This window comes from Lepidochelys olivacea (genome assembly GCF_965140295.1).
Source record: "Lepidochelys olivacea isolate rLepOli2 genome assembly, chromosome: 9".
Classification (NCBI taxonomy): Eukaryota; Metazoa; Chordata; order Testudines; family Cheloniidae; genus Lepidochelys; species Lepidochelys olivacea.
Window position 1 is genome coordinate 5109181 of NC_140419.1, and position 70961 is coordinate 5180141.

At 47.1% G+C, this 70961-nt stretch overlaps 2 protein-coding genes and 1 long non-coding RNA gene across 6 annotated transcripts; 2 read left to right on the forward strand and 1 right to left on the reverse strand.

The window, feature by feature from the left end:
• Positions 1–15630: 15630 nt before the first annotated feature.
• LOC311526415 lies at positions 15631–19828 on the reverse strand. The gene is made up of 2 exons (XR_014713003.1): positions 19142–19828; positions 15631–15738 (listed from the first exon to the last, which is right to left on the reverse strand). It is a non-coding gene; the product is annotated as an uncharacterized lncRNA (long non-coding RNA).
• Positions 19829–20323: 495 nt separating this feature from the next.
• Positions 20324–39819, forward strand: BCL6 (BCL6 transcription repressor). 4 transcript variants are annotated; one of them, XM_084638788.1, is made up of 10 exons: positions 20324–20407; positions 29785–29823; positions 30933–31104; positions 31798–32019; positions 32152–33135; positions 33674–33855; positions 35114–35281; positions 37216–37346; positions 38063–38200; positions 39644–39819. In XM_084638788.1, the coding sequence occupies exons 3-10, from the start codon at positions 30944–30946 to the stop codon at positions 39785–39787; spliced, it is 2130 nt and encodes a 709-aa protein (XP_084494914.1). In that variant the 5' UTR covers positions 20324–20407; positions 29785–29823; positions 30933–30943; the 3' UTR covers positions 39788–39819. The 4 variants fall into 4 exon arrangements, with proteins under 4 accessions (XP_084494914.1, XP_084494916.1, XP_084494915.1 ...); XM_084638790.1 differs by having other exon boundaries at positions 31798–32004; XM_084638789.1 differs by having other exon boundaries at positions 30937–31104.
• A 19227-nt stretch (positions 39820–59046) lies between these two features.
• On the forward strand, positions 59047–61112 carry SST (somatostatin). Its single transcript, XM_084639419.1, has 2 exons — positions 59047–59295; positions 60615–61112. The coding sequence occupies exons 1-2, from the start codon at positions 59158–59160 to the stop codon at positions 60825–60827; spliced, it is 351 nt and encodes a 116-aa protein (XP_084495545.1). The 5' UTR covers positions 59047–59157; the 3' UTR covers positions 60828–61112.
• The last annotated feature ends 9849 nt before the right edge of the window (positions 61113–70961 follow it).

Genomic DNA, 70961 nt, shown 5'->3' on the forward strand with positions numbered 1-70961 from the left:
TAGTTGAGCCAACCTCAGCCCCGCCCTAGATACTGCTTGATTTCTTCCATTGACCTAGCTAACGCCTTTCAACAACAGAAAAATCCCATCTTGTGGCTGTAGCAAGTGTCTACACTATGGTGGCTTAGCTGCCATGCTGCTGGTAGTGTAGACACACCCTTGAATTTGGCTACATTTTTTAAAACATTAATAAAAAGAAACATCAATAGAAAATTTCTAAAAAATCAACAAAAACAGCTTTTTCTTTGACTTTCACCATTTACAAGACAAACCCTGACGCCCTGTGCTGGGGCCTGAGACCTATTCATTAATATTTATAAGCCACTTAGATAACACAGTAATGAGCACCTGAAATAAAGGAGTCTGAATAAATAAAACAAGCAACACCTTCTGTTCAACGGGATTACTTGTGGTCTTTACAGACTTGGGACCTTTAATGTGGTGCAAAAAGATGTGCAAATCAGCTTAACTATTTGATCAATGGTGCTTATTCTCCATTAATGTAGCGTCCCAGCATAGCAATGGTGGAAGCTGTAGAGCATACAGGAATCAGGCATCATCACAATCCCATCCAAGGGGCACTACGTGATACAGTGGAAGGTTAGACATTCAAATACTCTGATGGTGAATGCCATGTACGAGGATGGAGTGGAATACCATGTAAGTTGAAGGATAGTCGGCAACAGCATACAGCATTAATAGTGAATATTGATTTAGAAAATGTAAACATTCTTTCCATTCCAGCGATCGCAGGTGCTCTTAGTAACAGAGGCCGCAGTTGTTGCTTTGGAAATCTATAACTACTTCTTCTAAACTAAAAACAGATCTCGATCCCATGACAACCACTAGCAGAAGAATTTGTTCTCTTGCAGCCAAACAATTCACAATCAATCCCTGCTACATGCTGAACTACTCCCTACGGCTAAACTCCCTCTGAAAGATGTACAAGCTATCTTTCATCTAGCAGATTTGGCCGGAACAATGGGAATCATCCTCTTCACGATATCATCAAAGATAGCAAGATAAAGCCCCTGGAGAAGCGTTTACAGTGAAATATGTATGACACGTTCTAAGGAGTACTGCCTTATACATTTCATTAATGATCTGGATGATGGGATGGACTGCACCCTCAGCAAGTTCGCGGATGACACTAAGCTGGGGGGGAGAGGTAGATATGCTGAAGAGTAGGGATAGGGTCCAGAGTGACCTAGACAAATTGGAGGATTGGGCCAAAAGAAATCTGATGAGCTTCAGCAAGGGCAAGTCCTGCATTTAGGAAGGAAGAATCCCATGCACTGTTACAGGCTGTGGACTGACCGGCCAAGTGGCAGTTCTGCAGAAAAGGACTTGGGGATTACAGTGGACGAGAAGCTGGATATGAGTCAGCAGTGTGCCCTTGTTGCCAAGAAGGTTAATGGCATTTTGGGCTGCATTAGTAGGAGCACTGCCAGCAGATCGAAGGAAGTGATTATTCCCCTCTATTTGGCACTGGTGAGGCCACATCTGGAGTATTGTGTCCAGTTTTGGGCCCCCCACTACAGAAAGGAGGTGGACAAATTGGAGAGTCCAGTAGAGGGCAACAAAAATGATTAGGGGACTGGGGCACATGACTTATGATGAGAGGCTGAGGGAACTGGGCTTATTTAGTCTGCAGAAGAGAAGAGTCAGGGAGGATTCGATAGCTGCCTTCAACTACCTGAGGGGCTGGGGGGGTTCCAAAGGGGATGGAGCTCGGCTGTTCTCAGTGGTAGCAGATGACAGGACAAGGAGTAATGGTCTCTAGTTGCAGTGGGGGAGGTCTAAGTTGGATATTAGGCAAAACTATTTCACTAGGAGGGTGGTGAAGCACTGGGATGGGTTGCCTAGGGAGGTGGTGGAATCTCCATCCTTAGAGGTTTTTAAGGCCTGGCTTGACAAAGCCCTGGCTGGGATGATTTAGTTGGGGATTGGTCCTGCTTTGAGCAGGGGGTTGGACTAGATGACCTCCCGTGGTCTCTTCCAAGCCTAATTTTCTGTGATTCCTCTCCTGGGCCAACTTTCTACCTTATACAGAGGTATCAGCAACTTTGCAGCCTATTAGACCCATGTGTTCATCTTACATAGGAGCATAGAGTTGCTGTGCTAGATGAGAACCGTGATCTGCCCTCAGCAGGTCAATTGTGCAGCACACATACCCCTTGTGTCCTCCATTCTGGAGCACACAGAGAGTGGTGCCTCCAGGTGCCTCCGGGCATCCCATGGCAGCAATCATGCAGTGTAGGCCCTCTACATGAAAGCCTCCATTCATCTCTCCATCCCTGTTCAGTTTACGCATGGACTTAAAGCCTCTTGACTTGGATGGGACTTGAGCACATGCTTAAAGTTAGTCCTCCGCTTACACGCTTTGCTGGGTAAAGATGGAATTCAGCGTGTGTTACATGCTTTGCTGAGTCAAGGCCTAGGTGGGGAAATAGATCCCTGTGCCAAGGGCCAGCAAAGGCCCAGGCTTGAGGGCTCAAGGGGATGATGCATAGGCCTCGTACAAGGGGTGAATTCCACTCTGGGAGCCAGGTGTTTCCACCCCTGAGTCAGTGAGTGGGGTCAGCCACACTGTGCCCACCAGCCAGGTGGGCTCTGACCACCAGAGGCTGAAGCACAGCCAGCAGGGACTGGACATCATTATTTTGTCTGTGGGTATTTTTAAATTGTATGTATCTATTTTTGTTTTATAATAATTCTCCCCCAAACTGGCCGACTCAACCCTTCCTCTTCTACCTTCCTTTCCCTGCCCCACCACTGCCCAGCAAAGAAAAATGCCCAACGCAAGGCAATGCCAACTGATTTCCTGCATCCCTGTCAGGGAGAGGTTACTTTAGATTCCAGCTGCAGCTGCATCTCTGCTGAGGCTGCTTTCAAAGGGATCCATTTCACGCCAGGCATGGTGGGCGGTGGCTTATTGTGGGGTGGATCTTCTGCTGTGGTGTCCATCACCCAGACCTCTGCAATGGCCGACATTTCAAGGGACAACCCTCATTGCCTTCTTAATGCTCCTTGTACATTTGGTTTCCCCCATGCTTCTCCTGCTGGAAATTATTTGCATCCAAAATGCCGACTCCCAGAGCTCAGATCACAGGGAGGGCCAAGGCTGAGCCCCACTGTGTTCTAAGTTTTCTGTCTGAATATTTTTTGGGTGCCCCTAGGTGTGAAGTCTTTGTCCTGCATTTGGGCCATGGTGGTTAGAAAGATATGCACTGCCCACTAGGAAATGGGTTGAGAATCACCAAACTCACCGTACCTGGGCAACCTGACAGCTGCCAGTTATTTTTAAAGCCTCCCAGTCACTACAGACTAGAGTTGGATTTGAACCAGTGTTCTAACAGCAGCAGAGCTGTCTTTGATCTGAAGATAACATCTGAATCATGCAACATAAACTTCAATGTCAGCCTGATGACTCCTCCACTCCGCCTGCACCCTGGACAAATCCTGTCTCATCCTCCAACCCACTGAGTGCCTTGGGCATCATAAATACTATGATATCACTGTGCTAGTCAGAGAGGCAGGATTTTCAGGGTCCACTAAGGGGGTTTGCGCCCCCTCCCATAAAGCCCAGACAACCCATTGCATGACATCACGTAGGGATGGCCCGGGGCAAGGATCCATTGCATATTTTTCCTCCTGTCCATTCTCCCCATGGCAAGGGCAGGGTAAATCTGCAGTAGAATCTATAAAGTAGATCTGCATCTTGCTGGAGGAGGATTCCCTACCCATTCGTCCCTCCCATCCATGGAGATACTCAGTGCACGGCCTAGTACTGGGGCTGGGCAGGGCATGGGAAAATAGGTGCCCATGTGCTTCATTAGCTGAATTCTTCCTGCCTGGGAGAAGACTAGTTACTCAGCTCTGATATTCTGGCATCACCCAAAAGTGAAAATATTTTTTGGCAAGGGAAGCAGGCACAAAATTAGCTGCTGTATTAAACTGCCAAATCCCCTTTACTCCTTTATTAGCTGCACTTGGTGATGAGAAGTGAGGCATTAACCAGTCCACAATGCATCAAAAAAGTATTACCTTGCTTTCACTCGGTGGCAGGGAGAAGGAAATATATTTTATTACTGAGATTCCCTTGAAGGTATTCGCTTGACTTTGAGGCACCGGAGATAGAAATGAAATAAAACACAGAGATCTTGGCAGAGAAGATTTGGCAGATAATAAATAGATGAGCGTTTGGTCAATTGCTAGCCCAAAATATATCTAGGTCAGTGGTTCTCAAACTTTTTGTATTGGTGACCCCTTTCATACAGCAAGCCTCTAAGTGCGACCCCACCCTTATAAATTAAAACCACAGTTTTTATATTTAACACTGTTTTAAATGCTAAATTTATAACCCTGTTGTTTAAAAGGAATTTACCTTTTCTCACCACTTTTAAATTAAGACTAAAACACGTTATCGAATTATTGTTATAAGCAGAAAAGTTATTTTTTAAATAGTTATTGTTTAATACTGGGAAGAGGCTGCGAAAAAACTTTGTCAATATCACTTTTCACAGCAGACTTAGTGTCCTATTGCCACCCTTAATTCTGCGCTGTTGCTGGAGGCAGGCGCTGCCTTCAGAGCTGGGCGGCCGGAAAGCGGCGGCTGCTGGCTGGGTGCCCAGCTCTAAAGGCAGAGCCGTCCCCAGCAGCAGCACAAAGCTGCAGAAGTAAGGGTGGCAATGCCATATCATGCCACCCTTACTTCTGTGTAATGTTTGACCTTTGCGCTGGGAGAGTTGGCTATGGGGAAGAGGGGGCTAAGACAAATTTTGGGGTAGCGATAGCCCCTGCAGGCTCCTCCTCCCAGTATCACCCCTGCCTGTGTGTCTGACTGTTAAATTATAAATTATGTGTGTTTTTTTGCCGATCTCAGTGGTCAGATTGGTCTGTGGTTTAATGCAGTTCTTAAACTGCTGAACAATCAAGCCCTTTAATATTGCCTCAGTCCCAGGGCCGGCCTTAGGGAAAATAGCACCCTGGGCGAATTTCTATTTTGGTGCCCTTTCTTTGGAGGTGGAGTGGGTCTGGGGGTGGAACTGGGCTGGAGGGGCTCAGGCTGTCAGCCAGAGCCCCACCACCTGGGGGCTAACAGCTCGTGACCCCCATGTAATAACCTCGCAACCCCCCAGTTTGAGAACCCCGGATCTAGGAGATTGAAGCCTTGTATTGAGGTTGAGTCTTTGGTGATCTAACGGGTTGTAACAATGTCAATATCACAGCCGGAATATCAAGGGTGAAGGAGGGCATCTAAATCTAGACTTATAACCTGGCAGTGATATACATTTATGAATCATCTTAATATAATAACAATTCTGTTTTCTTCTTTTTAAAATCACACACAGACACATTTATCTTCCTCCTGGTCACAGGTCAAAATCAGAGCAGGGCCAATTTATACGAGCAGAAGATCTGGCCCAGTGTTTTTTTATATTCATCTGGCTTTCACCCTGATAAATAACAATTTACTACATCTCAGAGCACTCAGAAGCTGCAGGGCTGTCTGACCAGCCCAGCGAGGACCAATGCCATCCCAGGCTGTGTTTCAGTGCCCTTGCCTCAGGACACAAATTTTTGGGTCAAACACTCCTCATCCCCAATGGAGTAAAAAAAAACAAAGCAATTCCCCCGACTAAAGCAGGCTGTAGCCCCAGAGACTTTCCCCGCTGCTTCTCTCAGCTTTCCCCGGTTCCTTTCCTAATCCCAAAACATTCCTACACCCTACAGATCTCCAGCCCAACTCAGCTCTAGCTGGCCTTCGCGAGGACGAGATGCTCACCTCAGCCCTAACCCCAGAGTCTCGGTTGGGAAGCGACTGATCGGTCACAGCTGGGGATGGTCCATCGCCCCTTTCCAGTCATCTGTGAGTCAAGAATGCCGGATCAGACCCCTAATTTTTGTATAACTCCAGTTTGCCAAGCATCCAGATTTGGTGCCCCTCAGTGGAAGTTTAGCCTGAATAAATCCTGCCTCATTGGACCTTACCTTAACTTACTGTTTCTACACAGGGCTAACCTAGGCTAACAGATCTTCGCTGCTGCACTGCTACACAGGGTGAAGAGTCTCATTAGTCAGGGTAGCATGAAAATCGTCATTAGCAAGTCTTAATAGAAAGTCAGGGTCCTGCAGGTCAAATACTGAAGGCAGCTAATGTTGAAAACTTAAGGTCAAGTCCTGCAAACACAGAGTCATGTGAGTCACTTTACTCCGGCGAATTGTCCCCCCTGATTACTGTCCCTTTGAACGGCTTTCCTTGACTCTTCCTGTCTTTTATTTAGAAATATGATGTTACTCGTTTCATATGTTTCAACAGAAAATAGATTTTATTCCCACAGTTCTGCACTTCTCTCCTAGAGGTCAACATTTGAAGGCAATGCATAAAGGTCTTTGTTTTGGGGAATAGGGAGGTCATTTAGATTGTGTGACAATGAACATTTTAGAAGTAGCTAAATCAGGGCAGAAACCGACATGCTCTAGGCAATACAGATCATAGAATCATAGAATATCAGGGCTGGAAGGGACCTCAGGAGGTCATCTAGTCCAACCCCCTGCTCAAAGCAGGACCAATCCCCAACTAAATCATCCCAGCCAGGGCTTTGTCAAGCCTGACCTTAAAAACCTCCAAAGATGGAGATTCCACCACCTCCCTAGGTAACCCATTCCAGTGCTTCACCACCCTCCTAATGAAATAGTTTTGCCTAATATCCAACCTAGACCTCCCCCACTGCAACTAGAGACCATTGCTCCTTGTTCTGTCATCTGCCACCACTGAGAACAGCCAAGCTCCATGCTCTTTGGAACCCCCCACCCCTTTCAGGTAGTTGAAGGCAGCTATCGAATCCTTCCTGACTCTTCTCTTCTGCAGACTAAATAAGCCCAGTTCCCTCAGCCTCTCCTCATAAGTCATGTGCCCCAGTCCCCTAATCATTTTCGTTGCCCTCTGCTGGACTCTCTCCAATTTGTCCGCATCCTTTCTGTAGTGGGGGGCCCAAAACTGGACACAATACTCCAGATGTGGCCTCACCAGTGCCAAATAGAAGGGAATAATCACTTCCCTCAATCTGCTGGCAATGCTCCTACTAATGCAGCCCAAAATGCCGTTAGCCTTCTTGGCAACAAGGGCACACTGCTGACTCATATCCAGCTTCTCGTCCACTGTAATCCCCAGGTCCTTTTCTGCAGAACTGCCGCTTAGCCGGTCAGTTCACAGCCTGTAGCAGTGCATGGGATTCTTCCTTCCTAAATGCAGGACTTGCCCTTGCTGAAGCTCTTCAGATTTCTTTTGGCCCAATCCTCCAATTTGTCTAGGTCACTCTGACCCTATCTCTACCCTCCAGCTTATCTACCTCTCCCCCCAGCTTAGTGTCATCCGCAAACTTGCTGAAGGTGCAATCCATGCCATCATCCAGATCATTAATGAAGATGTTGAACAAAACCAGCCCCACGACCGACCCCTGGGGCACGCCGCTTGATATCACTGCCAACTAGACATCGAGCCATTGATCACTAACCATTGACTCCGACGATCTAGCCAACTTTCTATCCACTGTGACAAAGTTCCTCTGCCTTGGTGGGTACTGCAATTTTTGGCGGATTTGCTCACCTCAGAGGTTCACGGCAGCCCTCAGTTTGGTCACTTCTGCTAGAGGCTCAATCCTGCTGTTCACTCAGCGAACCTCATCACTGGCCAGCATGGGGGGAACAGAGAACAATCCCCGCAGTCTCTGTGTTCCACATATTGCGTTGGGGACAGGCCCGATCCCTTTCCAAATTAGACCTTCCCTTCTGGTGTTCCTCACAGACCAGGTCAATTCCTCCGGTGTCCGATCAGGAGTTGGGGGGATGCGGAGAACCCGGGCCCACCCTCTACACCAGGTTCCAGCCCAGGGCCCTGTGGATAGCAGCTTTCTACAATGTCCCCTGTATCAGCTGCGTGACAGCTACAACTCCCTGGGCTACTTCCCCATGGCCTTCCCCCAGCACCTTCTTTATCCTCACTGCAGGATCTTCCTCCTGAAGCCTGATCACACTTGTACTCTTCAATCCTCCAGCAGCATGCCTTCCTCCCTGCTCCTTGCGCGCGCCCCGCCAACCCCATTAACTGATGGGAGGTCCTTTTTAAACCAGGTGTCCTGATTAGCCTGCCTGCCATAATTGATTCTAGTAAGTTCTTAATTGGCTCCAGGTATCTTAATTAGCTTGCCTTTCTTAGTTGGTTCTAGCAGGTTCCTGATTGTTCTAGGGCAGCCCCTGCTCTGGTCACTCTGGGAACAGAAAACTATTCATCCAGTGGCCAGTATATTTGCCTTCTACCAGACTCCTGTACCCCACTGGTCTGGGTCTGTCACATCACCATATAGTCCACTCATCCAATCCATACTTCTTTAACTTGCTGGCAAGAATACTGTCAGAGACCGTATCAAAACTTTGCTAAAGTCAAGATATATTACGTCCACTGCTTTCCTCATATCCACAGAGCCAGTTATCCCATCATAGAAGGCAATCAGGTTGGTCAGGCATGACTTGCCCTTGGTGTATCCATGTTGACTGTTCCTGATCACCTTCCTTTCCTCCAAGTGCTTCAAAACAGATTCCTTGAGGACCTGCTCCATGACTTTTCCGGGGACTGATGTGAGGCTGACCAGTCTATAGTTCCCTGGATTCTCTTTCTTCCCTTTTTTAAAGATGGGCACTATAATTGCCTTTTTCCAATCGGCCGGAACCTCCTCCGATCACCACGAGTTTTCAAATGGCCAATGGCTCTGCAATCACATCAGCCAACTCCCTCAGCACCCTCAGTTGCATTAGATCCAGCCCCATGGACCTGTGCATGTCCAGCTTTTCTAAATAGTCCTTAACCTGTTCTTTCACCACTGAAGGCTGCTCACCTCCTCCACATACTGTGCTGCCCAATGCAGCAGTCTGGGAGCTGATCTTGTCTCTGAAGATAGAGGCAAAAAATCATTGAGTACTTTTTCCACATCATCTGTCACTAGGTTGCCTCACCCATTCACTAAGGGTCCCACACTTTCCCTGACCACCTTCTTGTTGCTAACATACCTATAGAAACCCTTCTAGTTACCGTTCACATCCCTTGCTAGCTGCAACTCCAACTGTGCTTTGGCCTTCCTGATTACACCCCGGCATGCTGGAGAAATACTTTTATACTCCTCTCTAGTCATCTGTCCAAGTTTCCACTTCTTGTCAGCTTCCTTTTTGTGTTTAAGCTCACTGAACATCTCACATTGGTGAGAAGGGCTGTGGCCTGTAGTAACACTGCTAAACCTACATAATGAAAAAACAGACTTGGGTCTAAAGAGGGACTTCTAATCCAGCAGCTAATGTAATGGACTTAAAAATAGTCCAGGCATCATGTGGTTCAAAATCACCAACAGCAAACCCAAATAGAGCCTGATGATTGTAAGCTGGCAAATTAAATGCTGGCCTAGTAGCTTCAGGGATGCTCTGGAATCTGGGTTCTTTTTTGCCTGCCATTATCCTCCACTCATTTTGGTCTAGCTGGGATCTCATAGGGTGCCTATCGTTGCAGTATCTGGGCTCCTGCCAAAATTATAAAAGGTGCTCAGAGTCATCTCTCGCAGCCCGCCAGTCACCAAGGATGGGACTTCATTATTTTGTACATGGGGAATTTTAAATGTATGTATTTACATTTTAAAAGAAGCCTCCCCCAGCACCGAATAACCCAATCAACCGTTTCCCTCTACCTTAGAATCATAGAAACATCAGGCTGGAATGGAGCTCAAGAGGTCTTCAAATCCAGCCCCCTCTGCTGAGTCAGGACCAAGTGACCCTAGATCATCCCTGACAGATGTTTGTCCAACCTGTCCTTATAACCCTTCAATGATGGGAATTCCACAACCTCCTTTGCAAGCCTATTCCAGAGCTTAACTACTTAGCTAACTACTATAGTTAGAAAGTTTTTCCTAATATCTAACCTAAATCTCTCTTGCTGTAGCTTAAGCCCATTATGTCTTGTCCGACCTTCAGTGGACATGGAGAACAATTGATCACAGTCCTCTTTATAACCGCCCTAAACATATTTGAAGACTGTTATCAGGTCCCCCCCTCAGTCTTCTTTCCTCAACACTAAACATGCCCAATTTTTTAAACCTTTCCCCAGAGGTCAGGTTTTCTAAACCTTTGATCATTTTTGTTGCTCTCCTCTGGCCTCTCTCCAATTCCTCCACATCTTTCTGAAAGTGAGGTGCCCAGAACTGGACACAGTAAGCCAGCTGATCCCTCACCAGTGCTGAGCAGAGCATGACAATTACCTCCTGTATCTTACCTCCTGTGACACTCCTGTTAATACACGCCAGGACTATATTAGCTTCTTTAGCGACTGCATCACATTGTTGACTCATATTCAATGTGTGATCTGCTATAACCCCCAGATCCTTTTCTGCAGTCCTACTGCCTAGCCAGTTATTCCCCATTTTGCAGTTGTGAATTTGATTTTTCCTTCCTCAGCATAGACGTTTGCACTTATCTTTATTGAATTTCATGATGTTCTTTTCAGACCAGTTCTCCAGTTTGTCAAGGTCATTTATTCCTGTCCCCTAAAGTGCTCACAACCTTATCCAGTTTGGTGGCATCATCCATATATTTTATAAGCATAATCTCCATGCTATTATCCAAGTTATTAATGAAAATATTGAATAGTACTGGACCCAGGCCTGACGCCTCCAGGACCCCTCTGGAACCTCCTAGTCTGAGAGTGAACCATTGATAGCTACTCTTTGAGTACAGTCTTTGTGCATCGACCTTGTAGTAATTTAATCTTCGAGTTTGTTGATTAGAATGTCATGTAGGACTGTGTCAAAAGTTTTCTTCTCCCTGACACCAATACTGCCTACAAAATAAAAATACACCTTGCAAGGTGTTGCCAGCTGAGGGGTTTGGTGGCTGGTTTCAGCAGATGTGAGCAGAAAGTGGAATACACCTCAATTCCATAGTATTTAGATTCCTTCTTCTTTTACATTGCACCAAAAATCTGAAAGGTGTGTAAACAACCCAGAAGCAGGAGGGATTACTTAGAGTGGTATATGGAGGTATAGAGAGGAGTGAAATTAATCTGTGGAATAATTTTACTTGTAGTAGGTGGCATCTAGCTACCATACTTACATGACTCCCGTTATGAACTGTCTGAGCATCTCATAACCTTTAATGTAGTTTTCCTCCCAACACCCCTGGGAGGTAGGACAGTGCTTCTAGGCCCATTTTACAGATATTGAACTGAGGCACAGTGAGACCAAGGCCCAGATCCTTAAAGGTACATAGGTGCCTAACTCCCATGGGTGTTACGCACCTAAATACCTTTGAGGATCTAGGCCAAAATAACTTGCAAGAGGTCACCTAGAGAGCGTGTAGCACAGCAAGGAATTAAACCCACGTCTCCTAAATACTAAACACCCAAATCACTGGACCATCTTTCTCTGTTGTGTATGAGCAGCTCAGGTACAAATCTGAGATATTTGAAACTAGACTGGGGAAAATATCAAAAAAAGATCATGTCTGGAACCTTCCTGTTTTGGCAGCCCGCGATATGCCAGATGACCTGACCCATCTCTAACCTCCAGCAGTCTATTATGCTTTCACTTCTGCTCCGGGAAGCCAGTGACATGCCAACACTCGGCATCCCAAGAGGGGGAGATTTCGTAGGCGAAGCTGTGATGTGAGCCTATCAGTTGGGCTCATCCAGTACGTGCATTGCTCTCCATGTGCAGCATTCTATGTTCCTGGGGGAAACACGGAAGAGACACCCATGGAAACTCCCCCTTGGGAAGCGAAGGAGGGAGCTGTGACATGCAAAGCCTGAACAAGCAGGGAGAAGGCAGGCAAACTGTAGCACTTCACTCAAGCTACTTCCTCTGCCTTGGGGAGAAAAGAGGCCATTTATTAAAAGGACCAGGCCTAGTTCTCCTCTCCCACACATTGGTGTAAATCAGGAATAACTCATGTGATGTGTGCGGAGCGCAGTAGTTTAAGGGAGATCAGACTCAAGCCCCTTTATTCCAGCATGGTCAGGATAAAATGAATCCCAAGCACAGCCCAATATTTAATGCCATCCTACAGTTTTTTCTGCACATATTGTCCTGATTCTGCGATCCTTAGTTATATAGAACACCCCGTATTCATGGAAGCAGCCCCCCCATTCCTCCTGGGGTGGGGTGGGGGGTGGGCTCTGAAGCCCATGGAACTATTGGTGTGCATAAGGGTGGCAAGATTGGCCTTTTTTGTTTTGTGAACAAACTCTTTCCATTCAGAGTGGATACCACTTTGATACTGGGGAACCCAGAAGTAGTGCACTCAAGTTTACTCACTTCTCTTTTGGGGAATATAGAGTTTAGTTAGGTTCATTTATCCATCTCTTTTTTTTACCACTACACCACTGGAATCCAGTAAGAGATGGCTTTCCTTGCCCAAGAGAGAGTGTGTGAACTGCCTCTTTAACTGAAACCTGCAGTCATATACTTCATCTCCTGTTTAATGATTCACCTCCCAACCAGCCCACTTGCACCTTTGTAATCTTTTTGAAGGTTAACTTGTTGATCCAGCCTTGGAAGCTTGCGAGAGGTAGCAGCTTCTCAGAGAAGTTTGGAAGCCAAAGTGGCACATTCTCTTTCAGAAGTCACTTTACTCGACGCTCAGGATCTGGGGAAACAGATGGGAGGCTTGGAAAGGGAATGAAAAAAGGGAGCGAAATTTAAACCAAAGAAAGGGGAGAAAAAGCACTTGGATTTTGCTTTTTACTCTTTGGAGACAGCTGGATTTTTAGTTCTGTTTTAGAGGAATAATTGGTTAAAAATAATCTTACAGGGAAATAATTTTTTTAGGACATATGGAGTTAAAATATGATTGATAACAATCTATGTAACCATGCCCTGGATTATAGGTTACTCAGTACAGCCCACAGATAGGGAAGAATGTATTTACCATATACTCGATGCAGATATATATCCCATGGAATTCTTCCTCATCACTGTCAGATCCAACTGACTATTGCTTGCTGCGGCTTTTATTTATTTTTTTAATTCTTTAAAACACAGAGAAGCCCCACTGGAATTATTCATCTCAAAATCATCTTAAATTACCCCAGCCATTTTACAGTCCATCATGAAAAAGAGGAGAGAATTCAATTTTTTACCAAGTACTTAAAAAAAAGCTCTTCCAAATAAAATAAAATAAAATAAAATAAAATAAAATAAAATAAAATAAAATAAATCCCTCCCCACTTACTAGTATCCTCACAAATAATGTTGTGACCCATTTACTGTATCTAAATATAGTTAATAATTCAGTCTACCTGGTATTATTTAATTCTGTATCTACTAATAGAATATTTGTAAAATACTTTGTAAATAGACAGATACAAATGAAGCTTTCCCAAATAAAGTTTGTTAGCACCATCCATCCTTTTAAAAAGGATACACAGAACTAAAGGATTCCAGGAGACATACAAATTATTGACATTTCCCCCTTTATTTATTGATATCTTCCAATTAATTAACTGAGTTCTTGTTTAAGTATAGTCACAAACATTCCATGAACCAAAATTGTACTGATCACTCAAAGAACTGTATAGACAAAGCATTAAAATGTTATTTGAAGAAAGAAAATTAAATGCAGATAACATTAACCACATAGCTGTCTAACAAAACAATTAATAAAACAATAACTATCAAAATAGCTTAGAATAAGAATTAAGGGTCATATGTAAATCCATTGAACTCAGTGGGAGTCTTTCCATTTTTGGATCAGGCCCTTTGTCACTATAGGAAATATTGTTGGATAAACTTCTTAGTTCACAAAGTTCTTCTTATGAAATCAAAATGTTTTCCACAGCTGACTTTTATTACCTTGGATTTGGCTGGGCCTTCTAGGCACTATTGTAATAGAAATAGATAGTAATAATAAATAAGAATCTGTTTCAAAGACTGTCCTTGATCAATTTTTTTCAGGCAAACCAAACACTTATGTAACCCAGGCTTGAATCATCTCAGGGATTTTGTTCGTTTCTTTTGTTTTTAATCTCATTAGTTGATTGTTAAGAGAGGTGCCAAAAAAAAAAAAGCCACTTCTAGCACAGCTTAAAATACATGGTGAGTTTTAAATTTCCACAAGTCTCATGCTTAATATTTTCAAATGAGACAAATTCTAACAAGAAGCAGCAGGCAAAAAAGAAAAAATAGGGGTAAGGCATGGGGAAGGGAGTATGGAATGTATGGTTGTATTTGAAAATGTTATAGGTCAGTGGTACAAGGTCTTCGTAAATTTCCCTTACTACATGTGAATCACTTAATTTTGCTCTACTTAATCACCAACAAACTCAGCAGAAAAGGAAAAAAACAAACCAAGCCCCACAGACTTTGGTCTGTAATTGGTTAAAAATTGATTGGGGGCAGAGAGGAGGAAGGATAATTTTCTGTGATTGGCTGGATGCTCACTAGTACTTGGGTTTGAAATTTACCTTTTAAACCAAAGATCATGTATGTGTGGCATAGAATTGTGATGCCTACTTACACGGTGATGGGAACAATAGATACCCTTACATACATCCTGTGTAATTACTTTCCTGGCTGTAAGTATTTGCAGGGATAGATAGATAGATAGATAGATAGATAGAGAGAGAGAGAGAGAGAGAGAGAGAGAGAGAGAGAGAGAGAGAGAGAGAGAGAGAAACTGCAAACATTCTACTCTTACACTTACCTGGGGAAAGTAATTTTTGACAGACAAGTTTCACAATGAATCTCATAGTAATGACGGGAAAGTAGATCTGTCAATTAACAGGACAATTTCTCAATAATACATTAATGCCAAATTTACTGATAAAATATGATTATCCAGTTCTCCAAGTCTCATTATCTGAACTGTCCTGTTGTGTGACACTGGGCCAAGTGCCCTCACTGTCTTGGAATTACATTGACAATTGCCTTGATTATCCAATTGCCTTGGTATTCTAGATTTAGTCTCCAGGATATCTGAAAATTGAGGTTTTATTTAGAGAGAGATAGTGTGATAACATGTGTGAAACCAGTAACACAACTGTTGAGTGGTTTCTTTTTAGGTGGATGAGTGAATAATAACTTTTCCAGTTGAAAGTACAGGGAGGTTTTTAGGCAGATAGGCTGAAAATCTCTCTCCCTCCCCTTCTGCAGCCTGTGTCCCTTTGTTGCATGAAGGATGAAATAAACAAGACACTCCACTGTGGGCATGTGAATGGAAAAGTACCAGTGTAGTCCCCATGCACATTCTTGGACTGTGAGTGATCTGCAGCAGCCTTCATAGCTGGTTTAGTATGGTCCGGTGTACCGAGGGTGTGTACAAAAAGCCAGGTCCTACCATGCAAATCAAGTTTTTCCACTTCCAGTCCTTTCCCCAGAAGGAAGGATCCTGCCAGATCATGAATACTCCAATAAAAACACTATTTAACATAATAATATCTCCCTCCTACTCCCCTCTCCTGTAGTTTACAAACATTAGGGTGTTTCCCCCTGGTCCTTCCACAACTCCAGCTGCTGCCACTTCTGATACCAGTGCTGGGGGAAAAATTGTTCTAAGCATAAGGAACTGAAATCAACAAATGATCAGCAAGAGGGGCAGTTTGTTTAGCTCTTGGAGTTTATTTTAATTGCAGGATTGTTTTGTAATGAACACAGCAGTAGCAGGGCAAGTCTTCTGGGATCAGGCAGAGTATTCTGAGGGTTTTCCCTGTAAATAAAAACAAAGAGATCTATATTTAAAACAATAAACTAAAACAGAATGAGATGCAAGAACCTGGCCTGTTGGGCTGTTTGGTTTTGAACTTAAACCATAACACTTATTAAAGAGCTTTGCTGTTGTCACGGATACAGTGGCAGAAGTGTCCATCCTTTTGAAAGTGCTATGTTAATAAATCCAGAAAGCTCCTAGTCCAGATGCAAAGAAAAGGGGAAAACATGCATTTGTGCTGACGGGCAGCAAGCAAAAGCAAGCTGGTAATCTCGAGTAGTTTGTTATGATGATGCCAAAAAATTATGACTGTGTGATTTTATGCAAATCAAGGGAATGGACGGTTAAAAAACTAAATGTCAGGTAGATAAGATCGCATACACCTAGAGTAGTGTCATGATATTCTTTGAATGTTACATTCATACTGGAAACCAAAACATGTTACAGAAATCAGACACCCACAAAAGGGCTCACAGATTGCACTGAAGACAGGCTCCTGCAAAGCACCAACCTCGGACAGAAAAGTAGGTTAGATTAGAAAACAAGATAATGCAATTGAATCAGGGAATACACTGCTCTATGCAGTGTGCAATCCACCCTTATTTTATAAAATTACATGCACTAAACTGCCTTTAAATAATGTTTATGTTATGACACAAAGCTGATAAAAAGGGCTGGATTTCCACAGCTCAGCTGACAATCCGACTATAACTGCCATAGGAAAAGTGTCAAAGACGGAGTGTCCTTTCTTAAGGGTCACGTTTCTGCCTCTGGCACTTTTTTTTAAAGACCTGGTGGTTCTGTGTATACAGTATTTGGGTAAGTAGGATTTATTTCCTGAAGGGGCTAATTTAAAAAAAAATGAAAATAATTTAAAATTGAGATTTATTTAAAAATATATATATTTATCAAAAGATCAGGCCCACCCCTTTAAATGTGTTGCTTACCTGACAACATGAAATACTTGCATATAAAAACGTATTCTGTATCCCTGTAGGACTGACTAATTCTGTATTCAGGGCCATCTACCATCCTTGATCAATATATCCTATGGCCTTAAATCTAGAATTGTAATTGTAGAGGGGTAAGTATTATTATTAATAATAATTTACATTTATGTGGTGCTTTTCATCCAGAAGTAGTTTAGACAGGGAAAACAACCAAGCCACCTGTGACATGCCTCTCAGGTGGCTAGTAACTCAGCAGTTTTGCAGGAGGGGAAAGTGAAGAATAAACTTTTCCCAACCATAGGAGGATTTTTAAGTCAGCAGAATTATCTCCATTGCCATTTTGACTAGAATACTAGGGTTAATACAATAAATTATAGCCTGTGTCAGAAGCAGTGGTATCAATCTGATGGGTGACCATGTCTTCATCACTGGTTTGAAACCTAGGTATGACTGATCTGACACACTGCAAAAGGAGCTGTCCTGGTCCTTCATGTAAATCTAATGTTTACTATTGTATTGACGTGGAATATGGACAAACCATGTAGGTCGATATAGTGAGGACTGCTCCTACAGTCCTTATATGTGTGTAAGGACCAAAAAGGAAATATGGGGGGAACGGAGGGTTGCATGCATCAGATCTGAAGCACTGGATCCAGATTATACAAGAAATTAAAGCATTTGCATAGCAGGTCAATGTTAACAACTTGGTTATTTACATGTTTTTATATCCACTCCACTCCCCGCCCACTTTCCTGTTAAATTCCCCCTTCAAGGGCCAGTTTCATCTTAAAATTCAGACAGTTATTGAGCTAAAGGAATGTCATCATATAGTCAATATTAGTAAACTTCCTTGCCATTTTGCAAGATGTGACTACAAATCTGGCGTGGAATTCCGACCTCACTCCCAGGCCCAGCAGGGGCTAGATGTGCTGTGAAGAAAGCAAATGACGGACTTGCTCTGCGGTGACCCCTCTGGCCAATGTAGGAGTGGCATGCATGGGATTTGAAGGGTATTCTATGTAGCCTTTCCTATGCTGGATATTGCATTCCCTACGCATTCAAAACTCTCATTTCAGAGTATGGGGAAGAAACTTCAAGGAAAGTTAATGGGGGGTTTAGGTGCCCAAGGAATGTATGTTCAAGGTACTGGGTGGGGGTGAAGGGAAACCATGAGAAGGCAAGGGCGAAATGGAGAGGAGGGAGAGAATATGGGACTCCCAGGAAAAATTAATAAAATCTATTATTTGCTTCCAGGCTGAGAACCTAGATATCAAGTTCCCAGCCCAAAGGGAATGCTCATAGCTGATTGATAACTCCTTGTAAACAGCGGGCTGATAATGGAAACTCTGATGCAACCCCACATTTGGCAGCATAAATGCATGACAAGAATTCAACTCTGTAAAATGCCAGTTGGAACAGCAATCATGATAAATCTTCAATCTTAGGATTTTTTTTAGCTCCTTCCTAACTTTCTGCAAACATTGCATTCAGCCAACAGATCAATACACGCAGAAGAAAAGATCAGACTGCAGAGCGGGACAAACAGAACAGAGATTTTCTTCATAAATTCCATCTCGTATGGAAACAAAAGCCTAGTTATTATCATCATTATATTATTTGTTATTAAGTCCATTTATATAGCACCATTTGTTTACACTGCTCTTTGCAAACACAGATAAACAAGATAAACACAGATAAACACATCTTCCCTGTCCCTGAGATCTTACAATCTAAGTAAAGCTATGCTTGTTCGCGTTGAATTATATATTACTTTTTAACTACAGGGAAGACGTCTTTAAAGCATGTCTGTATCATCTCAAGTGTCTGAGTATGAGACCTGACTTGCTACTGGGCTATTTTAAAGAATAGATGGAGTATTAGTCGTAAAGCTCTCCTTCTTTTTTCTACTTTAAAGCAGATCTGAGCATTTCAGTTCAGGGACTTTGCTGCAAATAAAAAATGCAGCATAGAATGTACAATAATATCTTTGTATTAGGGTTGCAGCCTTTGTGGAATTCATTTGTAATTTAATAAGTTAGCTGGAGCTAGGGCACAGTGACCCTGTGATGGTTTTTCTTGTGAACAAATTTCTATTAATCGTTATAAACATGAAATACCATCATTCAGACACACACACACACACACGGCCGTCCACCCCTTCCTTCTCTGTTATGTGGAAGTAGCCACCAGAAATACTGGATCCTTTTACCCCAAAATGATCAGGGAAAAAAATAAATAATTGCAATAGAAATCAGCTGACATGTACACACTCAGACCAGGCCTGAGTGGATTCACAGTGAAAATAAAGATGCAATGCATTTGCTTATATATATATATATATATGGCTAAAGGGTCCACATAATAATACGTTTACAATCTGCCCCTGCCCTCTCCGCACTACCCACCACACACACCAGTAACTCTATCAGTAACACAGATTGGAAGGTCTTTACATTTTCACTGCTGGCTGAAGTCTCCTCCAATGGCAAAGGCAGAAGGCAGGGCAGGCCTTTACAGTTCCCTCCCGAAACAGTCTACAGCTGCTTTAAAAAACCAAAAGTAATAAAAAAAAATTCCACACTACCGTAGCTTGACATTTCCCTCCACCCAGAGGAAGCTATCTATTGACACACTGTTTACAATCTATTTTGCACGAATCAGCAACAATGACAACAACTGCGAAGAGTCCTGGAAAGGGAAGGAGGGGAAAAAGAAAAGGACCAAACGAAAACATAACCCTCCAAGTCTATTTCTTTTCAAGAACAAGGATATTCCTCACATGAAAAAAAGCAATGCCAAAACCATAATTAAAACACAGATCTGTCTGGGGGGGATGGGGGGAAGAAGCTTCTTTCGTCGAAAGTAAATCCCTTGCACGATCGTGAGAGCCAAAAAGAGGTGGATGGAACATTAAAAAAAAAATAAAAAAAAGACGGATTATTTTTCAAAAAGCGTCCAAGGCAGCAGGATCCCGGGATCTTTTTACAGGAGAAACTTGCTCAAGCAGATGCAAAAAATAACGTTAAACGGTTCTGTGTCTCGCCTCCCTACGGACTGCCTGAGATTTTGTCTGCCTCCTCCTCCTGCTTTTTTAATTAGGGTTTCCCCCCCCCCTCCTGCGTTATGAAAACCTCCCCCCAACACCCTCTCCCAGGCCCCTACATTGTAACGCATTTTGCTGGGGGGGTGAGCAGAGCTGCGGGGGGGGGGGATCTGGTGTACTGCGAGGAGGCCGGCGGTGTTTGCGGGGCTTTCACGACCGAGAGCGGGGTGGCCTCAGCCCTGGATCTCTCTTATGTCACCGAATAGCAAATTAGTTCTCAGAATTCCAGGGGCCGAACGCTGCAACACTGAAGCCGCCCCGACGTCACAGAAGGCAGGCGGCCACGTGACTCCAGAGACCGGCGCCTACCACCGGCCGCGGGGGGAGCCCCCCCCGGCCCCGGCCTATGGCCCCCGCTGGCGGCGCCGCCGCCGGGTGGGGGCCCCCGGCCGGGAAGGCTCCGCGGGGTCCCGGCGGCGGGCGGCAGGGGGCGGGCGGGGCGGATCAGGGCGGAGCGAGCGGGGAGGCAGGGAGGGGTGGCATGTGGCCTCCCCTGGGCCGGGCGCAGTGGTAGAGTCGGCAGCTCAAATTCCGAGAATTGAGCTCTGTTGATTCTTAGAACTGGGGTTCTTAGAAGTGGTGATGCAAGGAGTTTCTAGGAAAGCCCGGAGACCAGGTGATTGCTGCCGCCGCCGCCGCCGCTTCTAGCGCCGCCGCCGCTGCTCCTGCTTCTTTACCCTTTAAGGCTGGAGGTTGCCAGGCGCCTGCCCCTGGCTCCCGGGCGCCTCTCTCCCCGTCCCCGGGTCCCTCCTTCCTTCCCTCCCTGCCGCGGGCGGCAGGTGTTCGGGGCGCGGAGCCGGCCGGGGGGCTTGTGGAGGGGGGGGGCCTCGCGTGGTTTTATTTGGGGGGGTGCGGGTGAGGTTGGTGTGTTTTTGTTTGGTGTTTTTTTTTTTTCCTTTTTGCGGGGCAGGGCCGAGGCGCCGCCGCGGAGCGAGCCCGGAGTGTTCGCCGGCGGGGAAGGGAGGGGTGCCCGGCGGAGATCGCCGGCTCCGGGGACCTGGGGGGCGGGGGGGGGGGGCTCTGCGCTGCCCCGCGGGGCTGCTTCCCTTCCCGGCTGACTCCTGCGCCGGGCCGGGCTGTCAGGAGGAGGATGTGGCGGCTCGCCCGGGGCCGGCTGCCCTCTCTCGGGCTGCCTCTCGCCCTGCCCCCGCGGACGGGGAGCGGAGGCTCTCCGCCTTCGCTGCTTCGCTCGCCTTTCTTGGCCGAGGCGCCCCTCGCCTGGCGCCCGGCCACCACCGGCCTCTCCGAGTCGATTAAGTGACAGCGGGCAGAGATTTGCCACAACAAATGTCCCCAGCAAAACTCGGCCGCTTTGCCCTGGCCCCGGAGCCCCGCTGCCTCCCCCTGCGGTCGCTCGGACACCCCGTTGGGCTTGAATTGTGTGTGTTCGCGGCCCGGCGATTTGCACGGTGGTTGTCTCTGCGTGGGAAACCTGTTTAGCATCCACGGTCTTCTTTGCGGTTGGGGAAGAACCTTCCTCCCGGGGGGAGGGGGCTCTGCACCTGCGGCCGCATCTGGATGTGGGCTCTGGGATCTTCGCGGCGATGGGGAGGTGTGGACAGGACAGGGGAGGGGAGGTGGGAGCGAGATCGCTGGCCTGGGGGGGGGGGGGAAGGGGTGTGTGGCAGTAAATGTTGTGGTGTTTTGGGTGCTGCGTGACTTAAGGTTGTCTCCTAATGGCTGCGTTGTTGTTGTGTGTTTTTGTTTTTCTCCTCCACGGTGCAAAATCTCCGAGAGGGGAACCTGTACGGCTGATAAGGAAAGGCACATGCACCAGGGCTCAGACTAGACAGGGTGTTTGCACAGGGCAGGAGCGGCGGCGGACAAAAACGCTCCCGATTTTATTTCTAGACTGTGCTGGGGAGGCGTTGACAACGCAACTTGGTTGCGTGTGTGGTGTGTTTTTGTTTTTGTTTTTTTGTTTCCCCCCTCTCCCCAATCCAATGCAAATAGATGACTTTGCAAAAGGGCTCGCGAATTCTGCAACCTGTGGCTGTCTAGTCCTGCCAGCCCAAGCGGTAAAAAAAACCAGGATTGCTGGATAAGACTTGCGGGAGATTTTGAGGGGGATCCCAAAGTAATTGTGCGAAGTGACTGTTGCTTGGATCGACTAACTCTTTCTTACCTGTCTGAGCTGACAACGTCCACTCTTTGCTTTTTAAAAAAGCAGAGTAATTATTTAGGAAACATGCTTGTATTTCATAGAATAATGACCCCATCCTGGGTTTGGTTTGTGGGTTTGTTTTTTTTTTGACAGAGGAAATAAAAGTATTTTTGACCAAGACATAAGTGCTTTAAGGAGGCTTTAAAAAAATCTGGCTACTGATTTTATATATATATATATAATTTGGATTATCACCAGTTTGAGGGGGAAAGTCCGTCAAACCAGCGTTTACGAAATAATTCTGGGCTCAGAACTCAGGTGCAAAGGGAGCGAAAGCTCCCAGGGCTCGTGTCCAAGAGGGCGAGCGTCCTACAGGAAACCCGTGTAATCTTTTAATGGATTTCCAATTAGTTTATGGTCTCCTTGAGTGCAGCTTATGTCCTCAAAACGCCCAAGACACGGCTGCTGCGGAATGTAAACACGAGCCGCGGATGGCTCCGGAGCAGGGTTGCAGGGCCCGTGGAGACGGGCTGCCCTCTCTCTTCCCGGAGTGGGGGGGGGGGGGGGTTAAAAAACAAAAAGAAATCAGTAGCCGGGGACAATTCCGCTTGTTCTCCGCGCCGTTTACTACCACGGCGCGCTTGGCGTGGAGACTGGCGGTCGTAAATCTGCTGTCCCAGCTGGCCCCTTTCCACACGCTATTCCTGGAGGTAGCAGCACCAGCAAAGAGGAGCAGGCGGGTTTGTTTGAAAAGGGAAGGTGGGGTGGGGGAGGGATCAGAAATCTCAGAGCTTTGCAAGAGTGCACGCAACCCCCCCACCCCCCGCTGCTGTCTCGAATACAAGGTGCAAAGTATCAAACTTTGGGGGGTGAGGGGGGGGGTGAATCTTTAGAAATCTCTCTAGTTCAGCCAGCCAGGGCTGCAATCCGATCCCTGTTGACACATGGAATCACGTCAAGGGGTTGCTGCTGAGGTTTGACAATTCTAATGAGAGAGGGGTGGTGAAAACCCGTCTGTATTTCTATAAGGAGACGCAGGGGGAGAAAGTCGACCAAACCCCAGTGCCCACAGAGCGAAAGGTTCATTTTCCTCACACCTAACCTTGTTAATTTCTTCAAGGGATTTTTTTTTTTTAATGGCAGGAGTGCCTTCTCCAGAGGAATGTATCCAAGACAAATTGCTTCTGCTTGGCAGGGAGGAATGGGGGGAAAGCTGGGGTCTGTGCAGTCTGTGTGTGTGTGTGTTTTATTGGAGAGTTCCAGTTAGTTGTGTAAATGACAGATATGACTTGATGTCAAAATACTTTCCCCTCCCACCCCGGAGAAACTTTGTTGTGAAAACTTAGTGGTTTAAGTAGTCGGTGTGGCGTAGCAGCGACCTCTCTCGGTTGTAAAGGGAATGGCCTTTTGGATGTGTCGGGGGTTTTGTTTATTGTCACAATATTTTGAAATATTATGAAATAGCCTTGATGGCCGAGAAGGAGGAGTAGGGAAATAAAAACATCCTACCTTTTTTGGAAAATGTGTGGCTTCTCTTCCAGTCTTTGAATCTGACTTTTAAAAGGCATCCAACCCAAGATCTGGCTATGTTTATACACCAGGTAAATCTGATTTAAAAATAAAGTACAAAAAAAAAAAAGAGAGAGAGAGAGAAGAAGCCTGTATCAGTGAGAGTTTTGCCATTGACTTCACTGGAAGCAGGGTCAGCACTAAACTGGCTTGGGAATGGAGGAAATCTACACTGATAAGCAGAAAAGGATCCTGCAGCCTCTAACTGGGGCAAAATTCTCATTGACTCCAGAAGATGTTTTACTGTCATCAAGCACCATCTTGCTGCTTGTCCTGAGGTTTTAAAATTTAATGATTATTCACAATATTGTATTAAAGGTTTATGGGATAAGTGCTTTCAGAATAAATACAGACTTCCTTCCAGCAAGCCTTAAGGGCTTGTTTTACATCTAGGAAATCTCTTCAAAAATATTTTAAGGCAAAACTTTTTCTCATAGGGCAAGAACTTCAGTTTGCATTACAACTGTGTGTTTTAACCAGCAATCCAGTCTTTTTTTTTTTTAATTTTCTTTGTCAAGTAATCAGTGATTTAAAATATTCAAAGGCTGTGTAAGGATCTTCCAGAAGAATGGATTCTTTCATTGTTCCAGGAAGAACAGTCTTCATTTGTAGGGAAATGCTCAATGTTGAGGGGGCAAAGTAGATCAAAGATCTCTTGGGATATGTTTCAAATCAAGTCTGCTCCCACCCACCCCTGTTTTGACTGTCTGAGTCAATAATCAGAGAAGAAATGGTATTTCACTGGTTATTTATTATTCTAAAGAGACAGAACTCTGAATGAGAGTTGATTCTCAAAGAGAACACCAAAAGCAAGTCAAAGGTGTGTTTTCTTCTTCTTTTTTAATTGCTAGTGTTCCCAGCTAGCCTAAATGCTGGATAGTGAGGACTGAAGACTTCTGTCTGAGTCTAAAATAAGCCTAGCAGAAACATTAAGTTGTGAAAAGCAAGGATGGAAAAGCTTGTAAAAAAATAATAATGTTGCTCAGACGTGTGTTTAAGAGGAACAGAATTACATCGACAAAATTATATGTTTTCCAGCCTCAGCTGTGGCGTTTTATTTTCCAAGGGAAATAGATCTCTACGACAAAGCTAAAGGATGCCATCTAGTGGTGTGTTCTTAAAATTCCTTTTGGTGACTGGTTGCAACTAATCTTTCAAGCTTGGGAAATCAAAAACATGTTGTATGCAGTACTTTAAAAAAATTCCTAGCTAGCTAAAAGTCAGCAATGAAGAATACAGAGACCCATCTAGGGCCACAGAAATTGACTAGCCTAGCTGAAAACAATCAAGTACATATTAAAATGTTATTGATACTTACATATGGAGCTCTGTCTGAATGTTTTCATGAAATCACATGTAAAATATTTCCTGCCTGTGGTGTTCCTCTACTGTTCCTGAATCATTGTCTAATATAGGTTGTCTTGTGTTGCAGAATTCTGCATTCATTTAAAAAAGGTTTCAATCACCCTACATGGCAGCAACCTACTAGTTTATAAGAAAGTCTTAAGAAATATACTATATTATCAATATGTTATCCAAATACCAATGTAAATGCAGGTGCCAAAACTTAATTGAGATAATGCCAAGTTTTTTTTTAAAAAATCTGATTTCAAGCAACATTTTCTTAATGTGCTACAAGGACTTTAGAGGAGCAAGATAAAATAATTTAAATAGCCAAGTTACATTTATCCTCTTGGACAAAAAAGATCAAGGTAACATCTGTTTCAGCTCCTAGTGCTGCAACATTTTGGATGCAAACACTGTCTGGGGAGGTGTTAACAATTTTAGTTGAAACTTTAAAAAATAGTGGGGCCTACTTAAAAACTAATTTGGGGAAAAATTTGACTTGACAGTTTTTCATTTGGATTTATAGTTAAGTACGGGGTCTGTGAACAAGAATCTCCTCTATGAAGAATGCCCATATTTTTGCCCTAGATTTATTATTAAACCATTCTTGTGGTTGGTAGAACTACAGCAAAAACTGTAATTCCCATGTGGAAATTCTATTTCTAAGGGAGGGTGGGGGATAGTGGTTGGCTTTCTCCCCCATCCCTGTGTTGTAGGCTAGTCTCTTCACCTCCAATTACATTTATTATCAATCAGACACAATGAAGACATAAATTTTACTGACCACAGAGGGAGGCTATTGACTAATGCACTGTAGAACTGCTCGAAGAGGAGAGACACTTCTCCCTGAGTCACAGGACTGGTCATTCTGTAGGATAACTTACATGGATGGCATCTTCCCAAATACACCATGCTATGCTATTTTCAAAAATGCAGTGTGGGCTAATAGCCACTGGAGCAGCTATGAGGGCTAAATTTATTTGCTGAGTCTGAGCTGGAGTATACCTGGATATGTGTCCACAGTCCAAACTTGCAGTTACAGTAATGTATTCTTTTAAGCCACTTTAAATAGTATGTGATGTTTGAGATAATGGGCCACATTTTCCCTGGCGTCACTTCAATTGAAATAACATTTCTGTATTCATTTTAAAAATGAATGGGTGGACTTTCTTATGGATTTGGAAGCACTGAAAAAAGGGTCACTCATCCCTTTCCAAGGACACTTATTGGCTTTCTATTTTCATTAATGCTAAGCAAGATTTTGGCAGTATCAATAGGATTTTGAGATGGTATTTTCCCCCCTCCCCCTCTTTATTTTTAAATGAAGAGTAAAGTAATGTGCAGACTAGAAACTGGGCCATTTCCAAGCATTCAAAAGTGCAACCAGTTTAAACTCTTCTTCAAAGCAAGACATTAAAATACACTGTAGCAGCTTGCAGTGCCAGAAGAAATATGCAGGTTTCCTGGTTACAAATGCTGATAATTAACCCATCCCTGTAATATATTGCATTTCCTAGAAACAATTGTTTGCTGGCAGGAAATGGGACCAGACTGAAAGAGCACAGAATGCTTAATATGCTGCTAGTGACCTAGTCGCCAGAGGGAACAAGGGATGGGGAAGAGTATCCAAAGCCTCTTTGATTTACGCTGACACAGTATTTAACTCTTAGAGATTTTTTTCTCTCTTTATTTTGTTGTTGTTAATCAAAACGGGTGTTGGCCTAGCCCCAGGAGGCTACTAGATTAATAAAGCCATGCTCTGACAGCTGAAGGCCTCTTACAAGCCCCTGATCTCATGCCATTCTGTAAGAAATGAAAGCTCTGAGAGCCAGGGAGCTGGCAAGGAGGTCTCTGTCACAGGAGGGTGACTTTCCCCTCTACTAATGGGGACTCCCTGCGGTGCCCTCTGGGCTCTGCTTAGCGGGCAGGTCCCAAGGGGCTGGCAAACCCTGGGGTCCCTGCTTTGGGTCACTTGCCCCCAGGAGACCAATGGCAGGGACCCCCGCGGCTGTCTCTGCTGATGCTACAAGCCTGTGCCTTGCTGGAGTCGGGTGGCTCTGTGATGCCTGGCGGCGGAGCGCCCCCTAGCGGGCAGAGGGGCGTCGCAGCCCGGCGCGAAGGCCGGCTCGCTCGCTGCGAATCAGCCTGCCGTGGCTTGCGGAGGGAGAGATGGGGCGAGCTCCTGCCAGTCGCAGGCTGGCCCTGGCTAGGGCTCCGGGGGGCGAGGTGCCGCCCCGCTCCCCCCCCCCCGCCCAGTGTAGGTGGTGGTGTGTTTATTTATTTATTTATTTAATTGCAGGTGGATTTGATCCACCAGCCTCCTGCCAAGGACGGGGAGGGTGCAGCGGCAAGGGGGAGGAGCTGGGCACTGGGGGGGCGGGGGGGGGGGTTGGGGACGGAGCTGGCCGGGCCCCTAAGCGGCGGACCCCCCACCTCCACCCCTCTGCGGGCTCAGCAGCGGTCCAGCGCCAGAGCAATGGTGTCTCCAGCCCCCTCGCCCACGTGGGGGGGCCGGCCCCTGGGCGCCCCCAGGCCGGGCTCTGGGCTCCAGCCCCCCCCCCCCTTGTCGCGTTGCAAAGGGCTGCAGCCTGGCCCGCGACGGGGACGGTCTCCCCAGGCTCGCCGTGCCCCGGGCTCGGCTCCCGCCTCTCTTCCTAGAACAGGGCTGCCAGGAGCCGGAGCCCGGCGCGTTCCCGGAATGACAGCGCGGTGCCCTTCCCCGGCGCGAACTGGCCATGGGGGGGCATTTCCTCCCCGTGTAAACGCAGCCAGTCCGGAGCACGCCCGGCCGCTCACACCGCACCGGCTGGGCTGGGGCCGGCAGCTGGCTGCAAGGTACCGTGGGAAAGAGAAGCTCCGAGGGGGTGTCTCTGTGCTGGGGGGGGGGATATATTTCCTTTTCCCTCCCTTACATCAGCAGGGCTAGAGGGTGACCTGGGAGGGGAAGCATTATTTGGAAGCGGATCCCCTCCTTCCAACCCCCCCACGTGCAGAAAAGGTGACCTTTGGTGGGGTGAACCCTGGAGCGTGAGAATTTGGCTTGGGGGGGGGGGGTAATAGATTTCATATCGGAGTTGCGGGGTGGTGAAGGAACTATCAGCCATTAAATCTTGACCGTCTCTTTATTGTTGCTGAACTGTGCTGTCTTATGATCAGGTGACTGCAAAGGCCAAACGGTGGGGGGGGACGGGGGACGACACGACACTCATTTGCATCTGGCTTGATTAATATGGGGTGGGTGGGTAAAGAGTGTGTCGCGTGGGGGGGGGGGGGGAGGAGCGCCTTCCTCTTTCTCAATCACAGCAGCAGATTGAAGGCAGATCCTGGTGTGAAGCTCAATGCAATGGTCCCTTGTTGGATAAGGCTGCTTGGCTGTCAGGAGCCCAGATTTGTCTGCTTTCTAGAGGAGCCTCTTCCAGGCCAGCGGTGGGTTTGCAGAGGGGCAGCCGGGCGGACCCAAGATGGGTTGGGCAGCTAGACTGGACGGGTGATGTAGATGTGCTGGGGAGGCAGCAGCAGGCTGGGACAAAGGACCAAGTAGCACCCGGGGCAGGCTGCCCTCCTGCCCCATCCCTGTCCAAGAATTCTACCACTGCAGGAAGTTCTTGCATTGCGTGGAAGGGGTTGGCATTCATGGTGAGCTTTGTATTTCTCAGACCCATGTCGTAGCCTATAAATGGGCCCTGTTCTGATCTCAGGGACAACTCTTGTGACTCCAGTAGCTCGTAGACATGCCTGGCATTTACGCTGAAAGGACTGAGCTCAGAGTCTGACCCGGTTGTGCATCACTTACACATTCCACTGGGGTGGGAACTTTGAAGCAAGGCCAGTTGCTAGCAGAGTCTGTAAATCTCTTGGCTTTCATGTGAACGCTGAAAGTGGCTGGCAAAGAGGGCTATGCGAAAAGGTCAGAGTCTGCAGTATTTGGGAAATGAGTCACCTTCTTTGAGTTTCAAGTTAGGGAGGCTCAGAGGCGCTCGGGAGACTCACCTCATTTGAGTGTATGAAATGGATTTTAATGTCATGCATTTGTTTTAGCATGTTAAAAATCACACTAATTCATCTTCCTCCCCATAAATCTCTGGGTACACATCTTTTGGGGCTTGGAAAGGTTTATGGCTATATCTGAAAAGCCAAATAACAGCTATGATGCTCTTTCCCCCTCTTTTAAATGTAAAAGCCAACTATGGGGGGAAAGTAATTGTCTTCATGTAGATAAGAAGAAAAATAAAATTCTCTTAGCATGGAGTGGAAAGAAGAAGAAATTCTTCTCTGTCCCCATTGCATTAACTCCCCAAAGCCAGCAGGTGGAGGCAAAGAGCATCTTTTGGCAGTCAAAGAAGGGATTAGGTCTGTTTCTAGCTTTGCTACTGACTTGCTGCGTGACCTCGATCAAGTTGCTTAACCTCTCAGTGCCTCAGTTTCCCAGTCTTTAGCAATTTCTAGTGTTTCATATTTCCAAAGTGCTTTGAAATCTTCAGAAGAATGATGGCTACTAAGGAGAATGATTCCTGACCCCTTTCAGTTTCTGGGGAGAATGAAAGAGGGGAGGGGAGAGAGTCTTGCAGCCCTGTGTGATGCAATGAGATGATAAGAAAAGAGTGGGAATACTGGGGATGGGGAGAGGCATATCTGAAAAAAGTGGTGAGTGAATTCTTGTTTGACTCCTCCTGTACCCTCCCCAGCTACCCTCGAGTCCCTGACTCATAGATATGAAAGGCTCCTTGGCATACACCTATGGTTTGGGGTAGAGGGTGTGGAAGAGTCTATGATTAGATTCCCAAAGCCTGTGGCTGCAATAAGAACATGCTGTACTGGGAGAAACAAATTAACTTTATTGGAGAGGGGAAGTGCTATTAGCTTCAGCTCGCATCCTGCTGATGTTACATCAAAACAACAAGCTTGCATCCTACCACAGCCAATTTACATTTCTGAACTAATCTGGTGTTTGTTTTCTTGTGCTTGCTTTGTAGGTTTGAAAGAAACTTTTGGGCTGTGAATTGAGGCACTGGGTATGTAAATTTAATTTCATGCCTTTTTAAATGTGTTGAATGAAATGTTTCATTAGGCCCAGCCAGAATCTGTATTCAGGAGAGTGGCTGCTCTGCACAAAATTACACATTCATATCCCACCGCCGCCAGTGGAACAGTGGCTGGAACTAATCCTGTCATTGAGGAATTTGGCATTTAAGAATCAAATTCCAATGTGGAATTTCAGGTGCTGGATGGTAGCTTCTTGGGAAAGGCCTGGGTCAGACCCTCCAACTTTGATCAAAGAGAACGTGTTTTGGAAGGCATCACATCAAGAACTGTTGAGGGAAGAGGAACAGAGTTCTGGAATTAAGAATTCCTGGTGATTTAGATTCTAGGGAATTGGGTGTCCGGAGACCTGGGTTTTCTGTTCCTGATGCAGCCACTGATTAGTGACCCTGGGCAAATCATCTTCAGAAGTGGCCACAGATTTTTGGGTGCCCCACTAGAGACCCCTTGGTCCGGATTTTCAGAAGCACTGAGCACCTGTAGCTTTGTATGGGTTCTTTATGAATAGCTCTAATTTCCATGGCTGGATCCTGTAGTTTGGCTGCCCACTCAACTGTGTGACGTCTGTGGGAATGACGCACGTATCAGAGCTGCAGGACCAAACCATAAAGTGTGTAATCTAATAATGCAGATTAGTGTGCAGAGTTTGCTTTGCTTTGTCTGCTAGTCCTCTGAGATCTTCAAATAGCAACTTCCAATGGAGCTGAGCACGGCTCCTTCTGACTTGGCCACAGTGGGAGCAGGAGCAGGCTTGGGGTGTGATGGGGAGGTGGTATAGCTTGCCCACCTATTCCCCAGGAAGGTCCTATTGTGTTCATCCTTCAGCTAGGAGTCTGGGACTCATGCTGAATCCACTCCAGTCATGGCCACTACAGATGGAAGCTGAAATGTGGTTGCATCCTAGATTATTGTTGTTTCTTCTCTCGCTGGGGGGTCTATTGCTGCCCTAACCAAACACTGTCTTGCAGGGTAGCCCCTTTGGAGTAGACCAATGGCAGGCTCTTGGCCCTGCTTTATGGTGCTTTCTCAGTCACTTCATGGTCCTATCTTTTTTTTTTTTTTTTTTCTCTCCCTTTTTCAGGCAGAGTCAAGATGGCCTCTCAGGCAGACAGCTGCATCCAGTTCACCCGTCACGCAAGTGACGTGCTTCTCAATCTCAACCGCCTTCGGAGCCGGGATATCCTCACCGATGTTGTTATCATCGTGAACCGGGAACAGTTCAGAGCCCACAAAACTGTCCTCATGGCCTGCAGGTGAAGAGGGGCTAATGACACGGTCGCTTTCTCCTCCACCCCGCCCAGCCCCCTTTCCTTCCTCTGCGCGCACACACTGTTCCGTCAGATAAAGAGCACGCCTGACGTCCCAGGGTCCAGCGCTGCCTGTCTGAGCCCTGTGTTCACATCCATGAATATCCGATGCTTGGCATCTGACTGAAACCCATTCGCCATTGTACACCGTAAATAAAACACTCGCCACCTCTCGTGGCCTTGTCACTGGGCCTCGTTTGACCAGATGGCGCTATTGTGGAGGACATGAGAGGCCGTTGGCATGGAAGGACAGAGATGCAGGGAGGCTGCTCCAGGTGGCAGGAGCTGCAGAGGAGAAGGCGCTCGCACTCGGTGTAATTTGGGGGACCCGTGGAAGAATTTAATGCTAGATCAGAGGAGGGAGGAGACATGGGAGGGAGGGAGAGGATTTCCATGAGGGAAGTCTATGGAGGGTCTTTAAATTAACTAAGATCAGAGTTCTCAACCTTTTCCATAACAGGACCTCCCTGGGGCGAGCCTCCCATCCATCTTCCAGCGTCGCAATGTAGGAAGGGCAGAGGTTGAGAGTTCGTGATGTCCCGATGGAGAACCCCTGTAATAAGTTCTCTCCCCCTCTCTTCTTCTGAAATCTTGCAACTTGGGTTCACTCTCCCCTCCCACCCCTTCTCCCCTTTGCAGCGGCCTCTTCTACAGCATATTCACTGACCAGCTAAAGTGCAATCTGAACATCATCACTCTGGCCCCAGACATCAACCCCGAGGGATTCTGCATCCTGCTGGACTTCATGTACACCTCCCGCCTCAACCTGAGGGAAAGCAACATCATGGCCGTCATGACCACCGCGCTCTACCTACAGATGGAGCATGTTGTCGATACTTGCCGAAGGTTTGTCAAGTCTAGGTGAGACACCTGTGGCTGAGTTGGAGAGCCTGTATTTTGGGGGGGGTGAAGGGTGGAATTGCCAACGCATTTGATAGCTCGTTTCAAAGGCTGGGAATAAGGCGTAACACCCTTCCTTTTGTCTCCATGCAGTGAAGCCGAGGTGGTCTCTGCAATGAAGACGCCAAGGGAAGAGTTCTTGACGGGCCGGATGCTGAGTCATCCAGAGGTGATGGCTTACAGGAGCCGGGAAGTCTCCGAGAACAACATGCCTCTCCGAAACACGCCTCTCTGCGATGGGAGGGCCTTTGCCTCCAGTTTGTACAGTGGCCTGTCTGGATCGCCCCTTTCCTACACTGGATACAACCCCATTCCAGTCAACGGTTTCCTCTTAGATGACGAGCTGCGAGAGGCGAGGATCCCCCTGCCGGATGTCTCGAGGGTCAACCCTTTCCCAAAGGAGAGAATGCTGCCATGTGACAGCTCCAGGACAATCCCCACAGACTACACCAGAGCTGTCACCGACCTTTCAGCCAACATGTGCCACGCCACCATCTATTCTCCAAAAGAGGCTGCTGCTGAAGAGGCCAGAAATGATATGCACTACAGCATAGCCGCTGGCCCTAAGCCCGTCGCACCTCTGGTCCGAAACAATCCCTACTTTGCCTGTGACAAAGCAGCCAAAGAAGAAGAGCGGACCTCTTCAGAAGACGAGATAAGCCAGCACTTCGAACCAACCAACACACCAGTGAACCGAAAGGGTCTCATCAGCCCCCAGAGCCCCCAGAAGTCAGACTGCCAACCCAACTCGCCAACCGAGTCCAGCAGCAGCAAGAACGCCCGCATCGGTCAAAGCTCTGGCTCTCTGGGTACCAAGAGCCCTACTGACCCCAAAGCCTGCAACTGGAAGAAGTACAAATTCATTGTCCTCAACAACCTAAACCAGAGCACCAAGCAAGATGGTGCCGACCAGAATGAAGCGGGGACCCTCTCCCCTCACTCCTACGTGTCTGCGTCGGCTTGCCAGCAGTCCATGGAACCTGAGAATCTAGACGTCCAGTCCCCAACCAAGCTGAGCTTGAATGGGGAAGACTCGACAATCCCACAAGCCAGCAGGCTCAACAACATTGTGAACAGGTAAGGCAAAACCCCTGGAGGAAACGGGACTCCTTGCAGCACTGCTCGGTTTTATTAATGCTTTGGGTAGATGCCTAGTTTTGGTGAATCAGTTCCTCGGCAGGTGTAAATCAGTGAGTTCCATGGAACCTCGCCAGTTGATGCCAACTGAGGATCTAGCCAGTAATGTATGTTTCCCAAATGTGTAACCACACCCAGCATAGGCTGATGGTTACATTAGGGACTAGGAGTCCTGGCTCACTCTGTGGCTGTGGCCACTTCACTTAAACCCTGTGCATCGGTTTACTCTTCTGTTACCTACCCGAGAGGGACGTTTATAAAGTGCGGCGAGATCCTTGTGGGATGGGCACTATAAAAGCATGAAGTGTGATTGCTGAATGCCCTGTAGAGGGAATGCCCAATGGGGCCCTGATCCCGACTAAGGCTCCTTTAAGTGTCCACCTGGCAATGCGTGTGTATTCTTCATGCCTGCGCTGAAGGAGGTGCTGTGATCTTATGGCACTAAAGCCTTCCGATGGGCGTTGCTCCTCTTCCACAGATCCCTGGATGGGTCCCCTCAGAGCAGTGAGGGGCAGTCCCCTCTGTACCTGCATTCCTCAAAATGCAGCTCCTGCGGCTCCCAGTCCCCCCAGCATTCTGAGATGTGCCTTCACACCCCTGGCTCGACCTTCGGAGAGGAAATGGGCGAAACCCACTCCGAATACTCCGACTCCAGTTGTGGTAAGTCCAGAATCCATCCTCCCGCACTTGCCCTTCCAGCTGGCAGAGGGGGGGCGCCATGGAACCTGTGGGATGAAGCTCCCCCAATGCCATTCCGCCACATAGGAGAGGGGCCCGGCCGCAGCACCCCCAGAACTCTGGGCATGTTTGAGCCTGCATACAGGCTAGCAGGCTGGTGTCTGTCTCTACAATGGGCTGAACCCAAATTCTGAATCTGAACTTCAATGGTTCAGGCCATCTCTTTTCCAAGCGGATCTCAAAGTGCTTTCCAAACCCCCTGCTAACTGGCTGAACGAAGCATTCATGGGAATTGGTTTTTGCCTCTAACAAGGCAGCTTGGGCTAGTTGAGAGTAATTATCATCTCCCAACATTTTAAAACAGGATGTGAAGAATGCCACACCCAATCAAAATTGCCAGGGTGGGGGACTGAGCTCGGCAGAAAGAAATGATCCACACTTGGACCTGGCCATGTTATCTGCCTCACTCATCAGTCCTTGGAACTGTCTCTAGTCTAGACGAACAATTGTGGATAAAGAGGGCTGGACTGTAACAGGGTTCAAAAAGGAGCTAAATAAGTTCATGGAGGATAGGTCCATCAATGGCTATTAGCCAGGATGGACAGGGATGGTGTCCCTAGCCTCGGTTTGTCTGAAGCTGGGAATGGTCGACAGGATAGATCACTTGATGATTCCCTGTTCTGTTCATTCCCTCGGGGGCACCTGGCATTGGCCACTGTCAGAAAAGAGGATACTTGGCTAGATGGACCTCTGGTCTGACACAGTATGGCCGTTCTTATGCTCTTAAGAGGCTTACGAAACTCCGTTTTGTAAAAATCTGTTTGCCCCCATCCTCCAACTCAGTGGGGGGAAAAAGAAGATTTTATTTGCTGCCCAAAACCCAAGTTTCCCCCAATGAGTAGAACTCTGAATTCATATACAGTGAAACCACCATCATGAGGCAGCCTTCCCACCTTCTGCTTCCTATTTACTAAGACGCTACTTCTGATTGGTTTGGTTGTTGGCTAGCCCCATGGGTGATTTGTTTTGCTGTGTATGTATGAAGGAAAGTGTAACGGACGCTGTGGAAGTGCTGCTTTCCCCAACTCCATCGAACCCCCGTGAAACAGACTTTAGCTTTGGCACGCTGGCTTCCCCTCCCCACGGGCTCCTTGGCCCCGTCCATACAGGAGGCGACCCGTGTGCTGCTGTGCTTGCTGATCTCATTCGTTCTCCCCGCCTCTCTCTCTGTCCCCGACAGAAAACGGAGCCTTCTTCTGCAATGAGTGCGACTGCAGGTTCTCTGAAGAGGCTTCTCTCAAGAGGCACTCCCTGCAGGCACACAGTGATAAGCCCTACAAGTGTGACCGTTGCCAGGCCTCCTTCCGCTACAAGGGAAACCTAGCCAGCCACAAAACCGTTCACACAGGTACAGCCCGGCGCTCCTGGTGCCAGCCCATGGCAATGTGTCAAAGCAGGTCCTGAAAAGCACACAAGGCCCTGAAAGCTCTGCCTTGCATGCAGGCCTAATCCGTATCCGGCACTGGGGCATTGCAACTGGGTATGCAAGGAAGGGCAAAGCACCCCAGCACCTGACAAGGGATGGTCGTGGATCTTCAGCCACATCCTGAGAGCCTGAACTCCTGGGTTCTGCTCCTTTGGAAATGGCTTAACCCCTGTGTGCTTCGGCTATAAATGGGGAAATACTTATGTTCCCCTCTGGGGGGCTGTGAAGCTTAATATCTGCAAAGTACTTTGGGATCCTTGACTATGAGGTGTTGCCTAGCATTTGGTTCTCTCTCCACATGTGAACTGTATTGGCTGTTCCATTCAGAGTGTTTCGGGCAGGGAAGGGCCCTTTGGACTTTTTTTTTTTTTATGATGGATAAAGAGGCTGAGAGGGGTTATTTTACCAAAAATAAATAGTCTGGTGGTTTTTCCATTAGAAAGTCTGGTGACTGGCAAACGGCTGAAATGGTCTGAGCCAGTTGAGAAAGGAAGGGATCAGGGGTTGAGCTGCTGCTCAGAATCCTGGGTCGGGTTTGGCTCGTTTCTGTAAACGCTCAGAACATTGATGGCCAACTAACACTTTGGAGAAAGGAAGTTTGGGTTAAAGACCCAGCCTTCCTCCCCCATCAGTTGGGCTGAATTGCACATTGCCTGACTTTACAGCACATAAAGCTAAACACGTGCCGGATCGGAGCCGTAAGGTGCAAGAGCTCACAATATACATCCCCCTCAGATTCCTTAAACATCTTCCTGCAAAATCAGGGAAAAGCAGATTTGATGTTCAGGCTATTCTTCATTTAAAAACAAAGGCAGGAGGGGAAAAAATAAACTTCCGATGAACCTTTCAGCCCATCTGTATCCATCCCAAGGATGCAACGGAGGATAAAGATCCAATGAAGATTACCTTTGTGTAGATGGCAGGTGGGAATAATTGAGGCTGAATAGTTTGGAGCGCAGTTACTACTGACTCCATGGCTATGAACCAGCCTCTGTCGCTCTCAGCCTTGCTCACTTTGCCAAAGGAATGACCAACAATTGGATCAAATGTATTTAAAACCATTCAGAGACCGACAGAGCCAGGCAGATCTCATCTGCTTGCTGTATCTCTGCTTTGCTCACCCAGCTACAGTCTAAAGTTGGTCAGTATTGCTTGTCGCTGGACTAGGAGGGGCTAGTTAATCCTGTTTGGCAAAGCAGACAGACTTGCCTTTGTAGACCTGATTTCTAGGGCTGTGCCTCACAATCTGAGCCAGACAGTAGTTCTATGAATAACTTTCTGGGAGAAGGAGAAGAGGGTCACATCTGGCTAGGGTTCCCTGCCAAAAATACCAGTGCGCAGTGGGTGTGCCACACAGTCAGTGAGCAGATTCTCTGCTGCACCCAAATGTTGTAGGCGGGAGGTTCCCTGACTCTTAACCCAGCTCTGTATGCAGGCTAGAGCAGCCTGAGGGCTGCTCTAACATGCACTGGTCCCCCAAGGGACCGCCTGCCAGCTGAGGATAGCTGGAGCATGCCATACTGTGGCCATGCCTCTTCCTTCCAGTGCCTGTGTGGAGGCTGGCGTAGGACCGGACTATGATTTGTAGTGATCTGCATGATCTGCCCCCACTGGGGACTCCCATCACATACACACTGAGGGAATTCCAAGCTAGGGGGAGCAAAAGCAGAGCAAAGGGATTGGAACACAGCAGGGAGTCTGCCCTGGGCTTTGCAGGTTCAGCGCTGCTAGGAGGCCCGTGTCTTTTCCATTCTCTTGTGGACTATATAGCAATTTAGTGACTGTAGTGGAAGCTTTGGGGCGCTCGGGACACTGTGTGCTAACCTGGCGTCTCTCTGTTTCTGGCGGGGTGACAGGTGAGAAGCCATATCGTTGCACTATCTGCGGAGCGCAGTTCAACCGCCCGGCCAACCTGAAGACCCACACACGCATCCACTCCGGAGAGAAGCCCTACAAGTGTGAGACCTGCGGGGCCAGATTTGTCCAGGTGAGGATCCCGCTTCATGCTCTACAATTCCCCTGGAGAGTGGGAGGCGTCTTCCTGCTGCTCTGGGTCCTGGGGCTCTGCTGGATGTCTGTGATATGGGAAATGCCCTGAAGGGGGCACTGTTCCTTGCTTAGGGCCTGGTGATGATCCCATGCTGTTGTGGGGCAAATACAGGCCCCTGGAACTTTGCCCTTGGCAGGTCAATGAAGCTAGTCCATTGTTTTTTTCAATGAAACAGATCTGTGCCTCTTACATTTCTCCGTGTGCTGTCAGCCGTTCGGGCTCTCAAAGGGTTTTGCTGCAAACATTCATTAGCTTATGCCCATGGAGTCTGATCTAGGATTCCGTACTCGAGGAAGATGGCCCTTCGGATGGTCACTTGAGTAATAAGGATTGGGCTTGTGGTTAGAGCCTCTGGCCACAGAGATGGCAGCTTTTCAAACTCCTTTTGATGAAGCTGGTTTATTAGAAAAATCCATTCGGTTTAGAGTCTGCCTTTAATATCAGAGCTGCCGTACCGAGTGGTCAGTCCAGTGTTGCCTCTCATGGCCAGTGGGTGGGATGAGGATTTCTTCCTGACCCCAGCTGTTGTCTGGCTAATGCCCTGAAGCATGAGGATTGATAGGAGTGGCTTGGGGAGCTTGGTCTGAATGTGAAGTGCGTGTGGCAAGCATGCCTATGGGGACACTTTTCTGACATTGTCTCCTCTGCGGCAGGTTGCCCATCTCCGAGCTCATGTGCTAATCCACACTGGCGAAAAACCCTACCCCTGTGAAATCTGTGGCACGCGCTTCCGGCACCTGCAAACGCTCAAAAGTCACCTTCGAATCCACACAGGAGAGAAACCGTACCATGTAAGTGACCTCCTGGCGTTATCGGTGCTAGTCACCACGAGCCAGAACTCCCTAGCAGCCATAAGGGCCACCTACCGTGGTGGGGAGAGGTTGTCCGGCACTGACCGCTGGCATCACCCCTGGCATGGCTCAAGTCCTGACCACCAGTTCAGTCTTAGCTCTGGTGTATCCTTACCAGGCTTCTCCCCAAGGACACCTCTCCGTTCCCCCTCCCCATCCACCCTCCGGTACACAGGAAATTAGAGGCCTGCTGCTGAGATGGTATTTTGATGGGTTGAGCTGTATCTGGAACCAGCCCTGACCTGTTTTCTCTTCCTCCCCTTCCCCAACCGAAGAAGGTCACGTTCCTTCAAAGGGCCTCAGCTCACGTCACAGTAGAGGACAAAGGACATTGCTCCTCTACTGTACGGGAGGGTGAGAGATGCTAGAGATGAGGTGGTCAAGACGTCCCCTCCAGGCTCAACTCATCCCTGGCATAGCTCTACGGAGTGAGGGCTATTCACCGGTTAGGGTACACTGCTGTGCAGTTGGTGGCGTTACCCCAGGGGTGAGCTTGGCCCAGGATGCTTTTTTAACCCTGAGGCCCATAACATGGGGGCTTAACCTCCAATCCAAAGAGCTGGAGCTAACCAGGAGTAGACGCTACCAAGACACGGAGGGACTGGGGCCTGGAGTGGCCCCGTGCCATGTAGCACCCACTTCCTATGCATCTTCTTGGGAGCCCCCATCCGACCCATATGGAGATTGCTACGTACAGTCTCCTGCGCAATATCAGCAGGTGGGAATAGTTAGGATGGAAGGGGACAGAAAAAAGCTACTTTGAGTCTTACGTGAGGCAGAACTCTGGTTTAGAGGCTAAAGCAGGCAAGCTAGGACCCCGGGGTCTACTTCTAGCTTTGCCACTGACTTGTTGCGTGGCCTCAGGCAGGTCACTTAACCTCTCTGGTGCCATTTTTCCCCCTCTGAAGAAAGGGGGTTCCAGGGTGCTGAAAGTCCTGAGCAATCCTTGCTTAGGACAAGATTTCGAGTCCCCAGACAGAGGCACTACAGACCTGCCAAGTGCTTCATATCACTCTTACTCACTGTGTTTAAAGTGACCGGCTGGGAGATGGCGTCCGTCTTTTCGTTAGCATCTCGGCAACAAAGATATTTTAAAATTGAGGCAGAAGTGTGGGCTGGTGGGTCAGGCGCTGGCCTTGGGTTCAGATCCCGGCTCTGCCACTGACGCCTTGCGTGGCTTTGGGCAAGTCACTTAGCCTCTCTGCGCCTCAGTTGCTCATCTGTAAAATACGCTCCCACGCCATGTTGCGAGGCCACATTAATGAATGATTGTGAGGCAACTCCGACAGGGCGGGGGCTGCTGGGGGCATATATGTGGCTAGATTACATATGGCTCTGTAAACTTTTGAGCTAACAGCACCTTCCCCATCCTTTTGGTTTTAGTGTGAGAAGTGTAACCTGCATTTCCGCCACAAAAGCCAGCTGCGGCTGCACCTCCGGCAGAAACATGGCGCCATCACCAACACCAAGGTGCAATATCGCGTCTCGACAGCCGAGCTGCCACCAGAACTGCCCAAGGCGTGCTGAAAGCCAGGTGGATTTCTCTGCGGGGAGAGGGGAAGGGGAGTCTGGGGGAAGGGGGCGGGGGGAGATATCCAAAGGATACTTGTAACACTTGTAACACTTTAAAACTTTCATCACACGATGGAGTGCCTCTAAGCCCATAGTGCAGAAGGTGGGAAAAAATATTAAAAAATACACGGGTTTTATTTTTATTTTTCCCAGTTATGTGAAACTAAAAAAAACTTATTCAGATTTAAATGTGTATAAAAAATGTCTGTCCAGTGGAGTGTTGATAAACTCTGGAGTTTAACCTTCACAGTCTGAAGATGAGGAAGGTCATGCTGATTTACGGGAACAGTTGGGTTTTTTTATTTTTTATTTTTTGTGTTGTTGGGGTTTTTTTTGCTTTCTCTTTGTATGCAAAATGTGTGTTCTTTTAAAGAGACGAAAAGAATTGTGTACTATTGAAGAGAGGGCTTTAACTTTTTTAACCAAAGGTGAAGGAATCTATGGCAGAGTTGTAAAATATATATATATATATATATATATATATATATATATATATATATATATATATATATCAAATATAAATATATATATATACATATATATCAAATATAAATATATATAAATATATATAGACCTTAAAGATATATTAAAAATATATAAAATGCATTGAAGACTTGATTGAGCATCTGCAGGCAGATGCTGATTTGAGACTCTTTAGTGTGGTAGAGCACTTAACAAGATATTTTAAAGTATTGCATCTGTATAAGTAAGAAAATATTTTGTCTAAATGCATCAGTGTATTTGTATTTTTTTGCAAGTGAAGGTTTACAATTTACAAAAAAAAAAGTGTGTATTAAACCAACAAAGCTGCAGAAGGAATTTAAAATAATAATAAAGTGTAATTTTTTTTGTTTTTGTTTTCAGTCTGTATATATGTAAAATGTGGTTCGCACGGTGCCTTTTTTTTCAATGGACGTTTTCAATGTATGAACTGTATGAGCCCAATTTCCTTTTTAAGGTACAGCCTTATGTTGCAAAAGGAGTCCTCTGGCAGAACTGTTTATCGGGGAATGTTTTTTTTTTTTGGGGGGGGGGGGGATGGAGCTTGGGTTTTGGGGGTTTTTTAGGTCTTATTTTACATGCTTGTGTTATGAACAATCTCGGGAGACAGGGTTTGGGCTGTGTCTAAACTGCATTAACGCGTTCTGTAAAATATAGCTGTACAAATACAAGAATAAAACGATGAAAAGTGAAGTACAGTGGAGTGAGGGGTATTTTCTTCTGTCTGTTTGGCTTAAAATGTCTTGATCTGATATTCTCTCACTTGGAAGGGTCCAGACTTAGTCACTAAGGGTCTGATCCAAAATGCACTGAAGTCAATAGGAAAGACTTACCCTAATCCCTATTGAGGCATGTGGCCCCAACCCAGCAAAGCATGCGCCCAAGTGGTTCTGTTGACTTCAAGGGCCTATGCTACTTGCGTACAGTTAAGCATGATCTCAAGTGATTTGCTAGATCATGACCAGTGAGTAGCCTGCAGTTCCCGTTGACTCCAGTGGGTCTTCTGTGAATGCTCAACACCTTTGAAACTCAGACCACTTTTACTAATGTGCCTAGCTGCGAAGTCCACGTTTTCCAAATTTGGGGGCCTAATGCTCAGCACTGAAGGGCTAGATTGCTGATGAGTCAGAGTCCGTAATCTCTAGCTGAGGAGCTCAGCTGAAGATATGGTCTAGGCCATATAGATTCTCTTGTGAGTCTCCACCCTTCCCACTTGGAACCAGAGGGACCCACCTCCCTCCATTCATGACTGCATAAGGCCCCGGTGGCAATACCAGTCATCCTTTGGCTGGTGAAGTCTGACTGGGGATGTATTTTAGGAGCTGCAAAGAAGGAGACACCAGTAATCATGTGACTGCCAACAAATTGTTCCTGGACCACAGTTTCAGAACTTCTGCTCCGCTTTGATGTCCGAGCAGGTATTTGGCTTAACAAAGAGAAGGTAAGGGGTAACATCTTTATAGTCTGTGAGTACCTACAGCGGGAACAAATATTTAATCGTGGGCTCTTCAGTCTAGCAGAGAAAAGTGTAACCCAGTCCAATGGCTGGATGTAAAAGCTAGACAAATTCAGACTGGAAATAAGGGGTATGTTTTTAACGGTGAGAATAACTAACCCTCGGAACAATTTGTTAAGGGTTGTGGTAGATTCTCCGTCATTGTCCATTTTTAAATCAAGGTGGGATGTTTTTCTAACAGATCTGCCCTAGGAATTTTGTTGAGGATATTCTCTGGCCTGTGCTAGGCAGGAGATCAGATGAGATGAATACAATGGTCCCTTCTGGCCTTGGAAGCTACGGGCTGAGAAATTTAACAGAATAGCTGCTGTCCCCATGTGACTTGTTGGTTGCTATTTTTGCTCTGGTGCGCAAGCAACACCAGCTAATAAAAGTCATGTTTGATTTCAAGTTCTGCTGGAAGCACTGCCCTCTGGGGAGGTAAAAGTCCAGTGTCTATGTGGAAAAGGACAATATTTGTGTAGGGGAAAAACTAATTGCATCCATGTATAAATAATACCCAGCAGCCTAAGTAATAGACCAAAATACTGCACTGTCCAAGAGCCCTGTTTTGCTATGAACTCTTCTCTTTATCGGCTACACCCCACTCTGCCTCTCAACTCTCCACTCAGGCTAATGAAGCCTGGAGCGTATTTTGAACTAAGGAGAGCAACCCCGCTGCTGCTCAAGCATTATAAGCGTGGCTCAAAGGCCACTGGGCTTTAGCTGTCGGATCACCGTGGTGCCCGCCACCCTGCTAGCATCTGCTGCATTGTGCAACAGTGAAACTGAGCTGTGTTTGCAGCCTCTCCAGGAAATGAACGATCCAGAGCATGGGGGTGGGTTACGTTATTGCACTGTCTGGGCTGCTGGCCAAAGGTGGGACAGTCCAACCTGTCTGGACCCTAGTGCAACATGATGAAAGAAACTCACTTCCTCTGTTGATAAACCACTGGGCAAGGCTCCCGTTTGTTAATTTAAGGCCAGGGTTTCCAAACCTGGCAACGTAAATGAAAAACTATGCAGCACCCCCAAATTCCACAGACCTCAATGGGAGCTGCAGGTGCTCTGCATTTCCTTAGGTCAGGCGCCCACTTGTGAGATGCCTGGCTTTATCTTTTTAAAGGCACATGCAGTCTGATCACCACACCACGAATGTCCGTGCAGCTGGACACTGCCTCGGCAACGTGCCAGATGATGAATGAGCTACGTGGAAAAATAATCGGACCTGCTACCTTTCACTCAAAGGGGCGTCGCAACTAGAAACAGGCGGGAATCTTTGGGGTGGAGAGGGGCCACAATGAAGCCAGGAGTGGCGCTGTAAAGGCAGGGATGAGACGTTTAAATTTGATGCAGCTCTGAAGGGGGAACCGATGAGGAGGAGGAGGAGAGATGTGGGGAAAGCAACGAGGGAGGGTATGACACAGGGTGTCCGATAGGCAAGGAGAAGGCAAGAAACAAGACAGCGCCTGGACAAGCATTTTAGCTACCGGAACAGATTTTCCATTGACACTGGAGGAAGGTGTGACAAGACCCAGGCCAGGCCTGGAGGTGAGTGCTACCAATCTGACACCACCCAACGAGTGCTATGTTCACAGAGGACGAGCTCCTTGGGCGGGGGGTTCGCCTGAGTCTGCAGCATCTTGGGCTCCTCTACCAGCATGGAAAGTTTTTCTCCTACCACGAGCCAGAAGAGGTGATCAGTGAGGCCCAAATAAAGACCAGGCCTGCCACCACGTGGCCACCAGCTCACCACCACTGTCCAGCTGAGAACAGAGCTGGGCTAGAGATAAACCAGGGGGCCAGGGCTACTTCTAGGGGTGGGTCAGCAGGGCAGTTGCCCTGGGTACCAAACTGCTGAGCTGCTTGCCTTTTTTTTTTTCTTCATCTCTGTGCTCTGATTGACTGGCCATTTTTGCTTGACCAACTTTTTCCCTTTTGCTCGACCACTTGGGTTGTGGGGGAGCCATTTGCCCTCTTGGGCCAGCTGACAAAACAGCTACTGCCTGGAGTGCTTCAGTCTGGATCCAATCGCTCCCATGGATGGGACTCTGGCTTGGGCCCATGAATGGTGTTTTCTGGGACAAGAGCGAGGTGAGCAGCTGGACCTAGATGGGATGGGCCAAAGGCGTCTTTCCCAGTTGGTGGCGATCAGTGACGGAGCACAGCTGGCCGTCTTAGTGCTCCGGCATCATATCTGCTCAGAGAATCCAAGGTTAAATACACTCCCAAATCCTTCCCCTCTGATGCGTGAAACCTTCATGTCAGATAACACTTGCACATGAGCCATGTTACTGTGGTACCATATTCGGAAAAATGTCAAAATAAAACATCTTGAAAAGCTTGAAACTTTTTCTTTTCAACAATTTAGTGGGTCAGAAAATGCTTCCAACTTGACCATGGGTCACAAAGTTTGTTTTTTGCCAAATCGGTATTTTCCAACCAAAAAAAACACTTGGTTGCAAAACTCCCGACGCTTTGAGAAGAGCTCTGTGTAAGCGCGAAAGCTCTTCTATCTCCCCAACAGAAGCTGGTCCCACAAAAGATATCACCTCCCCCACCCTGTGTGTTTGTTAGCATGCCACTTGGATCTCTCCCTGGCACTCATCTGGTCCCTGTTTCCATAGTCTCTGAGCGTTGCACAGTTGTTACTGTATTTTGGAGGATTGAATGTTTTTCTAAAAGTTCTGCTCTAGGAATTATTGTAGGAAGTTCTCTGGCCTGTGTTATGCAGGAGGTCAGACTAGGTGATCACAGTGGTCCCTTCTGGCCTTGGAATCTAGTTAGGCTCAAAAAAACCCCCTATACGCCGGGGCTGCGCTGTTTTCCCCATGTACACATGGGAACCAAAGCACCGGGAGACAAAGTGACTTACCCAAGGTCTCCCAGGAACTCAGTAGCAGAGCAGGAACTTGCACCCAGGTCTCCCAAGTCTTAGCCTAGTGCTAACCACTGAACCATAGCTTCCCAAGTGGGAGAGTTGGACTGGATTCCATCCCCCACAGACCAAACTTTGAGTTTTCAGGGTGCAGAGAGTTTTGCCCTCTATGCAAATCAATCCATGCAGAGATCACACACAGCCCCAGTTTGACTCTAGTATTTTTATTATGCTCATAACAAAAAATATCAAGGGCCCGATATTCCTCATTTGCATGCTTAGCTGCATGCACAAAATCGGTGTTTGCATGGACTAGTGGTCAGTGAAACACAGCAGGCCGCTTGCTCCCATGTGCACTCAGTTTTGCCCGTGCAATTGCAGTGGTGTGACTCCACACCAAGGTTTGCCCGCAGAGTTGTGTACTTGCATTTAAGGATGTTTGCATCTTGAAGAAGTAGTTGAAAATGGAGTGGATCGAGCGTTTTTCAATCAAATGTTTTTTTGGTTGAAAAATGCCCATTTGTCTAAAACAAACTTTGTGAACCAGGGTCAACTTGGGCAAATTTCCTTAAAAGGCTGGGGAAAAAGAGTGTCAAAATGTTCAGAATGCTTTGTTTTGACATTTTCAAAAGGAAGCATTCCAGTTTTCCAGGACAAAATGACTTTGCGTTTCAAAACGTAAGCTAATTAGACTGAGTGGGCGAAAAGGGCAAAATAGAAAGTACATGTTCTGAAATGATTGAAAGAAAACTTTCTGAAACCTTTCAATGGACCCAAAATTTCAGGTTTTCAGTTTGTGGATACTTTTGTGGAGAGTTTGACTGTTCGTCCAGATTTGAGATTTTTGGGGGGTGGGGTGGGGGAATTCCCACATTTGAAAATATTCACAGGACAGGAAACAGTTTCCCACACAGTAATAGTTGATTGGTTTATTTATTTTTATGAAAAATACCTTTCTGATAAAGCAGGCGTTTTCAGAAGGTCATTCCTGATGTGGTCAAAATTGGGGGAGGTTTCATCTAAAACTCCCCAAACCTGCAAAGTGTTTGTTTTTCACATTTTCAACATCCCCTCCTGATATTTCTGGAGGTGCAGCAGGAGCTGGCTCAGAACGGGATGTGGAAATCAAGCCACCAAACACTTTTAATGGTAAAACAGATGCAAAATCACCTTGTTTGAAATTTAAGGAATGTTTACACATAGGAATTATCTTTGCAACTTTCCAAATACATGGAAATTGCCCTAAATATATTGATGGATGTGATAATTCCAACACCTGTATTTTATTTATTTATTAAGGCAAATAAAAAATAGCTTCTTCAGGCTTTAAGGTGCAGCGTTTGTCTCTGAGTTTTGGAGCACTCTGATAATATCAGCTATGATTTATAACGATTATGATTAATATTACCTAGCTGTTACATAGCTCTTTCCACCAGTAGATCTCAAAACACTTTACAAAGGAGATCAGTATCATTCTCCCCATTTTACAGATGGGGAAATTGAGGCACACAGAGGACAAGTGACTTGCTCAAGGTCATCCAGCAGGCCAGACTATCACAAATTGTATCCAGGTCTCCTAGAGTCTAGTCCCATGTTTCTATCCACTAGGCAACACTGTCTTAATATGAAGAAGTTGTTTGATAATGACTTTAAAAGTCTCTGTTGACTGGAGGTTAGCGAGAGATAAATATATATAATAATTCTGGATACCATATAAGACCTTATATAAACAGATTACATAGAATAATAATGATGATGCATATGGGATAATCCAATTTTTATTTTAATAATTTTCCCATGAATTAATTGGAAGTCTTAAACACATACATCAGCTGCTGACAACTGCATGTACATAAGTTAGTGTGACATGCCTTCAGTGATGGAGGAATTTTGTTATTATGCAGATAGTGTGAAGTGTGATTTTCGGGAATGCTGTTGTAATCTGTCAAAGTGCCACAAGGTGACAGTGTAGGACAAAGTTTGAGTGTACAGTAAAACAGCTCTAGACTGAGAGCTTGAATGTGTTAAGTGTGTTGTGTGTATACACACTCTCACACACACACAATGATTAGGTCCAGACTGTAAAAGAGGCCTGTACCTTTCAGTGTATTTTCTAGTTAAAATAGTGTTTAAAGTTTTAAAAAAATAAGCAAAACAGTGCACTCAGTAGGATTCATTGACCTCTCACTCTTAATACAAGCCAGTTACTTATTTTTTTCATTCACCTCTGGCCTCCCGGATCCTTTTATCTGGCAGGAAGGCAAAATTCATGGTCAGCAGCGTGAGACTCTGTGTCCACAGAGACAAGACCCTCTGAGCCCTTGTTACAAGGCTTGTGCAGCTGGGTATTAATTTCTCGGGAAAGTCCGGGGTAGCTTAGAGGAAGGAGAAGATGGAGCCCAATAGTGGTTCTCTGTGTTCCCCCATTTGTCTGTAGCCTCCTGTTCTCTCTTGTCTTACGTTTACACAGTGAGCTCTTTGGAGCAGAGACTGTCTTTTTGATTCTGTGTCTGTACAGCGCCTAGTGCAATGGGGTCCTGGGCCATGACTGGGGCAGGTGCTACTGTAATACACCTAATAAATACTAATAATAGATTGGAGCCCCTTTTTCACTGCAGAACCCTGCTCATTCCTTGAGGTTTAACAAGTCAATGGGGTTTGTTTTAAATGTCAAGAACATAAGAACGGCCAGACTGGGTCAGACCAATGGTCCATCTAGCCCAGTATCCTGTCTGCTGACAGTGGCCAATGTCAAATTCTTCAGAGGGAATGAACAGAACAGGGCAAGTGTCGAGTGATGCACCCCATCAGCCAGATGCAGCTTCTGGCACTCAGAAGCTTAGGAAAGCCAGAGCATGGAGTTGTGTCCCTGACCATCTTGGTTATTAGCCATTTAAGGGACCTATGCTCCAAGAATTAAGCTAATTCTGTTTTGAACCCAGTTATACTTTTGGCCTCCACAACATCCCCTGGCAATGAGTTCCACAGGTTGTCTGTGCATTGTGTGAAGAAATACTTCCTTTTGTTTGTTTTCAACCTGCTACCTATTAATTTCATCTGCCAACCTCTTGGTCTTGTGTTATGTGAAGGGGTAAACAACACTTCCTTATTCACTTTCTCCACCCCATTTCTGATTTTATAGACCACTGTCATATCCCACCTTAACAGTCTCTTTTCCAAGCTGAAAAGTCCCAGTCTTATTAATCTCTCCTCATATGGCAGCGGTTCCACACCCTTGATCATTTTTGTTGCCCTTCTCTGAACCTTTTCCAATTCCAATATATCTTGTTTGAGACAGGGCGACCACATCTGCACGCAGTATTCAAGGTGTGGGCGTACCATGGATTTATATAGTGGCATTATGATATTTACTGTCTTATTATCTATCCCTTTCCTGTTGGTTCCTAACAGTCTCATAGCTTCTTGACTGCCGCTGCACACTGAGCAGCTGTTTTCAGAGAATTATCCATAATGACTCCAATGTCTTGTTCTTGAGTGGTAACAGCTAATTTAGACCCCATCATTTTGTATGCATCACTGGGATTAGGTTTTCCAATGTGCACTACTTTGCATTTACCAATGTTGAATTTACTCTGCCATTTTGTTGCCAGTCACCCAGGTTTGGGAGATCCCTTTGTAACTTTGCCGTCTGCTGTGGACTTAACTATGTTGTGTAATTTAGTATTGTCTGCAAACTTTGCCACCTCACTGTTTATCCCTTTTTTCCAGATCATTTTGAGCAGCATTAATCCCAGCACAGATCCTTGGGGACCCCAGTATTCACCCCTCTCCATTGTGAAAATTGACCATTTATTCCTACCCTTTGTTTCCTGTCTTTTAATCAGCTACTGGTCCATGAGAGGACCTTCCCTCTTATCCCAAGACTGCTTACTTTGCTTACGAGCCTTTAGTGAGGGACCTGGTATTACCAGGCTCAGGCATTCACAAATCATGAGCTTTCCCCGTCTTCCCCCCAGATAATGAGGTTGGCGTAAAAATCATTGGAAGTTAATGCAATAAATTAAGGGTTCTGTTTCTTCACCTTGTGACAATAGAGTCTGTAAGGGTCATGGTTTCAAACTTTTCTCGGCAACCATGTGGGCTGGCAACTGACTTGTTTTAAATAATGAAAGTTGAGCTTTTCTCATAATCACTTAAAGCTGGGGCCTTTAAGAAAAACACCAAATATCAGATGACTTGTGATATAAATCATGAAAGTTGGCAACACTGAAAATAGGGGCATTTACGTTATCATTTGCAGTGGAGAGATTTAAACATTCCCCTAGCAAGATAAGTAAGGCCACCACACATGTTAAAGGGCCCATCTCACCCAGCCGTTTCCACAGTTTGCTGGGATTGCCTGATTAATATTATTTAACATACTGGGTTTAGTGTATGAGCTGAAAACAGTCTTCCATTCCATTTTTTGTGACAAGATCAAGGAAATGTATATTTCCAAACCTCGTTACCATCTTCACTTGGAACCATCTTTCCACTCAAATAATATATTTTGGCTTTTCCCACCCCTTTGGTCTCTGAATTATACATTTTAGACAAGAAGGAGTTTTAATTAGAGAGGATTTGGGATCTCAGATTAATTGTTCCTGCCAAGATGCATTGGAGAAATAACACTTTGTCAATAGCGTACTATTGAACAGTAATTTCGTGAGATTCTGAATTTATAGGTCCATCAATGGCTATTAGCCAGGATGAGCAGGGATGGTGTCCCTGGCCTCTTTTTGCCAGAAGCTGGGAATGGGCGACAGGGGATGGAACACTTGATGATTCCCTGTTCTGTTCATTCCCTCTGGGGCACCTGGCATTGGCCATTGTCAGAAGACAGGATACTGAGCTAGGTGGCCTTTGGTCTGACCCAGTATGGCCGTTCTTATGTTTCCTTTCTCGAAAAGCTGAGAGTCACTTGCAATGTTATTATCTCCTAATTTCATAATTACTTTGGGATTGCTAAATAAAGAATTTTTAAAACTGGAGGCAGTGTTGTCTAGTGGACAGCGCATAGGACTAAAACTCAGGAGCTCTGGGTTCTAGTCCCGGCTCTTCTGCTGGGTGACCCTGGACAAGTCACTTAACCTCTCTGTGCCTCAGTTTCCAATGTTTTGCAAATGGGATGAAGAAAGTGCTTTGAGATCTACTATGTAAAGGTGCTGTGTTCAGAGTAGTAAAACTTTTGTTTAGTATTTGTTCTGTGGTTGTAACTAGTAGCCCCAATCAAGGATCAGGGCTCCATTGTGCTAGGTACCATGCACACACAATCAGTGAACAAACCGCCTTGCCTCAAGGACTGTACAATCTAAGTGTAAAGCCAGAGTGCAAAGGAATTTTATCTTGACAGTATCCTTTTAAGACTCTCATTTTCCAAGGGGAGGCACATGTTAATTTCCCATTAATAAGAATGTATTGTCCGGAATATTTCAAATGACACTATGGTAGCCAAAAATAAACTGCTAGGAGTGGCCATTGCATTTGAGAGCATGCTGGCTCTGTAGCCAGAGACTCCCCAAAGGGAACCCCTTCTGTTCTTCTAGTAGTTATACACATTGGCACACAGCTCGGGTTCACGCAGAGCCCATTCTGTGAACAGCCCTCTCCCAGGGATATGCCAGATACCAACCAGAATGGGTTTTCTAGCTCTTTTCTGAGCTCTGCCTTCTCATTATCTTTCAGGTGTAACCAACTGCTCCTCTAATGCCAGCATGTGTGTCTCCCGCAGGGCACAGTCACACGGCTGCACAAATGAGAGGCTTGTTGTGTTTTAAAGGCAAGCTGCAAGAGATGTGGTACTCCAGCTGGCTGCCTCTCTCCTCCCCAGAGCTGGCTGCATTTCAAGGGGGTTGTAAGCATTGTCACTAATCTGTGACCACTTAGGAATTCATAGTTGTCATCTTGCTGCACACTGTGGCTAACTGGAATTTCACGGCTACAGCGCTCATATTTTACATCTTCAAAAGCACCAGCTGCTGGCAGTTGAGCTGAAGGAGAATCTCCATTCACTGCTAGCAGTATAGGGTCTATGAGAAAGAACTGAACAGTTCTGATTAGTGGGCAGCAGCCAGATACAACCTAGAGAGTTCTTTACAGTAGATAGTCTGTGAAACTTGGGGAGCATTTCAGATGAAGGGCAACAAATACATTCAAGATCTGATCATTGTCACATCCCCCCAACAAATGCACACTTGCACCAACACAAAAGGGGAGGACAGTGAACTTTGCACAAGCTGGGTGGCCTGGCCAAAAGCCCTGCTCCATCGGAGGTCACAACTAGAGCTGGTTAAAAAAGAAATGTTTTCAGACTTTTTCCCCTGATGTTTTGGAGTTTCTTTAATGTTGACGTTTTAAAAGTTACCAGCAGTTCTGTAGTGGGTGGGAAAAGTGTGTGTCAAGGGGGGATTTAAAAAAAAAGTAATTGCAGATTTTCTTGTTCTTTATTTTGTTTATTTTTGAAATTTCAAACTTCAAAACTTGTCCACAATTTTGAAGTTGGCACCATTTCAGGCACTGGGGAGAGACCTGGCTCTCTGTGGGAGCATCCCAGCACTTCACAGATGTCCTGAGATCTATGGCATTTCTTGTGTAGAGGCCCAGGCCCCAAGCTGGTAGACTCCATGCACCAGAGGGGAAGATGCAGCAGCCTCAGAGTTAACCACTTAATTTGGCCATCATGGGCCTTGCTTATAAGGCGAGGGCACGATCAGGCCATCTGTCACTTCGCACAGCACTGAAATGCAGCCACCTCTGGGGTGGAACATGGCAGCAGCGAGATAACACTGCCCAGCTGAATAAGGCAGGATCCGGATTGACTCTATGCAAATTGAGGTTTAAGCAAGGCATTGAGCCTGGGTCATGCAGCTGAAAAACACTGTTCATGTCCCTGCTATGACAGCAGAGGGCAAACTTCCCCAGCCTGAGATCTACACTTGCGGCCACGACTGACTGCTTTCAATGATTAATAGCTCTAAGTATCAGCAGAATAACCTGTAAACCTGGGGGTGATCATGGGAACTGGGGCAAGAGGCTGTCACTTAGATTGTCTCCAAAACCACATGCCCAACAGGGCTGCAGAAATAACGGAATAAAACAACAGCAACCCAAAGAGAAATGTCCCTTCAGTTAACTCAATTTCACGCCCTTAAAGACCTATAGCTTTGCTCGGGCAAACCTTACAGACTATGTAAGGCTATGTTCCCAAAGCCGGTGGATCGTGCCAGCTGGATATCTCCCTGAAATCCACCCCTGCAAACCAAGGCCTAGCAGGCATATCTGGGGAAAAGAGAGATGGCTAGCACCTCTCCCCTCCAGCTACCCCTAGTTGCGAGAATGGCCCATTGGCGGCATGGGAAGCCGGGTGTAAGTTACAGCCTCCCTGAGGCTGCTCTAACTTACTCCAGGGACCAAACCAGCTCCTGGCTGCCCCAGAACATAGAATCTGTGAATGTGGCAGAAAGCCACCTCTGTCTCCCCCCACCCTGCACACTCACTTCGCTCATATGCCAAGCACAGCTCTGCCGGGTGTGGGAATCAGACCTGTATGGTTAAATGGTGCCTTTAGAGTCAGCGCTGGGCATGGGGCAGGGAGGGGCTGAGGGCAGAATCTGGACTGGTTTGTTTTTCATTCAGTTGTCATCTCCTGTCTCTGTGTTACTTATCTTTACACCCCCAGCTGATTATCAGCAGGAACTCCCCCCCTGGGAATTTATGAATGATGGGGAGTAACAGAGCGTGATGGGACTCAAGTGGTGAAGACATACCCACCCTGGATACTACAAGCCCCCTGCACAGGGAAGATAAGGAGTCATGCTGTCAGTGAGGCCATTGTGAGCATGGGAATCGTGGAATGGGACCAAGACTCAGCACGTGCCTTTAAACAGACACTAACGAGCCCCTTCTCAGGGCACCGACTTTAATGGGAGTTGTGTGACTAAGGCCTGATGCACAACTCAGGAAGTGGGGGGACAAGCACGTCATTATGAGAACAAGGGAGCAATAGATCGACTCCCTGTCTGACGAACAGCAGGAGAATCAAAGCCCCTTCTGAACTGTGATTGCCAAGGGATGGGAACCAGGGAAGACCTGAATGACATGAACATTCACCGTAATGCTCTAACGTTGACTGGGAACGGAACCACGACAAAGACAGAGTCGCCTCTGACTAGTGTTTTATAGGATTGAGGCTTTTAATTGCTAGATTGCAGGGAATCACTTCCAGGCCGAGTTCAGGTGCAACACACCTGTTAAGCTGCTGAATGCAACAATGTATTGGGGGTGAAATTCACCCCTGGTCAAACACCAGACCAAGGCCCATGCAATGGTGAACCCCTCTACATAGGGCCTAGGTGGGACTTAAAGGAGGCACCAGCCCCCTGCACTAGGATGAATTTCATCTGTGGGAGTTATTGTAATCATTGCTATTGAATTAGGGGTTGTTGTCATTAGGGTGCTGACAGTGTGATCAGCATTTGGACAGAACACGGAGGAAGATGCTGTCAGTCCACAAAAGGAACTGACCTTTTGCGGGCCTGATTTTGATCTCACACCAGTTTGACACCAGTTTAACTTCACTGACATCGATGGAGTCACTCCTAATTTCCACCAGTGCAAGTGAGAGCAGAATCAGGGCCTGTGCTTAGGAGACATGGAAGATTGGTGGAATCTATTGAACAGCTCCATATTGAATTGGGCCTCCTCCCCAGTCTAACCAGATGACGTGCATACACGCCAGGCATTTGAGCACTGATTTCCAGAGAGAGAGAGAGAGAGAGACCTAACCGATTCCACCACCTCTGGGCTAAAGGGCATATAAATGCAGTGCGACTAGCAACCGTTGTTTCCTTCCCTGAATGAATTTAAGTCGAGGGCCCCAGGAGTACCAGAAGCACTTTACATTTGTTTTCCTTCTTTCCCCAGTGCTGGGGCATGCTGGGTGTCGAACTGCAAGTTAGAGCAGCCTCAGGGTAGCTGTAAGTTGTGCTGCAACCACTACCAACCGGAATTAGTAGAGTGCCCTGACATGTCCACTTGATTTAGTTGGGGATCGGTCCTGCTTTGAGCAGAGGGTGGGACTAGATGACCTCCTGAGGTCCCTTCCAACCCTGAGATTCTATGATTCTGTGCTGACTCCCTGCCCTCAGCTAATGTTTTAAGGCCGCTTCAGTTCCCTTTGTACAAAAGACATGTGAGGGACCAAGGACATAGCCCTTTGTCTCAATTCCGTCCCCCCCCCCCCCATGTTTTCCAGCTGGAAGATTCATTTGTACAGCGCTGGCAAGTTCCCTTGCATTTTGAATGCAAAGTAACCGTAATCAGCTCTTGATGCCTGAACCAAACATCACAAAGGAAGAGGTGGAAGGTGTGGGAGGGAAGGGATTCCAGTGAGCTTCCAGAAGCCTCTGCAAAGCTTCCCATCAGTCAGGCCAATGAAATAACAACACTTCCCTCATCCCCACCCCTTCCTGCTACATCATTCAGATAGACTGCTTTGCTACTTAGCTAGTCTGGACTTGGAAACATCACCTGCTGGCTGGAAAACTGGGAGCCCAGATGCCTGGGTTACAGTGTTTGCCGTAGAAAGGAGTATCGCCCAGTGATTAGAACAGAAGGCTGGCAGGCGGGATTTCTGCATCCTATTTCCTGATTCGGGGGGCAATGTGTTCTAGAGGGTAAACCAGAGGATGAGGGTCCAATTTCCCCCTCCTATAGGGACAAGGGATCCCCACTGGCTTCAGTGGGAACTGGATTCTGCTGCAGAGGAAGAACAATTCAGAGGATACTATGAGGGAGTTCAGACATCTCCTGGCTACCTGGGTGTGTAAATTATACCAGGTGTTAGACTCAGTTAGGCACTCTGAGACTCGCGTCCATTCATGAACCTATTGCTTACTTTCCCATAAACACCACCGCAGATATGGTCCAGGGAGCCAGAGAGATTAGAACGGTGGCTGATAGAATTGAATGTAGAAGGGAATGCAACTGACAAGAGGGTATAAAACAGCTTAAAGTGAAAATTTGGGGTGGCCGGCGGTGTAACCCTGGGCAAGTCACGGCACCGCCCCGTGCCTCAGTTTCCCCATCTGTGAAATGAGGCAAATGAGCCTTATCTCACGGGGGCGCTATTCCTTCGTGTTGTCAAAATCAGTTGGGATCTTCAGCTAAAAGCAAGTCATTGATACCAATGTATGCTCCCAGGAATACAAGGCACAAGGTTGCTTGGAACGGCCCCTCACCACTGGCTGAGTAGATCTTAGTTCTCTACCGATAGTGATGGCAGGGATAGACCCTGCGGTCCTTACTTCGGCCAGACTTGTATGGAAGGAGGGCATCCCCTGTGTCACTGCAGATGGGCCCTGATCCCACAAAGCACTTAAGCCCATGCGTAACTTCAAGCACATGAGAAGTCCCATTGACTTCCAGGGATGAGGCGCACGCTGAAAGTCCCACATTTGCTCGCTCAGGCCCGCCGTGGGAAGGGCTACGCCGAGCTGTGGATTCCCCATATCTGGGGAAGGGGACCCTTCGGACAATGCCTGGAGATTTTGCTCTTTTTGAAGAGGTAAGCTGAGAAACACGCACTTACTTCCTATTTTCCCAGTACAAATGATTCATGCAAGTGGCTTCATCATTATCTTTTGTCTCGGAGATCCCGTTCTGCAACGCTCAGCCATTCCGGCGCTGATCACAGGTTCATTTCCTGTCTGGCAACGGCACCCCCGCCAAGCCGATGAAACTCACCAGCTGGAAAGCAGGGCCGGATCAAAGCGCCTTCTGTACAGCCCTATGGACCAGGTTTCCTTGGATGCTAATGAAGTGAGGCTGCCGCTTTATACCAGCTAAGATCTGGTCCTGTATCGGGACAGCACGTGGGAGGTGATGCCAGACGAATCACACGCAACTCACAGACTAGACACATTTTGTGGCATTTTCTCCAGCACCCCAGATCACTCTGGTGGCCAGTTCCCAAGAGCCCTCCAGCGGCAAGCGCCCCACAGAAACCCACCAGACCATCAGACAAACAGAGCAGGGATATCGTACCCGGGATGCTGAACGTGACAAAGGGCATATTTAATGAGGGCAAAGCAGGTGCCAGCTTACCAAACGAGCTGAGCCGACGGGACGAATCTGTTCTAGTGAAAATCAAGTGAACCTGCTGCCAGAGACAGTGTTTGCTGTTACATCGAGGAGGTGCCTGGAGAGCAGGAGACGGCAGGATGGGAGACAGACAGACAGAGAGAAGGGGATGCGGGGATGGATGGACAGACAGATTTATCTTCTGATGTTCTAACTGGGTCAAATCTAGATACCCTTTGCTCAGGTGGAGTCCAGCGCTGATTTCAGTGAGGGGCTGTCCTTAGCCCAGGGTTATTACTGATTGATTCTAGGATCATTTCTGCAGTGCAGAGGTGATTCAGTTCAAACATGAATAACAGTGAAACAAAACACGAAGTAATAATCAATGCTGACCAGCCCCCCGCCCCCGGAGAACAGACGCTCTTGCATATTCCAGCTGCTGCAGGAACAGGGCAGAGCTCAGGGCCGGCTGGCTGGCACTGAAGGTATTTACCAACAGGGAAGGGACCTACCTCGGGTTGCCAAGCCGCCGGGAGTCTCCAGGGATCAAAGATCAACCTTTAATGAAAGATTGTGTCGTGGGATGAAACCTCAGGGAATGTGGGCAAAACTGGCAACCCTAGATCTATACCAACTGGATCACTTGCGGGACCTGCCTGGTGCCCAGGGCAGAGTGCCTGGTCTGAGCCAAGGTGGCCCCACGTCGGGTCAGATTCCCCCTGCTGTGACTCAGTGGGGTGGGGCTATAACAGGGGTGGATTTGGCCCACGATCAAGGCTGGAGAAGAAGGCAAGACTCCTATGGCGTTCGCGCTAGTCCCTCTGACGCACTGAGCAGTGGAGACCTGGCCCTACCCAGAGCAGTTGCACCCGGCTGGGATGGGAACAGCCAAGCCTTTGCTGCTGCCCATTATGGATCTCTAAAGAGGAACGCCTCTGGCTCCTTGGCACTTAAACTCAAAAGTTTCCCCTGCATTTTATTACCCATCACGACCCACCACGGCGTTCCTTAGACCCTGGCCGAGTTTAACGTTGCTAGTAGGGGACTTGTATCCGTGCCAAAGAAAGAATCTCAGAGAGACGCTTACAGGGGGGATGTGAACTCCATCGGGAGACATGGGGCCAATGCATGATAAGCAAAGAGTGTCTTTGAAAGATCAATGTGTACATTTCATTCCCTGGATTGTCTCTTAATAACCGACCCCCCTCCCGCCCTAGATATTTGCATTATAGTTGTGTGGTGTTGGGTTTGTTTGAGCTGGAAGATGACACTCTTCTCTCAGGAAAGAGAAGTCTCCCGTTTAGCAAACATCCACTGGGTATTCCCTGCACCGATTCTTGTATCGCTTAGGAAAAAAGTGCCATCAGACGGGCTGTAAAGGCTGATTTCAACATGTTTAACTAAAGATGCAAATCCGAGTCCAGTCCCGAAGCAGATCCCAAGTTTGCCCGCTATTGAAAGTCCAGGAAGGGAAATTAACATACCAATCCATTTATAAGACAGCGAGACAGAACGATCTTGAAATGAACGGGACACGGCTTTTGAAACCCATTCATGAAACATAGTTGGGGGAAAGGAATAATGTCATGGCAGAGAGATGTAATTTAAACAGAAGACACTGAGCGGCTTGAAAGGTGGGGAACAGTCACTATAGGGAAGCTGATCCTAATAAAAGGAATTAAAAGCCTAATTCCTTATTTGCCTAGTTCTTCCTATAACGCGGAGCAAATGATGGTTGTCTCCTGGAAAGTGTCATCTTTGGCGCAGTTTTCTTAGAACTAATAATCCCAATCATTCCAGCCGGTTACAGGTCTTTACACAGACAAATCGATGTGAGTCTGGGTGAATATTTCGCACCTCTGTGGTCTCTACGGGTGGGCACAATTGTTTCTGTTCAGCCCGTTAGACGGAAATCTGAACAAATCTGTACATTTCCTCTAAGCGTGCTAAGGTTCATTGATGAGAAAAGATGCATCTTCCAGAGGTGAAATCCGCCCAGGTTTTACAATGGTGAATACGAGGCAATAAACATTATGAAGACGCTTCATATCATGCAGCCATTAAGCTCAGGGGCAAAACTATTTCCTTGGGAATGAAAAGCCTCTTAAAGCTAACTGATGCTGCTGGTTTCATCAAGTTTTCTCTCTCAGATCTTTGCAATCCTGTCTAATATTTCATAGCCCCTTCGGGGCTAAACAGATTCATTGGAGATAGGTTTTAAAAGGTGGAAATAAACTTAGAGCCTTTTGGGGGGAAAAAAAGAACAAAAAAAGCCCCCTGAAATTTGGCACAGGTAAATAGCCAGACGGACTGACAAACAGGGAGTCGGTGTTCATGGAGGGGTTTGGAAATACATGATAGTTACACTGTATATGTGGGATATTTTACTTTTAAATTCATCTCCCTTTCATATGAACACCCCTTTGCTCAAAATAGCCTTATTTCGCAACAGGGCTTTCGCTTCTCATGGGGCTCATTTTAGCTTCTTTTATAGGAGTAGCAAGATGCACAGGTGCTGGAAGTAGGGGTGCCCCTGCACCCCCTGGCTTGAATTGGTTTCCATTATGACCGGAGTTTACAGTTTGGGTCAATGGCTCTCAGCACCCCGCACTGTAGAAATTGTTCCAGCCCCCCTGGCAGGATGCGAAACAAACGATCCAATATGGAGCGGAGAGAGAAAAACGTTGACAAGTTCAAAGAGAAGTGATGAGCCTGTGAGATGCGCTGCACTGATTCATCGGCCAAGTGATTGTGAAAACAAGCCATCGGCTGAATGTTCAAAAGCCACACCAGCGAGGGGACTGAGCCAAAGGACACCCTTGCCACGAAAATGTAAGGGACGCATGAACAGAGAGAGTCCCAGCCCATTTCATAGTTCTCCCTCCCTGAGTCTTCCCAATGGGTTCATGAAACTTCTCGAAGAGCATTTGCAAGCCCCCGGGAAGGAATCAAAAGAGCCCCCCGGCTCCATGGATCTGCCCCCAGAGTTACTTTTTGGAGACGCAATTGTTGCTTGGGAACCCCCACCCCCACCCCCAGCCCCAGCCCCCCGGTTCCTGTTCATTGTCACAACGAGGGACGCTCCGAACCAGGGAAGGAAGCTCGTCAGCCTCCTGGAATTAGTAAAACCCCCTTCGCCTCGTGTCAACGCCAGCATCTGGGGTGATTGATCTGCGCGCCTAATGGTGCGTAAAAGTGGTGGTTACATTTGGCGAGGGGGGCGCCTCCGCCTTGACGTCAGGAGATGGGTTTAAAAAGGGGGTCGAGCGGGGAGGAGATCCCAGAAGCAGCCACCGTCTGAGAAGTGGAGACACTGAGCGGCACCCCGGCCCCTCCCGTTCGTTGTCTGACTTGCTGGCGCAGGTTGGAAAGATGCTGTCCTGCCGTCTCCAGTGCGCCCTAGCCCTGCTCTCCGTCGCCTTGGCGGTGAGTAGCGTCTCCGCGGCGCCCTCGGACCCGAGACTCCGGCAGTTCCTGCAGAAGTCACTGGCTGCGGCAGCGGGGAAACAGGTAAGTCCCTCCCGCACCTTCCCCCGGAGTGCGCCGCAGGGATCCGAGCGAGCTGCGGGCAGCCAGGGGCCGTTAGCGGGTCGGCACCAAGTTCTCCCCCGGCTGTGCCGGGCATGGCTCTGCAGCGCGCTGGCTTTGGCTGCTGCCGTGGCGGGGTGGGTTTCTCAGGGGCAGCAGGTCCATACACAGGTGCATTTCACCTGCACCGGACCGAGCTTAACGGGCCCCGCAGGGGAGGGTTTTTCCAGGGCTGATTTCACACGAAACCAGCCAGCAGGAGCGCGGGGGATTAACATGCGCCCGCCTGCACTTTTCAAACTGAGCTCTGCAGAGGAATCTAGCGGGGGGCAGGGGGGAATCCAGCTGCGCCCGGTGCTCCTTCCAGCCGCGTCCCAGCCCCAGGAGCTGATGGGCCAGCGTCTTCCGAAGGAACAGTCCCGAGGCTGTTGAGGAGCAGTTGCAGGGGGCAGCCCGGGGCTAGCTTTCCCACTAGGCATTTAAAACGAACGCAGGGTTAATGTGGCCCTGCCAAGAAAGCTGTTAAGCCTCCAGCCGGAATAGGGGAGAACTCTCCATGGTGCTAGGGAGCAACCCGGGGGACAGGCCGTGGTGGGATTTCTCCAGGGTGCTGAAACCAGCCCCACTGCCAAAGCCTCCAGCTCCGCGCAGGGGTTCCAGGTGGGGTCGAGCTGGCCAAGGCGCATGGGGGTGGCTTTAGAGGCATCTGGTGTTGGCTTTGTGTGTTAGCTCCCGAGGAACAACGGGATAGCGGATAGGTCCCATTCGCCCCACAGGCTTCTCTGGGTACATCTGCCTCGAGCCCCCGCTTTCCAGGCGTGTCTGGACAGAGACTTGATAGTCCATCGCTGTGTTTTAATCCGCCTGCTTTGATCAGCGATGCTAACCTCCTTCCCCCCACCCCCCCACCCCCAGGGTGCCAGGTTACAAACCGGAGGAAGCCCAGCCCCTCTCAGGGCTTTGGTGGATTAAAGGAGAATTCAGAGAGAATTTAAAAAGTTGAGGGGGCGGGGTGTTCCTTTCGACCTTCAGATGTAGCCGTGTAACACGCCCTCGTTCCACACTGGGCAGGTGTCTCTGCTGGGGGGCGCTGGGTTGACACTCTCCTGGCTAGGGATGGTTTGATATGCAAACCTCGGCTCGCTTGCAACTAGCAGCTGTCCAGGGGGGTGGGCGCTGGCTTTGGAGAGATGGGACTTGCCCATTCTGATGCTCTGGCGGTGGGAGAAACGCTGCCAGGCAGATAACCGAGCTGCGCCCAGCTTGTCATGGTCTCTCTGTCTCCCTCCCCACCCCCCAAGGAACTGGCGAAGTACTTTTTGGCAGAATTGCTCTCAGAACCCAACCAGCCGGACAATGAAGCCCTGGAGCCCGAGGACCTGTCCCGAGGGACAGAGCAGGACGAAGTGAGACTGGAGTTGGAGAGATCGGCTAATCCCAACCCCGCCTTGGCGCCCCGAGAACGCAAAGCCGGCTGCAAGAATTTCTTCTGGAAAACGTTCACATCCTGTTAGCTTTAGAAGCCAGCCGCCGCCGCCCCGCCACCCCTGTTCCCCCCATCCCGAGCAAGACCTTCACGACAGGAGCCGAAGACTGTAAATATACAATCCACGGTTATGGTGAAATTTAAACAGCCGCCGAAATAATTGAGTTGATTTCCACTTGTTTTAATAAAACTTTCCGTTCGATTGTACCCGAGTTGTGATTTCTGACTAGTTCTTTCTCACAGGCGCTCTGCAGGTCTCCCACATGTACGATTTTTAGTTCTTTGCCGCAATAAAGTTTAAGTTTCAAATGGTGCCGCTTCTTAGAGTTGTTGGTTTACTGAAAAAAAAAACCCAAAGTGGCCTCTTTGAGATCGGCTTTCCCTTTAACAGCCACAGACAACTACAGTACAGAAAAAACATCATCTAAACACAGCCCTTCAAACTATGGTCCCTCTGCTTTACCCTCTACATGGCGTACAGAGACAGAGAGCTATCTTCCAGAATGAAGGTTGCGTTGAATTTCGCACTGCAAAACATATAGGTTGATATTTCAAAGCCGTCTAGGGGATTTAGACACCTGTCAGGGACTATGTGTTTAAACTCCTTGACTGCTTTGAAAATTGAAACCATGCAATCTGCACGGATGAGTTACACACAGGGCATCCCAAATCAGCACCAGTTAAACCTGTCTACCACACTGGGATGCAATTTATTGATGCAAGGTTGTTAACTAAACACGATTTTTTGCAATATTTTCGGAGAGTTAGGGGGAGGGGTTAATTGGTGTTCGTTTTTGCATCTCTATAAAGCCACTCTGTTGAACCCAACTGCACCAGCCTTTAAGGGGGAGAAAATGTGTGAGTAAATAGCAGAGCACTTTAAAACGAGTTACGGTTGCTTTTCTATATCTCGAATGTCTGGTAATTCCTGGTGTATTTCATGTTAGCCCAGGAATAGGAAGAAGTGACCTCTTTAAATGGAAAGGAGATTGGGGTGCATCTCCAGTGAGATAAAGTCTCCCCCTGCCCCACTAGTCTTGATGGTTTGCGAGATCTTGAGGCACCAGCCAGTTACTGATTCAGGACTGAATATTAGCCATCCTGCATTTGGGAGCAGTGAACCTCTGAGGAGAAATTACACCCTTGGAGAAAAGACAAAACACATTCCTGTAGCAGCTGATTCTTTAAAAATTGCTGGCTGATTGAAAGCTGCTATCTTGACACCTTAAATGACTGCTTCTTGGAGCATCTGGTCCTGGAACCCACAAGAGGAGAGGCAATTCTTGATTTAGTCCTAAGTGAAGCACAGAATCTGGTCAGAGAGGTGAATAGAGCTGGACCCCTTGGGAATAGTGACCATAATATAATTAAATTTAACATCCCTGTGGCAGGTGAAAATACCACAGCAGCCCAACACTGTAGCATTTAATTTCAGAAAGGGGGATGACACAAAAATGCAGAAGTTAGTTAAACAGAAATTAAAAGGTACAGCGCCAAAAGTGAAATTTCTGCAAGCTGCATGGAAACTTTTTAAAGACACTGTAATAGAGGCTCAACTTAAATGTATCCCCCAAATTAAAAAACATAGTAAGAAAACCCCAAAAAAGGGCCACCGTGGCTCAACAATAGAGTAAAAGAAGCAGTGAGAGGCAAAAAGGCACCCTTTACAAAGTGGAAGTTAAATCCTAGTGAGGAAAATAGGAGTATAAATGCTGGCACGTGTAGTGTACAAATATAATTAGGAAGCCTAAAAAAGAATGTGAAGAACAACTAGCCAAAGACTCAAAAAGTAATAGCAAAAAAATGTTTAAGTACATCAGAAGCAGGAAGCCTGCTAAAGAACCAGTGGGGCACTGGACAATCGAGATGCTAAAGGAGCACTCAAAGACAATAAGGCCATTGCAGAGAAACTAAATGAATTCTTTGCATCAGTCTTCCCAGCTGAGGATGTGAAGGAGATTCCCAAAGCTGAGCCATTCTTCTTAGGTGACAAATCTGAGGGACTGTTCCAGATTGAGGTGTCAGTAGCGGAGGTTTTGGAACAAATTGATAAACTAAACAGGAATAAGTCACCAGGACCAGATGGGATTCACCCAAGAGTTCTGAAGGAACTCAAATGTGAAATTGCAGAACTACTAACCGTAGTCTGTAACCTATAATTTAAATCAGCTTCTGTACCAAATGACTGGTGGATTGCTAATTTGATGCCAATTTTTGAAAAGGGCTCCAGAGGTGATCTCAGCAATTACAGACCAGTAAACCTGACTTCAGTGCTGGGCAAACTGGTTGAAACTATAGTAAAGAAGAGAATTGTCAGACACACAGATGAACATAATTTGTTGGGAAGAGTCAACATGGTTTTTGTAAAGGAAAATCATACCTCACCAATCTACTAGAATTCTTTGAGGGGGTCAAAGTGCACTTGAACTTTCAGAAAGCCTTTTACAAGGTCCCTCACTAAAGGCTCTTAAGCACAGTAAGCAGTCATGGGACAAGAGGGATGATCGTCTCATGGATCAGTAATTGGTTAAAAGACAGGAAATGCAGGGTAGGAATAAATGGTCAGGTTTCACAATGGAAAGAGATAAATAGTGGTGCCCTCCCCACCCCCTTTCTGTACTGGGCCATGTATTAGTCTATATAGTCATAAATGATCTGGAAAAAGGGGTAAAACAGTGAGGTGGCAACATTTGCAGATGGTGCAAAATTACTCAAGTTAGTTAAGTCCATAGCAGACTTTAAAGAGTTACAAAGGGTTCTCACAAAACTGTGTGGCTGGGCAACAAAATGGCAGATGAAATTCAATGTTGATAAATGCAAAGTAATGCACAGTGCAAAAGAAAAGTCCCAACTATACATCCAAAATGATGGGGTCTAAATTAGCTGTTACCACCAAGAAAGAGATCTTGGCGTCATAGTGGATAGTTCTCTGAAAACATCCACTCCGTGTGCAGCAGCAGTGAAAAAAGCAAACAGAATGCTGGGAATCATGAAGAAAGGGATAGATAATAAGACAGAAAATATCATATTGCCTCTAGATAAATCCATGGTATGCCCACACCTTGAATACTGTGTGCAGATGTGGTCACCCCATCTCAAAAAAGATATATTGGAATTGGAAAAGGTTCAGAAAAGGATGACAAAAATGATTTGGGGTATGGTATGGCTTCTATATGAGGAGAGATTAATAAGACTGGGACTTTCCAGCTTGGAAAAGAGACAACTAAGGGGGGATGTGATAAAGGTCTATAAAATCATGACTGGTGTGGAGAAAGGAAATAAGGAAGTGTTATTTACTCCTTCTCATGACACAAGAAGTAGGGGTCACCAAATGGAATTAACAGGCAGCAGGTTTAAAACAAACAAAAGGAAGTATTTCTTCACACAATGCACAGTCAACCTGTGGAACTCCTTGCTAGAGGATGTTGTGAAGGCCAAGACTATAACAGGGTTCAAAAAAGAACTAGATAAGTTCATGGAGAATAGATCCATCAGTGGCTATTAGCCAGGATGGGCAGAGATGGTGTCCCTAGCCTCTGTTTGCCAGCAGCTGGGAATGGGTTACAGGGGATAGATCACTTGATGATGACCTGTTCTGCTCATTCCCTCTGGGGTACCTGGCATTAGCCACGGTTGGAAGTCAGGACACTGAGCTAGATGGACCTTTGGTCTGATCCAGTATGACCGTTCTTATGTTCTTGTGGGCAGAATGGAATTTGGAATGGAAGGCCCAGTGGAGATGGATTCATGGGTGGGGTGCAGTGAGCTAGTCTAAGGTGTAGGTTTTCACCTTTTTTTTCCAGTTTTTTTTCCAGGTGGTATCTATCTAGCTCTTTCTGTGTGTGCACATATGTACTACGGCAACCTTGATAGCCAAATTCTGCCCTGTCACACCTGAGTGGTCACGGGGGTTGCAAGTCAAAATGTGATCCTTTCTTTCTATCTACAGGTCCGTGAAGTGAAATAACACACAATAAAGATTTTAGCTCATTTGGAAGGCTGGGAAACAAAGCTTGACTTGATTGTTAAAATAGACTACCAGCCTTTCAGTTTAATCCCTCGTGTTGCTAACAGCCACCTAAAGACACGCCATTTGAGTTTCGGGATATACACCAGATCTTTTAAATAGATGGATGGCTTCCAAAGAATCAGGGCATCATTCTGTTCTTTTTCACCAGCACTGACTCAAGAATCCATGTTTGATTTTTGATAATAAAATTATGTTGGGAAATGTGTCCTAGCATATGATGTGTCTCGGAAAGTTATCAGTTAAACATCTTAGTTTTAAGCATGGATGTTCCAAATCCTAGGGCAGATCTCACTTGATAATAGCTTGGAAGAACTAGACTTTGACAGCTCTATAATATTTGCCATTTGATCGAAGTGTTACTTGCTATGTGTTGGGCCTTTGAACCAGTCAGATCCCATTTCTGAAGGATAACCTGAGTCTTGGTATGCAGTGAGACCCCACTTACAGAGCCTGATTCAGCCAAGCACTTCCACACATGCTCAGCTTTAAGTACATGCCAAGTGCTTTGCTGACTCGGGGCCAATACGAAGTGATTGTGGGAAATTTTTGGCTTGAAGGGAGTGATTTTCAATTGGCACGGATGTACCCAAGAGCAGCGTCTCCCCTGCTGGAATTGCCATTTGGCAGTTCATGAGGCATTGATAACAAAACTGGGGCTTTCATTTCACTTCACGATAAATGGCATTTTATTACATCAGGTGTGAAATCCCACAGCCCTTGCTTACTAGTTTGTGTTACAGTACCACTCACCTGAGACCAGGGTCCCAGCTGCACTCAGCACTGTGCACGGACATAGGCACAAACAGTCCCAACTCAGTAAAAACGTACAACCTAAACAGACCAAGTCTGGGAAGGGAAGCAGGCACGGAGGGGTGAAGTGGCTTGCCTAGGCAGGCAAGACACTGAATCAAGCTTAGAACACAGGCCGCATGACTCCCACACCTGCCTTTCATCCATTCTTGCTCAAGCAGAACTCAGATTGACTAGCGGTGATTGAGGACCCCGTACTCACCCTCTGGGTTGCAGGGATGGGAGCCTGCACCCTCCGAATGGGAGAATTCGTCACTTTGATATGCTCCCCTACAACTCATGCCTCCCAACTCCACAGAAGTCCTGAAGTTTGGGGTTCCAGTCCTGTGTCTTTGCTGGGGAAGAGAGGCGCTGTCAGGCACTGGGGTTGGGAAGCTGGCTAAGGTCCCCCTCTCCACCTCCAACACAAAATCAGCAGGGAAACATTGCCTGACGCAGCTTGGCAGGGGACGAATGGTTCCAGGGGCAACAGAGGTTTGTCTTTCCAATAGAACCACACTGCCAGCGAGCTCAAGAACTACTGCAAAGGCATAAGACACTGTGTAGATGATGCTGTGGCCTGTAATGAATACTCTGAGATCAGCAGGGATCTTGGAGTTTCTGGGGAGGCAAACCCCAGCCCCCAAGGTGAGAATTCCTAGGACACTATGAGGCTTTTTCTCCCTCTTTCTTACAAGAAACATGGACCAGATGTAGAAAGTCCCAGTTCAATTCCCTGCTTTGCCACAGAATCCCTACAGGACCGTGGATGATTCTCTTAGTCTCCCTGCCTCGGTTTCCCCATCCATAAAATGGGAATGATAATATTTTCCTACCTTCCTGGGGTGATATGAGGATGAATGCATTAAAGCCTGTGAGGTGCTCAGATAATATGGTGATGAGGACCAATTAATTACCTAAAATAGACGGGGAGAGAATGGGTCCAATGGCTGCAGGAACCGGCTGCCCAAGTGGACTCCACTGTATTTCCCAATGGAAAGGGGCCTTCTTCAGCTGCAGAATCTCCACCTTCTGGCTTGTCACTGGCATCTCAATAGAAACCCTAAACAGCTTCTGAAAACAAGCTAATTATTCAGCGAGGAGACAGCCATCAGGCCGGAGCGACAGGAATTTAAAGGAAACGGAGACGCAGCAGGCTCAGATAGTCTCATTCTAGGCGCCGGCATTTTGTGGTGTATAAACAGATGGCTCCTCGCCTGTACTTTCTGTTTTGGTCACCAGGCTCAGCCAGTGCTTTTTGAGGCAGCATCACGTTGCTGATCTCTGGAGTGAAGCCATTGCAAATAATGCTCTGGCAGATCCCCAAGCAGAGCCACACTGGACAATTCAGCTGCAGCAAGCCAAGCTTGATGAATGCTGCTGGCTTCATAGCATGGTGGTGTCTGCATAGCTGAAGAAATACATTCTGGAGGAGGCATGTTTAGGTTTCCTTGTCTCAGAGAGACAAATGCAACAATTCAGGGCAACTGTACCTGTATTCCCCATCTGTGGGACACCAAGGGTTAGGCTTTCGGCTTCTCAGCCACCACCTCTATTGCATGGAGACTCGCGTCTCTCGCCTTCCTGACTGGGGGTCTTCCAGGCTGCAGAGTTCCTGCCTACACTATGATATCCCCAGCAAGCCAGACTGCCCAAACAGGCCAGTCTCTGCAATTTGCTTTCTCTTTGAAGGCTATGAACTGCGTGATTGTCAGCAGTTATATGTTACCACACAGCTCTTTCTAAGCAAGCACATTTATTCTTAAAGTGAAAGCATTACAGAGAAAACGTATTACAACAATAAAAGAACCTACACACATGCTAATAAGCTTACCAGAGATCACCCCCCCCCAAACTCCAACAAGCGCTCTGGCAGGAGTCAGTCCTCCAAAGCCCACCCAGGGTCTTTCTGTGTTTACAAGTTCATATACAGCCTCAGCTCAGAACTAGCACCCGCATGAATAGTTCAGTCTTTCCTCTATACAGCTTTGGTCTTTGATCTTGGCCTCCTGGGACAGGCAATCAGCAGACAATGGTTCCCTTCTCAGGGTGTAGCTTCCAAAGGCTGAATTTTTACATAACCAGAAGTGGGGAATGCACATTCACCTCCCCCAGAGATTCCCCAGGCAAAACACTTGACACTGTCCTAAAAGTTCATTCTTGTCTGGCCCACTGTTCCAAGTTCATAACACTGCCCAGGGTTCACACAATCCTGGCCCATGATAATACATAAACCGGTCATTTACTACAGTGGACCTGAAACATATTTAAATCAAATTCAATAAGGTCTCCCAAGGATACTGCAGGAAATTGCCAGGAAATCACTGCCACCAGATCACTTCAGTCAGCTCATGGCGTACAGGACTGCTGACGATTTTACAATAAGATTCCACGGCCTATTTATTATTATATGTGGGTTGTTTATTCGTATGACAATCTACATTGTACTAGGCATGGTACAAACACAAAGTAAGAGATAGCCTCTGCCCTCAACAGCTTACGATCGAAATGCAGAACTAGGAAAATTTATCATCCCCATTTTACAGATGGGGAACAGAGACCCCAAGAGGTTAACAGACTTGCCCAACACTACACAGGGACTTTGGGAGAGAGCCAGACACTGAACTCAAATCTCCTGAGTTCCAGTCCACTGCCTTCACTATCAGACAAATCTTTATGTGACACTCCTGTAATACGCTGTTTACGCTGTGCATACCTTTGTCTGCTGTGCAAAGTGCTTTGGGTTGAGTCTGGTCACCTCTTCAACCTAGCTAGCTAATCTAGGAACATTTCCTGCAATGGGCCAGCTTGCACGAATAAGCCCTCTTTAATCGGAGTAAGGTTTGCAGAATCAGGTCATAAGAACATAAGAATGGCCATACGGGATCAGACCAAAGGTCCATCTAGCTCAGTATCCTGCCTTCCAACAGTGGTCAATGCCAGGTGTTTCAGAGGGAATGAACAGAACAGGGAATCATCCATCCCGCCGCCCATTCCCAGCTTCTGGCAAACAGAGGCTAGGGACACCATCCCTGCCCATCCTGGTCCCTAATCCAATATCTATGTACACATAGGAGAAGTCTGTGATGTTGTCTGGCAAGTCTGAGCATAAGAATGGCCCTTCCGGGTCAGACCAAAAGTCCATCTAGCCCAGCACCCTGTTCTCTGACAGTGGCCAATGCCAGGTGCCCCAGAGGGAATGAACAGAACAGGGAATCATCAAGTGATCCATCCCCTGCCACCCATTCCCAGCCTCTGGCAAACAGAGGGTAGGCAAACAGAGGCTTGCAGCAGGGTGGCGGGGTGAGGGATAACGGTTTTGTTTGTCAACCTACAGAGGATTGACTTTCACTTTAGTCTGCTCTCTACTGCAGCTAGCGTTACCGGCAGTAGCTGGAACGAGTCACTGTGTGTGTATTCATAGCAGTGGCTTCTTTGAGACACTGGAGGGAAATGTCTATGAAGAGCCACCCAAAGGTCTGGAAGCTGTAGCCTAAAGTAGAGAAAATCCACAGGTGGGTGGATTGGGCCTGGAAAAATAAAGTTACTGATGGTTTTTTCAAAGGTGCTGAGCACTGATGACTCCCACTAACGTCAGTGGCGCTGAAAAGGGTTTTTGGATGCGACTGGTTAGAGGGGGAGTTTTGCCAGGCTCAGGATGCGAGACTGCGACAGACAGTTTGCAAATATCCCAGCTCTGTGCTATAATAAAGGCATGTTGGCATCAAATGTAAAGTGTGGCTGTACTCCAGAAAGTGACTGTCACCATCTTACTCCACATGCCTTCTGCCTGCTGTGAATTCAGACTTCGCTCTGCTGCCTTCACTGAATAAATTATGGCTCTGCCACTTTGTACTTCAGTTAGCCCTGCTGAACTAAGAGGGAGAGAGCTGGATTCTATTCAGTGCTGCATGTCCCAAACAGAACTGCTTACTCCTGACCAAGTATCAGGTCAGTCACACCCTGCGCCCCCAGTCCCATGAACACCCGGTGCCCTGGATTCTAAGGTCCCTCCCAATGTTCTTAGCTTCATTTCTCACACTCCCCACATCCGCTTCCAAATAAAGCATAACCTGCGTTGAACTTTCTTTGGCTTTTTCCATTGTCATAAGATGACAAGAAGCCCCAGGAGAAACCCTGGTCTTTTCCACACTCAGGAAAATCATTTCTGTGCCAATACATGGCTGGGCATTATTGATGTCCAAACGTTATAGAGCAGGGGGCTACTTCTGCCACTCAGCATGGCCCAGAGGTGAATCAGACTCTCATGCATGGAACAGAGTATTCAGAACAGAACAATGGCCCCGATTCTTGGGTTCAGCCAGCCTAGGCTTGTAGCAGACCTCAGGGTAACTCTATATCACCTTACCACTTCCCTAGATCCTGGGGACCCCCCCCCCGGTGTAAATTACAGCAACCTCAGGGCTGCTCTAACCTACAGGCACATGCAGCCAGCTGTATCCCTGCCTCCCAGTCCTATGTAGTATTTTTCCTTCACCAAGGAACTTTAGGGGTTTGATCCTGCAGGGTTCTCAGTGGCTCCTGCCAGGAGTGGAGCACCCTCAAATGCCACTTCATGGAGCTGGAGTCTGCAAGGTGCTGAGCGCCTCCTGGGAGGGGTTGAGCCCCCTCCACCCCTCCACAGGAGCTGAGGCACGGAGTGCCTATCAGAACCAGACCCAAAGAGGTATGTTGCAAGAGGCATTTAACAGCAGGACTCAGCCCTTGTTCTCCTAGAATAAAGCAGAGGGCGTTTGATAGATGGATGGAAAGGTTGTGCACAAGCAATAAAAGGACTTGCACTTACTTTTCCAACCCAGCACACTTCAGGTTCTCTGAGAGCTTTTCACTCAGCCAGAACAACGCAACACCCCTAACCAAAGCTGCAGAGAGAAAAAACATATATGAATCACTTATTACCCCGTGACAAATGCTAAATGCCATTTCCTAGAACAAGTTATTTAGAATCATTTATTTGGACAGAGATAGTGGCTTCCTTGGAGCAATTTTTAGACTCGAGATCAAGGGGCATTTTGTGCATCAACCATTTGCAGAACAGGATATTGACATGCCGATTCCAAACAGGAGGGTTGTGTTTAGACCTAGCTGACTCTTTTTTGTGCACACAGAACTCGCCCCGTCCATGCCTTGCACCAAGGCCCCACAGGTCAGTTGGTGAATGAATCCACCTGTGTATCATTTTTCTTGGTCCTGCAGCTGACTCAGCTGACAAAATGCATTCGACTCGGGTCACTTATGAAATGAGGGACTCAAAGAGAACAAAGGCACAGACACAAGGGTAGATGAGATCGCGATTTGGGGCCACTGCATCCACTGGATCCC

Excerpts from the sequence above, each read along its gene's own strand:
- SST (XM_084639419.1), top strand. The coding sequence starts at position 59,158 with ATGCTGTCCTGCCGTCTCCAGTGCGCCCTAGCCCTGCTCTCCGTCGCC. Across the intron at positions 59,296-60,614 it reads CTGCGGCAGCGGGGAAACAG|GAACTGGCGAAGTACTTTTT; the intron begins GTAAGTCCCTCC and ends CCACCCCCCAAG.
- BCL6 (XM_084638788.1), top strand. The coding sequence starts at position 30,944 with ATGGCCTCTCAGGCAGACAGCTGCATCCAGTTCACCCGTCACGCAAGT. Across the intron at positions 33,856-35,113 it reads ATACTCCGACTCCAGTTGTG|AAAACGGAGCCTTCTTCTGC; the intron begins GTAAGTCCAGAA and ends TGTCCCCGACAG. Across the intron at positions 35,282-37,215 it reads CCACAAAACCGTTCACACAG|GTGAGAAGCCATATCGTTGC; the intron begins GTACAGCCCGGC and ends GCGGGGTGACAG.